The sequence below is a fragment of the Myotis daubentonii genome, chromosome 2 (assembly GCF_963259705.1).
Source record: "Myotis daubentonii chromosome 2, mMyoDau2.1, whole genome shotgun sequence".
NCBI classification, from domain to species: Eukaryota; Metazoa; Chordata; class Mammalia; order Chiroptera; family Vespertilionidae; genus Myotis; species Myotis daubentonii.
The window spans coordinates 130,799,160-130,871,248 of record NC_081841.1 but is presented as its reverse complement, the minus strand read 5'-3'; the positions used below and the strand labels follow the sequence as shown (position 1 = coordinate 130,871,248).

The 72,089-nt window shown below is 40.5% G+C and overlaps 1 protein-coding gene across 1 annotated transcript; it reads right to left on the bottom strand.

The window, feature by feature from the left end:
• Window positions 1-26,592: 26,592 nt before the first annotated feature.
• Window positions 26,593-57,500, bottom strand: DLEU7 (deleted in lymphocytic leukemia 7). The gene is made up of 2 exons (XM_059681071.1): window positions 57,012-57,500; window positions 26,593-27,030 (listed from the first exon to the last, which is right to left on the bottom strand). The coding sequence occupies exons 1-2, from the start codon at window positions 57,468-57,470 to the stop codon at window positions 26,824-26,826; spliced, it is 666 nt and encodes a 221-aa protein (XP_059537054.1). The 5' UTR covers window positions 57,471-57,500; the 3' UTR covers window positions 26,593-26,823.
• Window positions 57,501-72,089: the final 14,589 nt, after the last annotated feature.

Here is a 72,089-nt window from a genome sequence, read left to right as displayed (position 1 = left end):
ATCCGATACTGGGCCGCAGGCCGGCTCCAGAAGCCCCAGAAGCCACCTGATATGGCAGTAACTTTATCAGTAAGCACTCTGAAAGTCAGTGGCATAAATGCACCAATTAAAAGACAGATTATGAGGGTGAATCAAAAACAAAACCCACTTTAAATATAAAGACACATATAGATTAAAAGTAAATGAATTAAGCTGAAGCCTGTTTTGCTCAGTGGATAGAGCATTATCCTGTGGACTGAAGGGTCCCAGGTTTGATTCCAGTCAAGGGCATGTACCTCAGTTGCTGGCTTGAGCCCCAGTCCCTATCAGAGCATGTGCAGGAGGCAACCAATCAATGTGTCTGTCCCTTTCCCTTCACTCTCTCTAAAATTCAATGGAAAAATATCCTTGGGTGAAGATTAACAAAAACAAAGTAAATGGATTAAGTAACATTAAAGACATTATAAGAAAAATATATTCCAAATTTTGTTAGTTGTATAATGGTTATGTTTAAATTATTAACATCTAAGAAATTGGGTGAAGGGTACATATAATATGCTGTAGTATTTTATAGTTCTTTTTTAAATGTATGAGATTATTTCAAATTAAAATATTAAAAAATTAAAAATTAATAAGATATTAATTGAAATGTATCTGCATTACATGAAAAATCTCCTCATTGCTTCTAGCATAATTTATTAAATTGTGCTAAAATTTACAAGGGTTCAATTAAAAAATATCTTAATTCTAAATGATATAATAGAAAATATGTAATAGTGCAATTGTAAGCACTTATCCTATATAATAAAACCCTAATATACAAATCGACCAAACGGTGGATCTATGGGTCGCTATGACACACACAGACACCAGGGGGCAGACACTCAACGCAGGAGCTGCCCCACGTGGTCACTGTGCTCCCATAGGGGGAGCGCTGCTCAGCCAGAAGCCGGGCTCACACTAGCGAGCTCAGCAGCAGTGGTGGCTGCCTCTCCGGCCTCTATGGCAGTGCTAAGGACCCCCTGGGGGGTCTGACTGCTGGCTGTGGGGATTGGGCCTAAGCTGGCAGGTGGACATCCCCTGAGGGGTCCAGACTGAGAGAGGGCCCAGGATGGGCTGAGGGACTGCCCCCCTGCCAGTGCATGAATGTCGTGCACCAGGCCTCTAGTCTGAAAATAAAAATTTAAAGAAGTGAATTTAAAGAAGGGATTAGCCAAAGAAAATATATGGACACAGACAACAGTATGGTGATGGCCAGAGAGAAGTGGGGGGCAAGAGCTGGGTAGAGGGGGAAAAAGGGGGGAAATAGGGACATCCTATATAATAATAATAAAAGGCTAATATGCAAATTGACTGAACAGCAGAATGACCAGTTGCTATGATGCACACTGGCCACCAAGGGGCAGATGCTCAATGCAGGAGCTGCCCCCTGGTTGTCAGTGCACTTCCATATCGGGAGTGCCACTCAGTCAGAAGCTGGCTCATAGCTGGCCAGCACAGAGGTGGTAGCAGGAGCCTCTCCCACCTCCGTGGCAGGAAAGTCCAACTAACGGTTTAGGCCTGATCCTTTGGGGACCTAAGCCTTTAGTCAGACATCCCCCAAGGGCTCCCTGGCTGCCTGAAGAATGTCTGACTGCAAGCTTAGGTCTGATCCCCCAGGGAGTGGGCCTAAGTCGACAGGTGGACATCCCCCAAGTGGTCCTGGACTGCAAATGGTCGCAGGCCAGGCTGAGGGACCCCCTCCCGAGTGCACAAATTTTTGTGTACCGGGCCTCTAGTATTAAATATTTACATAGTTTGGAAAGAATTAAAAGCTGTACAATATGTGTTTCTCTTGCCAAGAATATAGTATATCTTTGCATAGTATAAATGTTGTTTGTTTCCATGAGTATCATTGTAAGATTTCTTCAAATAGATCTTTCAGATGTGATTAATTTAATTCTAAGTATTTTCTAGTAATATTGCTATTAAAGATGAAGTATTTTCTATTAATGCTATTTTATTTTAATATAGGAAGATGATAATTTTATAAATTAATTCTGTAACCAAAGACCTATTTAAAATCCACTATAATTTGTAATATTTTTTTCAGTTGATCACTTTTTATTTCAATTCAATATTAAATCTTACATTTTTTTCTAAATTGTGTACTTTTTATTTATATCTCTTGTATAATTAATTTTCCCAGGATCTCCAGGTTAATGTTGATTAATAGTGGCAATAGTAAATATTCTTGTCATGATTCTGACTTTAATATGAATAGTTCTTGGGTTCCCCATTAGATACATACCATGTTAGATTTTAGATTAAGACAAATATATTTAATTATGTGAAGTAGGTATCTATTATCATTTTATTAATGGGATTTTTTAAAAAATATATATTTTATTGATTTTTTACAGAGAGGAAGGGAGAAGGATAGAGAGTTAGAAACATCGATGAGAGAGAAACATCAACCAGCTGCCTCCTGCACACTCCCCACTGGGGATGTGCCCGCAACCTAGGTACATGCCCTTGACCGGAATCGAACCTGGGACCTTTCAGTCCGCAGGCCGATGCTCTATCCACTGAGCCAAACCGGTTAGGGCTTATTAATTGGATTTTTTTTAATTAAATCTTTATTGTTCAGATTATTACATTTGTTCCTTTTTTTTTCCCCCCCATAACTCCCCTCCTCCCAGTTCCCGCCCCACCCTCCGCCCTCACTCCCCACCCACTGTCCTCATCCATAGGTGCACGATTTTTGTCCAGTCTCTTCCCACATCTCCCACACCCCTTTCCCCCCCAAGAATAGTCAGTCCATTCCCTTTCTATGTCCCTGATTCTATTATAATCAACAGTTCATTCTGTTCATCAGATTATTTATTCACTTGATTCTTAGATTCACTTGTTGATAGATGCATATTTGTTGTTCATAATTTGTATCTTTACCTTTTTCTTCCTCTTCCTCTTCTTAAAGGATACCTTTCAGCATTTCATATAATCCTGGTTTGGTGGTGATGAACTCCTTTAGCTTTTCCTTATCTGTGAAGCTCTTTATCTGACCTTCAATTCTGAATGATAGCTTTGCTGGATAAAGTAATCTTGGTTGTAGGTTCTTGGTATTCATCACTTTGAATATTTCTTGCCACTCCCTTCTGGTCTGCAAAGTTTCTGTTGAGAAATCAGCTGACAGTCGTATGGGTATTCCCTTGTAGGTAACTGAGTTTCTTTCTCTTGCTGTTTTTAAGATTCTCTCTTTATCTTTTGCTCTTGGCATTTTAATGATGATGTGTCTTGGTGTGGTCCTCTTTGGATTCCTTTTGTTTGGGGTTCTCCACGCTTCTTGGACCTGTAAGTCCATTTCTTTCACCAGGTGGGGGAAGTTTTCTGTCATTATTTCTTCAAATAGGTTTTCAATATCTTGCTCTCTCTCATCTTCTGGCACCCCTATAATTCTGATTTTGGTACGCTTGAAGCTGTCCCAGAGGCTCCTTACACTATCCTCGCATTTTTGGATTCTTTTTTTCATTTTGCTTTTCCGGTTGGATGTTTTTTGCTTCCTCTCATTTCAAATCATTGACTTGATTCTTGCGCCCCTCTGGTCTGCTGTCGGGAGTCTGTATAATATTCGTTATTTCAGTCTGTGTGTGCTTAATTTCTAGTTGGTTCCCCAATATAAGATCGAGGGTCTTATTAGTTTTCGTGTAGATCTCATTAAGTTTATTGGCAGCTTCTAAACAGTTCTTGAGAGACCTTAAAAGTGTGGTTCTGAACTCTATTTCTTCCATTGACAATTTTGTCCTGTTTCTTTGTCTCCGCATTTTGTTATGCTTCCTTGGTGCACCCCCTAGTGGTCTTTGTTTGCAGTCTTATAGATAAATCTTGATTGTTGTAGCTAATTCCAGGGAGGGTTTGACCTCCAGGCCAAGTGGCTATGAGAATCAGCTGTGTCAGCAGTGAGAGAACTTCTGTCCTCTAGGGAGGTGTTAATCTAGCCTTTGCCTGAGGCTATCCGGCAAATGGTTCTGAGCTGGGCTTGGGCGGGGCGGGTCGCACAAGGATCAACAGGGTGGGCCGGAGAGAGCAGTTATGGCGGCTCTCAGTCCTGTCCCAAGGGGCTCTGCCTCTCTGAGTCCCAGCACCCGCTGCAAAGCTCGGAGAGAAAGCTGCACTCGCTCTGACCAAAGCCAGACAGTCCCGCTTCTCCCGTTTGAGTCTGGGTCCCTAAAGACTCGCCCGGATCTGGTGCTCAGAGTCTGCGACTCCCTCCCGATTGAAAACGCCAACCGCGCCCTCCGCTGCCAGCCCGCTCCGCGCACTCCGCACCTCAGAATTTGACTTCAGCACTGCGCCTCCTCTGAGTGTCAGTATGCGTTTCTCTTTCCTCCTAGTTGTAGGACTTCCACTCAGCCAGCGTTCCTGTGGTTCTGGGTGATGTCCCTTCCGTTTTTTGGTTTCACTTTTGAAGTAGTTGTTCAAAGCAGCAAACTCCGGCGTTAACCTATGCCGCCATCTTGGTTCTCCCATTAATTGGATTTTTAAATAAATAAATAAATAAAAATGGATGCTGGGTTTTATCAAGTGCCTCAGCACTAGAAACATGACTTTTAATCTATTAGCATGATAAAAATACATATATGACTTCCTGATATTAAACCAGTTATCATTCCTGGAATAAATCACATTTGGTCATGGTATGTTAGTTTGTTAATATGCTTTGGGATTTGGTTTAATAGTCTTTTGTATTGATTGTTTTTGTATAATATTCCTAGAGTGATATCTTACTATTTTGAGTTTTTTCTTCAGAAACACCAATTATGAATATATGTAATTTATTTTGTATATATTTCATATCTGTTATTTAATCCTTTTAAGCTTGTGTATTCTTTACACCCTCTTTTTCCCCCATCCATTCTCCCACATGCCTAGCATTGTTTCAGCAGTACACAATCTTTGCTGCAGCTTCCAAGTTGCACTTCGATCTTCATTTCTGTGATTTTAAAAATATCTTCCCTTAACTCTGCCAGCACATGTTTAACCTACTTCTGTTGTTTTGTCATTATTTTCTGTTAAACTGCATATAAGTGATTACTCATTTTTTTAAAATTCAGGAATATATTTGGTCACAATTTTGACCCAGTTCATTAGACATTTTTCTAGTAAATATTTCTTGACCACCATTTATGTTTTCTTCTTTCTGTCCTCTTTTTTATTTCTTTTTTTAATATGTTTTTATAGAACCTGTGTTGATTTTTTTTTGATTAGGTACATTGCAATAAGGCAAGTTTTTCCTGAATCAGATATTTCTTTAAAATATTTTTATTAATTGTTTTAAGAGAGAGAGAGGAAAGGAGAGTGAGAGAGAGAAACATCAATATGAGGAGGAAACTTGGATCAGCTGCCTCCTGCACACCTCCTACAGGGGACTGAGCCCACAACATAGGCATGCATCCCAACCGGGAATCAAACCAGCAACCCTTCAGTGCATGGGACAATGCCCAACCCACTGAGCCATGCTAACTAAGACCTGACTCGGCTATTTTTAAAAGGCAGGGGTAAGGGCCATGTCCCAGCCACGGGAATATTTTTTTGTTTTGTGTTCTTTATGAAAAAGGTTATTTTGAGCCTTCAACTTTTTCCAGCCAATTCATATTAGCACCTTAGGGCCATTTATAAACCAAAGTCACTATCCTCCTTACTGGCATGCCAATTACTCTCTTCAAGGGTACTAATATTTTAATTGGAGAATGTTGAAGTCAGACTCACCTTAAAAGTATAAGAAATCTTCTTAAATGGACATTTCAGAAACTTTGAAAGGCTAAAGAAAGGGGAATAAGGGGGAAAAAATGTTCAGTAAAGGACCTTCTCACAATACACTCATATGGCCAGCTTGGGTATCACATAACTTAGTCATACACTTTACCCTTCATCTTATTGTTCTCCAATTTGAGGAGAACTACTATCATAGAGAGAAACACCATCTAACCTGGCCTGAGGAAGTCAATGATGGCTTCCAAAAGGAGATCATGCCTGACAGAAGGGACTTTCTAAGAAAAGCGATCAGCATGTGCAAAGGCTAGGATGTACAACGATTGAAAAGTGGGTCATAGCAATGAGAACTTGACTGCTGCCCTGCAACTGAAGAATTTTCACTGAATGGGAGAAATCTATACTACTGGGGATCAAACTGTGAGTGGTTCAGCTCTGTAGACTTATTAAGACTACAGAAGAGCAAAAGACAGCATCGCACAGTGAATGGGGCTTTATCAGGAACAAAGAAAAGTACTTTTTCCATAGTCCTAACTGTCAGCCTGCAAAAAAAATGTGCACCAAGGCAAAAAGACTTACCAGGAATGGATATTTTTAAATTGCATGTTGCTTATATAAATCCCAAAGAAGCAGATTACAAGAATCTAATCTTCTCTGATGTGACCACAGCGCTTCCATCACATAGCAAGCTGTTCAACATATCCATTTTTGTTCAATGGGTAGCTGATGCCACTGAAATGAACTGGGCCATTCTTGTAAAAACATCCATTTTTTGTTTTTATTTATTTAAAATATAATACATCAAAATAGATTATACAAATTTTAAAATATATACATTTATGTAAGATTGGGGATGTTCATGAACAGAGACTGTTTTTGGAAGAAATGTACTTGAACGCAGTTGCTCTGAGGTTAGAGTTCTGTACCTGCCCTGCACATGACTGTTATCTCTCGTACCCAGAGCAGTGTCTGGCACATGGTAGGCATCCAATATACATGTGCAAAGTGAAGGGACAAATGGATGGAAAGGACACCCATGACTACAAAGTTTCTTCGGTTCTTGAGCTATTGAGTAGGTAAGGGCACCAAAAAAATGAAATAAGAACTCCAGGAAGAGAAGTCAATTTGGGGTGGATAGGGCTGAAAAGGATGACAGATTTACAAATTGGGTTTAGGAGTCAAAAGTCAAGCTCTAGCTATTGGGCATAGCAAAAGGTATTAAAATGAGAAATTGCTGATGTTCTTGCAAATTGAGCTTTCCTATAAAGACAGGAAATTAAAATTATTTCTTCATGTCAAAAGAAAAAATATATAAAAATCAATAAGAAACAGCCACAAGAGAAACTACAATGGTATCTTGGGGTGCATTTGAAAGTAGAAGGCACTTAAGCAAAAATATTTGTGTTGAGAACATTTTTAAAAATGAGATCAATTCCCAATTTCCCAGGTAATTCCACGTGTCAAGAAGTTTGTCTACTACCTGCTTGACTGACTCAAGCAGGAAAATGATGATAGCAACTTGATTGACAGTCAGATAAAGCTTAGTAACTTTTCTTCAACCACCAGTCTCATAGGAGATATTAATCACTGTAGTTTGTACCTTCTACCTAATGTTTTTAAAGTAGAGACTAGAAATTCGTGTGTTTAGATTGAAAAGAGAGAGAAAGATTTCACTCTAGGGGGTAGGGGAGGCCAGGGTATTGTCAAGGGTAGGGGGGGAGAAAAAGGACACATATGTAATACCCTTTGTAATACTTTAAGCAATAAAACAATTAAAAAAAAGATTTCACTCATTCTATTTCAGAAAATATAGCTACCTTGGGACTGAGCATTTCTTTAAGTCTTAGCCCAAAGGCAATCACATTAAGGGCATTACATGCACTTGGGTGATACAGATTGACCTGTGATCTAACTTATTGCATAAATTTCATTCTAAAATTTCTTTGAATTGGACATAATGACCCCATCAGTCAAGCTATCATCTAACTAGTTAAATGAAGTAGCAAAATAACCTCAGCTGGTCTCAGGTAATTGGGAATTCAACTGTCTATTCATTTGTTTCAGATCTCTGCTGGGCCAACCAGCACTTATCTTACCTTCAGTCTCCACACAAAGACCATTAAGACCCAGGGAGAAGCTACTTTAGATGAAGCCTATAACCCAAGATGGAAACACTTAACTAGGCATACTGATTGTTCCTAATTATGCATTTTTACTCTAAAAGACCTCTCCAAAGGCCAGGAGAGCTCTCTTTAAGTTTCTTTGAAACAAAGATACATTGGGATAGAAAGTCAGTTTTCATTTAAGAAATTGAAGCTATATAAACAATGTCTGTTCCCTACAAGGAAAAAAATTATAGTATTTGTCAGGAAAAAGTAAACACATTGGGGACTCTGTGACACAGTGTCACACTTCATGATCCTTTAAGCCATCTGCACAAGAAACAGATCAACAATGAAGGCAGCTCTCATAATGTTGGTAGTAGCACTTTTTTGCCTGCCTTACCCATTTTCTGCTTCACATTTCAAGAGGACCTTGTTTCTATGGGTGTTGGATAAAGAGAGACAATAAGGTGATGGATCCTTCACCTTCCTCATTCTCTATACTTTCTGGAAGAAAAGTTCTCCTAAAGAAAAATTAAAAAAAAAAAAAAAGCTAACTTCTCTTAGGAGTTTCAGTGATTTTAGACATTCACTCTTGGTCTTGGGATCTGACCCAGTCTTAAAGCAACATTTTCCATGGAGAGCTAAAATTGGTTTTAAAACCCTTACAGAGTTTCAATCTTTCAATTTTATAAAGAAAGGTCATTTAAACACAAGAGAATATTGCTATCATCCACTATTACCCTCACTTTCTATAAGAAATGAAAATTTTAATACCAAAAGAGAAGGCAGGAAAAGCAAGAAAGAAAAGTAACCAGAGAGGAGGAGGGAAAACACAGAGGGGACGTAGTGCTCCTAGAAGCCAGACTTCTTAAATGGAGCAGGGAACCTCATGAGCTCTCTCCTGTACTGTTTTCTTTACTCCTATCTATTTAACATAAGTGCTTATAGTAACTGGCTGGAACTTTCTGTCCCTGAAATAATTGTAATGATTGGCATTTCTGAGGAGAAAATTGGCTAACATGCACAACTCAGGGAGAAAATGGACCTACCCAACAGGTTTAACATTGACTCTCTCTTTCCACTCATCACCAGCCCTTCTACCCCGAGTCTGGGAAGGCTGAGCTGAGCAGGGAAAGACAAGATTCCCCAACAGCCTGATGTGTTTTAGTTTTAGGACCTAACAGAGAGAAGGATGGCTCAGGAGTCAGGAGAACTGGACCAGTCTCTGTAATCTTGGAAAAGTCACCCCCATTCTCAAGTCTCATATTTTAAAATCTGTAAGATGGAAAAGTTTGGTGTTTGTGATTTGTTTTATTAATTTATTTGTAGTACTCATTTTTACATTTATTTTCATTACAGAATTCTGTTTTCAATAGAAATGCTATTTTAAAATGTATATAAAGAAATAACTACATAAATAATACGTTTATGATCTTGAGAGGAGTTCGAAGCAAGATGAGGCAGACAGGGTAAGGGGTGGAAGAAGGAGGAAGTATGGATGTGATAGCTGGAGCTAGCTGAAACCACAACATGTTGCCTTACAGAAAAACAGGGTGTCACAAGACAAGGATATTTGTCTTGCAAGTGCAGAATGTTGCAAAAGATGGGGTTGGAAGAGAAAAGAAGAGCACTGGGTAGATTTTGAAATTGTTGCTAGGCAAATAGAAGGAGCCAATCAGGAAGTGACATGGATAGATAAAGAGGGGTCCATAGCAGATAAAAACCCCTAGACAAGTGAGCTTCAGCAGAAACCCTCTCTTGGGCCCCCTCCCTGTGCTTGAATAAATCCTACTACACCTCTTTCTTGAATCTTCTGGTCTGGGATTTCATTCTTCAATTTCATGAAACACAATCCCAGAAAGAACTTCTGCTCGCTATTTAGATATCAATATGGAGGAGGGCTTGAGAGAATGGGTTCTGGAATCAGACCTGAGGTGACCCCCCGGCTTAGCTGCTCCCACCTGCTCTGAGAAGCTTTTAGTAAAACCATGGGAGAAATGGGATCTGATATCCTTCCAGTCTTCACAGCTGCTGACTCTCTATACTAGGGCTAGAGGAAGTCTACGTGGTTAACTTTTTCAAAGATGGTTCTAATCTTCTGACTTACCTATTTTTATCTTGCTGTACTCTATTTTGGTGAGCCCACCCAAAATCACATTTTTAGAATGCAGTGTGGTAAATATATTTTAAAAAATAAATAAATGTAGAATTCTGCTAAAAAATGTAGATATATGTGATATCTTAGTGGGGGGGTGGGGGAACCAATCTCAAAAGATTACATTCTGTATAATTTCATTTATATAACATTCTTGAATGACAAGATTATAGAGCTGAAGACCAAATTAGTGGTTTCCAGTGTTGTGAATTCAACTATAAAAGGCAGCACAAGAGAGTTCCTTGGAGTGATGAAATAGTTCTATATTTTGCTTGTGATTACAGAAATCTGGACATAGAATAAAATTGCATAGAACTACACACACACACACACACACACACACACACGAGTATATTTGAAAACTGAATAAAATCTGTAATCTAGCTAGCACTATTGTACCAATGTCAGCTTCCTGGTTTTGCTGTTGTACTACAGACATATAAGATGTCATCATTGGAGAAAGCCGGTGAAGAGTTCACAAGACCCCAGGTACTGTATTTTGCAATTTCCTATGAATCTGTAATTTCTGAATAATCTGAATCTATAATTAATTCAAAATACAAGGGTTAAAAAAAATAAGTAAATGCATAGATAGTTATCTAGATAAATATAAAAGGGCCTGAGTTATTTACTTGATAACCTCTATTCTTGATTAGTGATATTGATTTGCTAAGGGCCACCCTCATTTTCCCATGGACTCATTTTATTTGTAACTAGGGGCCCAGTGCATGAATTCATGCACCTTGAAAGGAACTGTGGGCTGTGGTAGGCACAGGGGTGGGTCTTGGCCCATCCTCTGCGCCCTCACCTTGTCCCTCCCACCACAACCTCCATGGTCCCCTGTCTGTGGCAGCCTTGCTCCCACTACCACAGCTCCCATGCGCGCTGACCCCACTTATATCCACTGACATCCTGGAGCTATTGGGGCCAGCGCCAGCAGCGGGTGCAAGCAGCAGCTGCTGCCCGATTGCCCCTCAGGAGCAGGGGGAGTGGAGAAACTCTCAACGGCAATCAGGGCTGGCAGCTGCCGCTCGCACCTGCTGATGGTGCTGAGTGATCGGGACCAGCACCAGGCACCGGCAGTGGGTGCGAGCAGGGCTGACGCCAGCAGAGGATGTGAGTGGGGCCAGTGCCAGCAGCAGATGCGAGCACTGGGCAGGACCGCGGTGTGCGGGAGCAAAGAATTCTCAGTAACCACCAGAGGCTCATCCTAATGACAGCAACCGGCACCCCACCTTGGTCTGGCAACCCCGCTCACCTGCTCCACCATCCCGCAGTGGCCAACGCCCACCATGTTTCACACAAGCCCCCTGGTGATCAGTGAACGTCATAGCGACTGGTTGTTCAGTTGTTTGGTTGTTCCAGTTGTTCTGCTGTTCGGTCTATTTGCATATTAGCCTTTTATTATGTAGGATGAACTGTTTTTAAAGTCTGGGAAATTAGGGTGTAATAATTAGTCATGACTCAAAAGCCCATTTAGGAACATGTTAGATATGTAATCATTGCTTAGAATTGCATGTCATTCTGGGATTTCTTATTTTTGGAAGAACAATCCTATATAACAGGTCCTTGGGTTATGTCGGAGATCCATTTCTATGGCGCAATGTAACATGATTTTTGCTGTAGGTTGGAACCCACCTACATAAGCACCTATGTCACTCACATAGAGCACATACACAGCAGTAATGAAGTGAAACAGTAAAAAAAAATTTAAAAGAAAGATAACAATTCCTGACCTTTACACCTGGTAAATAAATAATAAAAAATATAAAGCACATATCTACATACGTAGAAATGACGGAAGTTTTTTTTATATAAATAAATGGGAGATGGGGGAGGAGAAAATGGCGGAGGTATAAATGGGCGTGTCCTGTGCCTTGTCCTGGAGCAGATAAGGGTGAGCAGCTGAAACGGGTAACATACAGCCCGAATAGGCAGAGGATTTTCAGCTGAGAGACTGTCTGCAGCTGGGAAAGACCGAGAACCCCCAGAAAAAAAAGGATGGTTGGAGACTGTGGCTGAAACCTCTCTCGGTGCACCAGCTCAGCAGCGGAGACTGTGCCATCTTGGGTGGCTGTTGCCGGCATCCAGAGATCAGCTACTAACCTGGAAACAAGGAATCTCAAGCAGCATGACTGCGTGAACTCAGATGAGCACTGTTTCTTCTCATGGAAAGGTTAGACTTCCCCTAAAGGTGCAGTTTGCAATTAGGGTTGGAGAGAGGACCGAGCTCGCGCATGCACACCGCGCGAAGCCGTTCGGACCAGCATGACCCGCGAGTGGGGAAGGGGCCCCACAGGGCTGCTGGCAGAAGGGAACGCTGGAAATAGGCCCATAGCTGGACTGGATATAAAAAAGCAGCCTTGGACTTTGCCGGTGTGCCGGCTGCTTGGTGCCAGGGATGAGTGGGCGCACGGAGACTGTGCGCAGACCTGGAAGGTGGAGGCTTGCGAATTCGCACAACGTAGCTGGCTCTTGTTACAGTTCCCCTTAGATCCGTGCATTTGATTATTAAACCCAGTGCATGGGATTCCCCAGTTGGGGTCATTCGCAGAGCCTGTGGAGGAGGGTTCTTTTTGGGGAGCCTGGGAAACAGAGCGGGCAGTGACGATTGAAGAACCAGCTCTGGCAGTGGACTTTCCCAAATCAGTTTCAAGTACCATAGAGAAAAAAAAAAAACCCTACTGATAGAGAGGACTTATAACCTCGGAGGTCAATCCAGACACACTGCCACCCAGAGGCAGATCCACGTACTGTCTCTTCTGTGATCACAAATAAAGGCAGTCTGGTAAACAAATACAACCTGCCTTAAAATTGCAGGGAAATTCAACACTCTCCTGAATGCCTGGCAGGACTAAGGCGTGCCAAAAAGAAGAGTAGAAGACCTGAAGCACCTTCACTACTGCATATTTTTATATATTTTTTAAATTCTTTTTTCACCATTTCATTAAGAATCTATTTTATTATTTGTTTTCATCACTTGATTTTACCTTTTTAATTACATTTTTAACCATTATTATTATTATCATTTTACCATTTTTTCAAATGTCATTTTATTTTTTATTTTTTTATTTTTCTTTATTTTATTTTGGGATTAGTGTTCTACACTCTATTTTCATCGTTCCTTTAGCATCATTTCTCTCTATCACACATTTACCCTTAAGCCAAAACTCTCTTCCTCACTTTTCCCCTTTTGTTGTCCTGTTTCTCTTACCCTATTCCTGCTTTAGATTTTCTCTATTCCTTCTTTTTACCCACTGTCTAAATTTCACCCTACTTATATATCTAATTTCCAATCCCTTGCTCTAAATCCATATACACCTCTCTCTTATCTGTATTCACTATCCAATTTTTTTTCTCTCTCCCTCTCTGTCGTTTTGCTAGTGTTTGCTTGATTTTGAGTATATTGGGGGTTTTTATGCTTGTTTGGGAGATTGTTTTGTTTTTCATTTTCATTTTTCTGTTTTGCTTATTTTTTCTTTCTCTGGTTATTTTTGTGCTTCTGTTTTCCCTTGCCTTGCTTGATATTAGTGGTTGTTTGTAGTTTGCATTAATCTCCAGGGATCTGCTGCTGGAATTCATTGAGATTAGTTGCGGTTCTCTTAGAGTTTTCTCCCCATACAAATAGCCTCTTCACCACCTCTATTTCATTCTCTCTATTACTTTTTTTTTTGTCTGTTTGTTTTTTTCTTATCTCCCTTTTCCCAATCTCATTTTGGCACTCCTTTTTGTTTTTTTCTTTTTCTCTTTAATCTTTTTCTCTTTTTTCTCCTTTATCCCCTAATTCTCTTCGCTCGGGTGGTCACCTTTATTTGGGGTTATTAATATCGTGAATACATTTTGTTCAGTGCCTTGTATGTTGTGCCTTGTTGTGTTGTATTTTGTGCCTTTAAATCAACGCAGAAGAGAGATAACTACATAACCAAACACTTGGAGAAGAGAGATCATGGAGAAACAAAGAACCAACCCACATATGAAAGAAAAACAGGCATCATCAGAAAAGGAAGTAAACGAAATGGAGGCAATGGAGGCAAGCAACCTGTCAGAGAAAGAATTCAGAGAAATGGCCATAAGGTGGATGAAAAGAATGGAAGACAAATTCAACAATATATGTAGGAACCAAGAGGAAATGAAGAAGAACCAAGAGGAAATGAAGAGAAACCAAGAAGAAATGAAAAATGACATCACTGCTATAAAGAATGCAATAGAAAGCATCAACAGTAGACTAGAAGAAGCAGAGGACCGCATCAGCGAGCTAGAAGACAAGGTAGGAAAAAATACCCAAACAGAACAGCTTCTAGAAAAAAAAATTAAAAAGCAGGAGGAGAGCCTAAGAGAACTCTGGGACAATGCTAAACGAAACAACATCCGAATATTAGGGGTGCCAGAAGGAGAGGAAACTGAGCAAGGAATAGAAAACCTGTTTGAAAAAATAGTAACAGAAAATGTCCCTGATACAGGGAAGAAAAAACTCACACAAATCCAAGAAGCTCACAGAGTCCCAAACAAAATGAACCTGAAAAGACCGATGCCAAGGCACATAATAATTAAATTGGCAAACAACAACGACAAAGCAAGAATCTTAAAAGCAGCCAGAGAGAGACAGAAAGTTACCTACAAAGGATCACCCATCAGACCACCGACTGATTTTCAACAGAAACACATCAGGCAAGAAGGGAATGGAATGAAATATACAAAGTCATGCAAAGGAAGGGTCTGAATCCAAGAATACTGTACCCAGCAAGGCTACCAATCAAAATTGAGGGTTAAATCAGGAGCTTCACAGACAAAAACGGTCTATGGGAGTTTATTACAACCAAGCCAGCAATGCAAGAAATGCTAAAGGGTCTGCTGTAAATAGAAAAAATAGGAAACAAAGAAGGATCGCAGCGGTAAAGAACAAAAATGGCGACTAACAAGTTTCTATCAATAATAACTTTAAATGTAAATGGATTAAATTCCCCAGTCAAAAGGCATAGGGTAAATGAGTGGATAAGAAAACATGACCCATATATCTGCTGTCTACAGGAAACCCACCTCAGAAAAAAAGACGCACACAGACTGATGGTGAAGGGATGGAAAAGGGATTTTTAGGCCAATGGAAGTGAAAAAAAAAAGCCGGGGTAGCAATACTTATATCTAATAAATTAGATCTCAAAGTGAAGGACATAAAAAGAGATCAAGAAGGCCACTTCATAATACTAAAGGGAGCAGTCCAACAAGAAGAAATAACTCTGGTAAATATATATGCACCCAATATAGGAGCACCCAAATACGTACGAAATCTTCTGGAGGAGATCAAGGGAGAGATTGACAGCAATACAATCATAGTAGGGGACCTTAAAACCCCATTATCACCACTGGACAAATCCTCTAAACAGAAACTCAGCAATGAAACATCAATCCTAAATGACTCACTAGATCAGATGGAATTAATTGACATCTTCAGAACATTTCACCCCAAAGCCACAGAATATGCATTCTCCTCAAGTGCACATTTGTCATCTTGAAAGGTAGACCATATATTGGGTCACAAAGTCTCTTCAAATTCAAGAAAATTGAAATCATATCAAGCATCTTCTCAGACCACAAAGGCATAAAACTGGAAATCAACTACAACAAAAAACAATCCAGAAAAATCAAACACATGGAGACTAAATAGCATGCTATTAAACATGGACTGGGTTACCAGTGAGATCAAAGAAGAAATAAAAAAACATCATGGCAACAAATGACAATGAAAACACAACAATCCAAAACCTATGGGACACAGCAAAAGCAGTCTTGAGAGGGAACTTCATAGCTCTACAAGCCTACTGCAAGAAACAAGAAACAATGAGAATAAATGACCTAACTCTACAACTCGAAGAGTTAGAAAGAGAGCAAGAAAAAAAGCCCACTGTTAGCAGAAGGAAGGAAATAACAAAGATCAGAGCGGAGATAAACGACATAGAGACCAAAAAAACAATACAAAAGATCAACAAAACCAAGAGCTGGTTCTTTGAAAGGATAAACAAGATTGATACACCTCTAGCCAGGCTCACCGAGAAACAAAGAGAGAGGACCCAAATAAACAAAATCAGAAATGAAAGAGGAGAAATAACAACAGACCCCATAGAAATACAAAGGATTATTATAAAATACTATGAACAACTCTACTCCAACACACTAGACAACCCGGAGGAAATGGACATATTCCTAGAAAAATACAACCTTCCAATACTTAACCAGGAAGAATCTAAAAATCTCAATAGGCCAATAACTATGGAGGAAATTGAAGCAGTAATCAAAAAGCTTCCAGCAAACAAAAGCCCGGGGCCTGACGGCTTCACAGGGGAGTTTTACCATACATTCAAGGAAGACCTAAAACCTATCCTCCTCAGACTATGTCAAAAGATCCAAGAGGAAGGAACACTTCCCAATCATTCTATGAAGCCAACATCACCCTAATCCCCAAACCAGATAAAGACAATACAATGAAAGAGAATTATAGGCCAATATCCCTCATGAACATAGATGCCAAAATCCTCAAAAAAATCCTAGCAAATCAGATCCAGCAGTACATCAAAAAGATCATACACCATGACCAAGTAGGATTTATCCCAGGGATGCAAGGATGGTACAATATCCGCAAATCAATAAATGTGATACATCACATAAACAAATTGAGAGAAAAAAACCACATAGTCATATCAATTGATGCAGAAAAAGCATTTGACAAAATCCAACACCCTTTCTTGATAAAAACTCTCAGCAAGATAGGAATTCAGGGATCATACCTCAACATAATAAAAGCCATATATGACAAACCCACAGCCAACATCATACTCAATGGGCAAAAACTAAAACCATTCCCCCTAAAAACAGGAACAAGACAGGGATGCCCCCTCTCACCACTCCTGTTCAACATAGTACTGGAAGTACTAGCCGTTGCGATCAGACAAGAAGAAGAAATAAAAGGCATCCAGATTGGAAAAGAAGAAGTAAAACTGTCCTTATTTGCAGATGACATGATACTGTACATACAGAACCCTAAAGACTCTATCAAAAAGTTATTAGACTTAATAAATGAATTCGGCAATGTAGCAGGATACAAAATTAATGCTAAGAAATCCATGGCATTTCTTTACACCAATAGTGAACTTACAGAAAATGAAACTACCGAAGCAATCCCATTTACCATTGCACCAAAAAAATTAAAATACCTAGGAATAAACTTAACTAAGGAGGTAAAAGATTTATATGCCAAAAACTACAGGACGCTGAAAAAAGAGATAGAGGAAGACATAAACAGATGGAAGAATATACCGTGTTCATGGATTGATAGAATCAACATCATCAAAATGTCCATACTACCCAAAGCAATTTATAGATTCAATGCAATCCCCATTAAATTACCAACGGCATATTTCACAATCTAGAACGAACGTTCCAAAAATTCATCTGGACTAAAGAAAGACCCCGAATAGCTGCAGCAATCCTGAGAAAGAACAAAGTAGGTGGGATATCAATACCAGATATCAAACTATTACAAAGCCACTGTTCTTAAAACAGCTTGGTACTGGCATAAGAACAGACGTATAGATCAATGGAATAGAATAGAGACCCCAGAAATCGACCCAAACCACTATGCCCAATTAATATTCGATAAAGGAGGCAAGAGCATACAATGGAGTCAAGACAGTCTCTTCAATAAATGGTGTTGGGAAAATTGGACATATACATGCAAAAAGATGAAACTAGACCACCACCTCACACCATACACAAAAATAAACTCAAAATGGATAAAAGACTTAAACGTAAGACGGGAAACCATAAAAATACTAGAGGAATCCACAGGCAACAAAATCGCAAACATATGCCGAAGGAATTTCTTCTCTGATAATGCTCCTAGGGCAATGGAAACTAAAGAGAAAATAAACAAATGGGACTACATCAAAATAAAAAGCTTTTGCACAGCAAAGGAAACCATCAACAAAACAACAAGAAGACCCAGTACATGGGAGAACATATTTGCCAATGATGCCACCGATAAGGGTTTAATTTCCAACATTTACAGGGATCTCATGAAACTTAACAAAAGGAAGATAAACAATCCAATAAAAAAATGGGAAACGGACCTAGATAAACACTTTTCGAAAGAGGACATACAGAAGGCCGAAAGACATATGAAAACATGCTCAAAGTCACTAATTATACGAGAGATGCAAATCAAAATGACAATGCTTTATCATCTCACACCTGTCAGAATGGCTATCATCAACAAATCAACAAACGACAAGTGCTGGAGAGGATGTGGAGAAAAAGGAACCCTTCTGCACTGCTGGTGGGAATGCAGACTGGTGCAGCCACTGTGGAGAACAGTATGGAGCTACCTCAAAAAACTAAAAATGGAACTTCCATTTGACCCAGTGATCCCACTTCTAGGAATATATCCCAAGAAAACAGAAACACCAATCAGAAAGGATATATGCACCCCTATGTTCATAGCAGCACAATTCACCATAGCTAAGATTTGGAAACAGCCTAAGTGCCCATCAGCAGATGAATGGATTAGAAAACTGTGGTACATATACACAATGGAATACTATGCTGCGGTAAAAAAAAAAAAAAAAAAGGAAGTCTTGCCTTTTGCAACAGCATGGATGGAACTGGAGAGCATTATGCTAAGTGAAATAAGCCAGTCAGAGAAAGATAAATACCACATGATCTCACTCATTTGTGGATTATAGAGAACAACATAGACTGATGAAAAGGGACAGACCCAAAGACTGAGCAACAGAAATCAGGCTATCAATCCCCAGAAGGAAAGTAGGGGAGGGCGGGGGTAAGGGGAAGAGATCAACCGAAGGACTTGTATACATGTATATAAGCCAAACCAATGGACATGGACAACAGGGGGATAGGAGCATGAGTGTGCAGGGCCGGGGGGGGGGGAGGTTGGGGGTTAATGGGGGGGATGAGGACACATTTGTAATACCTTAACTAATATAAAAAAATAAAAAATAAAAATAAATAAAATAAAATAAAATAAAATAAATGGGAGATGGCAACATAACCACAAAACAATGTACATTGAGTCCTATGCAACCCGAGGACATAATAAAAGCATAATATGCTAAGTGTCTGACCAATTGGTTGACCATTGGGTCAACTGCCTAACCAGTTGCTATGACGCGCAATGACCACCAGGGGGCAGATGCTCCAACTGGTAGGTTAGCTTGTTACTGGGATCCAGCTGATTGGGACTGGGCGAGAGGGCCAGACATTCCCTCGACCTCTCCTATGGTCCCTTCCTGGCCAGCCGGCCCCCATCAAACCTGATCAGGACTGGGCCAGACAGCCCCAATTGATCGCCAGCCAGGCTGAGGGACCCCACCCATGCACAAATTCATGCACTGGGCCTCTAGTTGTTAATAAAGAAACATCTCCATTCAAAGATCTTTTCAACTCATATTTCAAATGACTGAAATGGGTAAAGGAAGTGAGGGAGACACCTGGAAACCTTGTATTTCTTGATACAGGAAATTACACACACACACACACACACACACACACACTTCAGAGTGTTCCAAGTGTGTGCTATAACTCCTGTACTCTTTAGCTATATTCAGAGCTAGTGTGACATATGCAGGAGGGGATGGGGTTGGTAAAACCTCTCTTCTCTTTGTAGCAACTAAGCCAACACTGTTTTCTACTTATTTTAAGGATCATTTTGAATTTATTTTTCCACCAGAAATACTCTTTATGCTCCACAGACATTTCATAATACTTTAAATGAAGCCATGAAGGTTATTATCAAAGCAAGAGGAATTAATTAGTGTTAATTCTGTATAGGGAAAGATTTATGCCAACCATGAAAGTGTCTCCTGACTTATGACTATAAGCATGGGGCAGATATGAGCTTGTCTATAAGCAGAGAAATTTATAAACTATGGTTCTGCTTTAAATATCACTTCTATTGAGCAAAGCATTAAACAAGTCACATCAGACAAAGATAAGCTCTCCGGTAACACATATCAAGGCTATAACTCCTGAGTGAAACCAGGACTGTGGTCACTTTGGGCTATAGAATGGACCACTGGGATCCCGATGAGGATACCTAGATTATAAAAAACACTTATTTGAAGCTCTGCTGAATTAAATGTCTTGAAACTCATGATGACAGAGTTTATACTCCTCTCAGATTTATAGTCCTCTCAGATTTATCACATAAGTGATAAAGAGCATGAAGAACAATAGAAAATGGGTCCAACTTTTAGAAGGAATTTTTAGACAGGAAAGACTTAATTCTTGAAGTACTGTGTTCTGTACGAAATAAGTATCTAAATGATTTCCTGCTCTCCAAAGGTTTTCATTGAAACCAAGGAATGGAATCCACTTTGAGGAAAAACTGTGTCAGTTAGATATGTTAGGAAAGCATTTAAATGGAGGGAAAGAACTGGTTCTGAAGACACACACAAAAAAATTATGAAAATGTATATAAAAAGTATAACATGTGAGTCCTGGCCAGTGTGGCTCAGTTGGTTGGAAGTCCTTCCATACACCAAAAGGTGGAAGGTTCAATTCCCAGTAGTCAGGGCACATACCCAGGTTGTGGGTTTGATCCCGTCAGGGTATATGGGAGGCAACCAATCAATGTTTCTTCTCTCTCTCTCTCTCTCTCTCTCTCTCTCTCTCTCTCTCTCTCTCTTCCTCTATATAAAGATCAATTAAAACATTTTTTAAAATGTATAAGGTGTGTAGTCAAGATGTAGGATCAGGCTGACCTGGGAGCTCTTGGGGCTTTCAGAAAGTACAGAAGGTAGTGAGGATGAAGAAAACATCTAAAGACAAGAGAAAGGGTGGAGGCACTACTTTGTCACTTGCTTGTCAGCTCTACTTAGAAAGTTCCTGTATGGCCCCTATCTTTATTCTACCACCCAGAAATCATTGTTATAGAGCATTCAAACATGACTCCAGGGCAATGGGAGGGTGAAATATCCAAGGAACTTCAGCAGGAAAAAAATCACATGACCCAAATTTTCTCAACACTATGAAGAGACATCCACAAAGTGTACTCATGCTACTGCTCTGGGCACTATATGGTTTTACATTTAAATCTGTGGCCTGGCTCCAAGATGACCAAATCTCCCCAAAACACTTCTGGAACCACAAAAATTTAAGAATTTTCATTACTATTATTTTTATTGTGATGATGATGATGATATATATGGCTGTGGACTAAAGCAGCCCACAGTATTAAAGCTTAAAATGTTCCTTTTTAAACCTATATATATGCAGTCTTTGAGGTAAGAGAGAAGAGAAAATGTACTCTTCAGCATGGCCTGGACAGTCATTGTTACAATGGTCACCATAATAATCACTTATTAAATAATAGCTACATAATTATTCTTAACTCAAAACTTGACCAAAATGTGCTGATTAGTTTAACTTTTAAAATTGTCAGACTTTTTCTTTGAGTTTAGTTATTTATAAAAATATATAAGACTTGGGAAATTTCTAAAGGAATCAAATCCCAAGGTTAAAAAAAGCTTCAATGACTAACCACATGACTTGTATGTCTTTATTCATCAAATATTGATTGAGTTTCTGCTCTGGCCAGATGTTTCTACAGTACTGATGAAACAGCCACAGACGATAGCTTGTGCATATATTCTAATAAGGAAAACAGGTGTATTTAGTTTCTTATGGCTGTTGCAACAAATGCTCACAAACGGTTATCTTAAAAACAGGAATTCTCTCGCAGTTGTGGAGACCAGAAGTCCAAAACCCAGTAATCAGCAGGCAGCTCCTACTGGAGGCTGAAGGGGAGGATCCATTCTTTGCCTCTTCCAGCTTCTGTTTGATGTCAGCATTCCTTGACTTGTAGATACATCATTCCAACCTGTGTCTCTGTCACATTGCTGTCTCCTCATCTGCCTATATTGTTTCCTTTTGCCTCTTCCTTATAAGGACACTTGTGATGCCATATATTATAATCCCAAATCATCTCATCTCAATATCCCTAGTGTAATTATGTCTGTTACTATTTAAGGGTATATTCACTTTTGTCATATTTGGTAATTTTCCCATTTCTTCTTACCTTTTAAGGAGTTTTTATATGTGGCTTGCATTATAATTCTATAGAATAGTACTATCCTAGAACGTCTACTAGACAATTCAATGCTGTCCTTGACAATTTACTCTTTAATGGGGTTGTTCCATACCTTCTCAAAATTGGTTCTTCTCCATCCTCCCCATTCTTAGCTGATAACCTTGCTTCTGATTGCACAGGGAAAATAAAAGCCATCAGAAGTGCATGTTCATCTTCACACTAGCAGATGGACCTTATATCTGTGTTCCCTTTTTTTTGTAAGGAAGACCTTCCCTGCTCCTGCTCCTACCTGAGGCTACTTCCTCTCTCTGAAATCAATAAAACAACAGCAGCAACAACAAAAAGATATTACTCAGACTAATGTCAAATAATTTACTAGGAGTTTGTGGTTTCAGACCATATATTTAAATCTTTAATTCATTTTGAGTTTATTTTTGTATGTGGTGTAATAAAGTGGTCCAGTACCATTTTTTTTCATGTATCTGTCCAGTTTTTCCAATACCATTTGAAGAGACTGTAGGTGTCTATCACTAGATAAATAGATAAAAAAAGGTGTGGTAAATATACAACACAATGGAATATTACACAGCAATAAAAAATTATGAAATTTTGCCATTTGCAACATGAATGGACCTAGAGAATATCATGCTAAGTGAAATAAGTCAGACAGAGAAAGACAAATACTGTATGGTCTCAGTTATATGTGGAATCTGAAAAACAAAACAAAAACAGACCCATAAAAACAGAGACTAAATGGATGGTTACCAGAGAGGAAGGAGTGGAGGGGTGGGTGAAAAATATGAAGGGAATATAGTCAATAATATTATGATAAGTTTGCACTGTGATCATATTTAAGGTATAAAAATGTCAAATCATTATTTTGTACAGCTGAAACTAATATTATATATCAACTGTACTTAAATAAAAAGAGAAATTTTAAAAATTAAAAAAATAATAAAGTTTCCTTCACCAATTAAACAAAACAAACCCATGTGCAGACATGGAGTAGGCAGAGTTGGTCTTGATCAGGAATGGAGTTTGCCATAGCATTCAACCAAAGGAAAATAACAGAAGGAAATTGGTGGCATAGACAATCAAATGTTATACAGACTGACCATAGAAAGTAAGCTACAAAAGTAAGAATTGGGGTGGGGGGTGCAAAAAGGTGGTAAGGGCAATGGAAATTATAGTAAGAGCTTTTAGAACTGTAGCTGCTATATAATATACAAAATGTCAAGATGCCTGCCCTCAGCAAGCCAATCTTGGACAGCCCTGCTATAACATAGTATATGATAAATGCCTGCTTGGTATCACAAAATGTACTTCATGTGCGTTCACAGAAGGAAGAGCTCATGTCCTACTAGGATGTCCCAGGAGGGTTCATGGAGGTTGGGGGTGGGCAAATAAGGTCTAGAAAGATACAGAGTATTTTAATTGGTCTATGGGAAACACACTGAAAAGTGGGGGGAAAGCATAAGCATAAATAAAAAAACAAAAACACTCAACATTTCTTGAGGCAAGAGAAAAAAATCTTAATATTGATGTTGATTGGGAAAGCTACAGTTCACAATTGGGAAAGCAGCCTACAAATAATGACAGGTCTTTAGTGAGGAGTCCTGGGTAATTTCCCTAGAGAAAGACTGAGCAATAAAAGACAGTAATACTCTCAGGACGTGAAGTGTCCTAGGAGTAGGAAAACTAAAAGGCAAAAACTATTCCCAAGAAATAAATGCTCTTCCTTTCTGACCCACTTTCCCTCCAGTGGTTCTCAACCTTCTGGCCCTTTAAATACAGTTCCTCATGTTGTGACCCAACCATAAAATTATTTTTGTTGCTACTTCATAACTGTAATGTTGCTACTGTTATGAATCATAATGTAAATATCTGATATGCAGGATGGTCTTAGGCGAGCCCTGTGAAAGGGTCGTTCGATGCCAAAGGATTTGCGACCCACAGGTTGAGAACCGCTGCCTTACACACACACACACACACACACACACACACACACACACACACCTTTCATCTTTCATTTAGAATTGTTTCTTATATTTAATTTTCTGCTATGAAAATGGTCAGTTACATTTACAGAAAAGCAATATATTTACCTTTCATCCTCAGATTCTGGAAGAAAATATTTGGAAGCAATAGGATTAGAGTATGTGGGATCTAAAAGGCTTTGATTACTATTAACACTTTCTTTTTTAATAGTAGATGTACTCTCACCATACAGACCCAGTTTTTCATTCCTCTAGGAAACAAGATGCACAAATACATTGTGCTCTTTTTTTTCTAAATTTGATGTCATTTCTATTTTATTTTTAAGGGAAAAGTAGCATTTCAATGTACTTTGGTTTTCAACATAGTCATCATTAAACAACAAGAAATGCAGTTTCTCCTAAGCTTGTGCAGATCATTGTTGTGGAAATAGTCACCCTCTTTTTGCATAACTATAAATATTTAGGGAACCTGCCAGTATATTCAACCCCTCCTATTTTTCAAAAGAATTTCCTACTTCAAGCGGAATATTTAGAAACAGTAAGAAGGGCTAGATGTTTCCATATGACTTTAATAATATTGTAGTATTTGTATTCACATACCATATATCCCTGGTACTTCATAGCTCATTATCATTCAAAATTTACAAAGCAGTATATGAAAGCACAAGGTTTAGAAGCAGCTCTTCTCCTGCGCAACAGTAAGTTATTAATGCCAGGATTGAGACCCATAATTACCAACATATGTGGTCCTACAATAGCTTGAGATCAGTCTGATAACAAAAAATAAAGTGCTCAGTAAGTACAATATATCAATTACCAACACCCCATTTATTCGAGATAATTTTAAGAAACATGTATCTTTAATCATATGAATAATCCCCATATTAAACCTCATAGGTCTACATGAATATAAACATAGATTCACGTATCATTCAATTAAAGTGAATACTTAATAAGAATTAATAAATATTTATATACATACTAGAGGCCCGGTGCACAAAAATTTGTGCACTTGGGGTTGGGAGAGGAGGTCCCTCAGCCTGGCCTGTGCCCTCTCACAGTCTGGGACCTATCAGGAGATAATGACCTGCTGGCTTAGGCCTGCTCCCGGGTGGCAGAGGGCAGGCCCAATCCCTAGGTGCAGCCCCTGGTCAGGCTCAGAGCAGGGCCAATTGGGGAGTTGGGGTACCGCCCCCTGTCATGCACAGAGCAGGGCGGATTGGGAGGTTGCGATGCCACCCTCAGTCACGCTCAGGGTAGGGCCGATTGGGGGGTTGGGGCACCGCCCCCTGTCACACTCAAGGCAGGGTCCATAGGGAGGTTGCAGCACCACTCCTGTCATGCACAGAGCAGGGCCCATCAGGGGGGTTGGGGCTCTGTACCCTGTCACACACAGAGCAGGGCTGATCAGAGGGTTGGGGCTCCGAACCCTGTCACACTGATCCCGGTGCTGGGAGGCCTCGCTGCTCTGCTGATCCCAGGGCCAGGACGCCTCTCGGCTCCCCTGATCCCTGGCCTGGAGGCCTCTCCGCTGCTGATAACCATGGCCTGTAGGTCTCTCGGCTCCGCTGATCTCTAGCCAGGAGGACTCTCGGCTGCTGATAACCTGGCTGGGAGGCCTCTCGGCTCTGCTGATCATGGGTCCGGGAGGCCTCTGGGCTCCGCTGATCCCCGGGGCCGGGAGGCCTCTGGGCTCCGCTGATCACCTGGGCTGGGAGGCCTCTTGGCTCCGCTGATCGCGGGGCCGGGAGGCCTCTTGGCTCCGCTGATCGCGGGGCCTCCGACTCCGCTGATCACCGGGGCTGGGAGGCCTCTTGGCTCCGCTGATCGCGGGGCCTCTGACTCCGCTGATCACGGGGCCAGGAGCGGGCCGGGAGGCCTCTGGACTCCGCTGATCACCGGGGCTGGGAGGCCTCTTGGCTCCGCTGATCACCTGGGCTGGGAGGCCTCTCGACTCCGCTGATCACCTGGGCTGGGAGGCCTCTTGGCTGGGATGATAACCGGGGCTGGGGGGCCTCTAGGCTCTGCTGATCGCGGGGCTGGGCCGACTCTGGCCTGCGCTGATCTCGGGTCGGGAGGCCTCTCGGCTCCGCTGATCGTGGGGCCCGGAGGCCTCTCGACTCTGCTGATCCCAGGCCCTGAGGCCTCTCTGCCCTGCTGCTTCAGGGCTGTTTGGCTTCACTCTGCTTGGAGCCTGAGTATGCAAATTAACCGCCATCTTTTAGCTTCTATAATTGAAACATTGTATCTTTTGGAGTTGTTGCTTCAGGAGCTCAGAGCCCGGCAGCTGCGGGGATCCTTGACTTTCTCCATCGCTGGGGCAACCAAGCCTCCTATTCTCAGCTGCCTGGCTGCCAGCCGCCATCTTGGCTGACAGTTAATTTGCATATCTCACTGATTAGCCAATGAAAAAGGTATCGGTCCTACGCCAATTACCATTTTTCTCTTTTATTAGTATAGGATAGAATCCAATTAGTTCCACAATGTAGAATATGTTTCCATCAAAAAAAGTCATCAAATATGACAACATATTTAAAAATGTGAAGTACTGTTTCAAAAGTTTTTCACCAACATGCTATAAGGGTACAGATGCCACTGGTCAGACTGCTATATATTTTATCAAGTGTCTCTTTAGTGAGAATCAAAACATCCATTGTTTGCTGATTCAATCAGGAAGGTAAGGTCCCTAGTTTTCTTAGCAGTGCTTAGCTGTGGTTTTGATTCCAGTGTCCTGAGCACTCATATGTCTGGGAGATTCTGTAAGATCTGTCTCAATGAAGCACAGGCTACCACATGAGCATCAGAAGGAAGGTTAGCAAGTGACTGAATCAACTTCTTAACTATTGTCTTCAAACACTGGTGAGCAGCATTCAAATCTCTGTCAAACTGCTGTCCTTCGATCTGTAGAGCCAGATGACTGCAGATGTTTCTAAACTCAACACTGTCCTGAAAGGAACAGCAAAAACCAACAAGCAATTAGACAGATTGTTGAGGACATTTGTTTTATACTTTGTGTACCCAGCTTCCATCCCCATCTCTTCTGATGACAGCACTCTGACTTTTCTCCCAGAGAACTGCTCTCCTCCATTCTCAGCCTGTGTGTTTTGACCAAAGCTGACTCCACGCCACAACTCCAGGGACCAGGCTAATCAGAGCATATCATGCCTTAGCCACTTGGATTCATTAAGGATGGACAGGTGACTCAACACAGGCCAATAAGCCACAGTCCCAGAATATTTGCTAGACTGGGAAAGAGAAACACTTTTTAACTGAAGCTGTTGGAAAATATCTTGCTACCACAGGGGAGAATCCAAGTTACAATGATGCCAACACAGAGAAAACTAGACCCAAGAAATTTAAAAAGACTGATTCTAATAACATTTTCTGAACATGTCAACTTAGCCGTATGTAAATAAACTCCAGGATTTTTTATTTATCTGAGTCAACAATTATCCCTTTTTACTTAAGCCATTTGAAGTTGAATTTCTGTTACTTGTTCCTAACAGAGCTTTGACAAATACACAAATAGCCTCTGTTCCTGTTATTCTGTACTCACTTTCTTCAAGTTTCCAATATAGGATTTAGGATTGAACAGGGTCTCAAGAAATTTCCAGTGCAAATTTAGAAAAAATAGTTCCTAGGTGGCTTAAAACAAGGAAGTAAGTGAATAGATTTTTAATCCCCAAATGTTTCATATTCTAAAATACATTGCATGTAAATGGTACACTGAAATTACTCCACATTACATGGTTTATTTTAAAATCAATGGAAATGATTTCCCACAGACTTCTGGGTCTGGCAACATGGCATGTTTATTTTCTTCAAAACCTCTTGCTACTAAATGAATGCTAAATAAAATAGAACAAACATCCTTTTTGCACTTGCAGGAAAGTAATGGAAATCCCCAAGGGCCAGAAATAAAAGTAGATTATTTTAACTGCCCGTCAATACCCATCAGAAAAAGAAAATCAGTCTCTCTCTTAAACTGAGTTTAGGATGAGGGTAAAGTTTTCCCAAGAATGTGTAACTATGGACCTGTACTACACAGAAGTTTAAGTTTGGAGTTGCCCTCTACATCATATACATGTTCTGGGAACACTCATGCTAAGAAATTAACTTCAAAATTGGAACTCGGCTGAAATATCCATGGACACAAGGAAAAGCAAACAAAAACCTATCCCACAGAACATGTCCACAACCCACGCCCCACTGTGGTATTCCCATAAAGCTCTGTCAAAGACAAGCTCAGTATATGAAATTTAAAATACAATTCACCATGATATAGCAGATATAATGCAGGGCAATATTAAATTACAAAAGTTTCAAATATAAACTATAAAATATGCTTAAAATGATTAAAGATATAAAAGAAGGAATAAAAAACTTTTTAAGAAAAATCAGGGGAGAAACCAAGATGGCGGCATAGGTTAATGCCAGAGATTGCTGCCTCGAACAACCACTTCAAAAAACAACTAAACGACAGAATGGACATCATCCAGAACCACAGGAAGGCTGGCTGAGTGGAAATTCTACAACTAGGAGGAAGGAGAATATCATACCCAGACTCAGAGGAGGCGCAGTGCTGAAGTGAAATACTGAGGTGTGGAGTGTGCGCAGAGCGGGCTGGCGGCGGAGGGCGCGGTTGTTGTTTTCAATCAGGAGGGAGTTTCAGACTCTGAGCTCCAGATCTGGGCGAGTCTCTAGGGACCCAGACTCAAACGGGAGAAGCGGGACTGTCTGGCTTCGGTCGGAACTCGAAGGCAGCTTTCTCTCTGAGGTTTGCAGCAGTTGCTGGGACTCTGTGAGGCAGAGCCCCTAGGGACAGAACTGAGAGCAGCCATAACTGCTCGCTCTGGCCCGCCCTGTAGGTCCCCCGGGACCTGCCCCGCCCAAGCCCTGCGCAGAGCCATTTGCCAGATAGCCTCAGGCAAAGGCTAGATTAGCACTGCCCTAGAGATCCAACACAGAAGCTCTCCCACTGCAGACACAGCTGACTCTCATAGCCAATTAGCCTGGAGGTCAAATCACCCCTGGTATTGCCAAGAACAATCAAGGCTTAACTATAACAAGACTGCGCACAAAGACCACTAGGGGGTGCACCAAGAAAAGATAAAAAAAATGCGGAGACAAAGAAACAGGACAAAAATGTCAGAAATGGAAGATATAGAGCTCAAAACCACACTTTTAAGGTCTCTCAAGAACTGTCTAGAAGGCCCTCGAAAAGACTGGTGAGACCGCCTATAAATGTAGTGAGATCCTCAAGAAATCTAATGAGACCCTTGATGTTGTGATAAAGAACCAACTAGAAATTAAGCATACACTGACTGAAATAAAGAATATTATACAGACACCCAACAGCAGGCCAGAGGAGCGCAAGAATCAAATCAAAGATTCGAAATGCGAAGAAGCAAAAAACACCCAACTGTAAAAGCAAAATGAAAAAAGAATCCGAAAATACGAAGATAGTGTAAGGAGCCTCTGGGACAGATTCAAGCGTACCAACATCAGAATTATAGGGGTGCCAGAAGATGAGAGAGAGCAAGATATTAAAAACCTATTTGAAGAAATAATGACAGGAAACTTCCCCCACCTGGTGAAAGAAATAGACTTACAGGTCCAGGAAGCGCAGAGAACCCCAAACAAAAGGAATCCAAAGAGGACCACACCAAGACACATCATAATTAAAATGCCAAGAGCAAAAGACAAAGAGAGAATCCTAAAAGCAGCAAGAGAAAGAGACTCAGTTACCTACAAGGGAATACCCATACGACTGTCAGCTGATTTCTCAACAGAAACTTTGCAGGCCAGAAGGGAGTGGCAAGAAATATTCAAAGTGATGAATACCAAGAACCTACAACCAAGATTACTTTATCCAGCAAAGCTATCATTCAGAACTGAAGGTCAGATAAAGAGCTTCACAGATAAGGAAAAGCTAAAGGAGTTCATCACCACCAAACCCATATTATATGAAATGCTGAAAGGTATCCTTTAAGAAGAGGAAGAAGAAGAAAAAGGTAAAAGTACAAATTATGAACAACAAACATTCATCTATCAACAAGTGAATCTAAGAATCAAGTGAACAAATAATCTGGTGATCATAATAGAATCAGGGACATAGAAAGGGAATGGACTGACTATTCTTGGGGGGGAAAGGAGTGTGGGAGATGCGGGAAGAGACTGGACAAAAATCGTGCACCTATGGATGAGGACAGTGGGTGGGGAGTGAGGGTGGAGGGTGGGGTGGGAACTGGGAGGAGGGGAGTTATGGGTGGAAAAAAAAGGAACAAATGTAATAATCTGAACAATAAAGATTTAATTAAAAAAAAAAGAAAAAAGAAAAATCAGGCCCTAACCGGTTTGGCTCAGTGGATAGAGCGTTGGCCTGCAGACTGAAGGGTTTCAGGTTCGATTCCAGTCAAGGGCATGTACCTTGGTTGTGGGCACATCCCCAGAAGGGGGTGTGCAGGAGGCAGCTGATGGATGTTTCTCTCTCACCGATGTTTCTCACTCTCTATCCCTCTCCCTTCCTCTCTGTAAAAAAAAATCAATAAAATTTTTTTTTAAAAAAAAAGAAAGAAAAATCAGGCTTGAAAAAGAACCAAATACAACTTCTAGAAATGACAACTATCACGACAAATTAAATACTCAATGGACAGTTTAAACACTTGAATAAATACATCTGAAGTGAAAATTAGTAAACAGGATGATAAATGTGAGAAAATTACCCAGAATAAAAAATAAACAGAGTGAAGATGGGGTGGAGGGATAGGGAGAGATTAACCAAGGAATTTGTATGCATATATACATAGCCCATGGACACAGACAATAGTGTGGTGAAGAACCAAGAGGGGTGGGTACAGGGTGGAGGGGGTCAATGGGGAAAAAAAGGGGACATCTGTAATACTTTCAACAATAAAGAAATTTAAAAAAAGAAAAATAACAAAACTCCACAACTCAAAAAAAATAAGGAAAGTTAAAGTCATGGGAAATATGAATGAGAGGTTAAGCAACATGGATGACAGAATGCCGAAGTACAATGAATGCATAACCAGAAGAGACAAGAGAATCATGAATAAGATTATCCAATTTTGATCCAAAACATGAATCCTTAGATTCAGGAAATAAAACAAGCCTTGTACAGAGTAAGTTAAATGAGACACAAATCTAAACTCAATAAGGCAAAATTACCCTTAAAAGTAACCGGAGAAAATAGACAAACAGATTTTAAGGGATGACAAGACAGACAATGAACTTCTTAGCTACAATTGAACATAGAAAAAAATAGAATAATATTGCCAAATAACTTTTAACCTAGAATTTTTTTTTAATCTAAGTGAACTATTAGGGCAAAATAAATATATCTTCATTTAGAAAGACAAAGGAGTTACCACAAATAGACTCTCACTGTCAGATCTTCCTCAAGATATAATTCAGAAAGAGGAAATTCAATGCAAAAGGAAAGAATGAGATACAAGAAGCAACAGTGAATGAAGAAACTTAAAAATATGTTATAAATCTAAAGAATTGATTGTTCAAAACAAAAATCATAACATCTAACTTGGAGTTTACAAAGGCAAGATGATTCAAAATGCTGAATAGTAGTAATATGTAGGATGAAGAGATATTTTAAGGCATTGCATTTATTCAAGAGAAAGATGGCAAATTGATAAATTTCAGATTTTTTAATTATGTACATGAGAAATGTAAGCATTATTATTAAAGTAGAGAAATAATATATACAACTTCAGAATTAGCAGAGGGAAGGTACATTAAAACTGTATTGATCCTATCTATAAAGGTAAAAATGAAAAAATACACAAACATAATGCAAGGTGAGTAGAAAGCACCAAACAAGACACCTTTGAAATATATAGTGGTAACCAGACTGTATTTTAAAAATCTATATGCTTTTTAAAAAAATTTTAAACTAAAAGTACCTAAAGATTGAAAGTAAATGAATACTAACATATATATCAAGCACAGAAGACAAAATAAAGCCAGAAAAATCATTACTAAGTATAAAATAAACGTCAATTAATAGAAGAAATTATTCCCCTAAGGAGATATAACAATTTTGTACTTGTGTGTGCCTACTATGATAACCTCAATTTACATTCAATCCACAAACATACAGACATTTTAGTTCAGCTTTCTCAGAACCTGACAGATCAAACAACATAACAATCAGCTTGGAGAGAAAAGATAGAAACACTAATCACAACCTTGGTCCAATTGAGATAAGCAAATATACATTATTCTCAAAAATATATTAAATATCTATGAATGCTGACTATATTATAATATGTCACAATGCAAATCTCAATGAATATGAAAAGTCTATGTTATACAAATCACAATGCAATAAATGAGAAATCAATAACATAGACAACCTTCCCAAAACATGTATTACTTAACAAGCTACTTGTAAATAATTCATGGTTCAGTGAAAAAAAAATTTAAATTTTAAAAAACTTTATACTGAACAATTATGAAAATACTATAACACAAATTTATGGGATATGGCTACAGTGAGAAATGCTAGACTTAAATGCTTATATACTAAAGAATAATCCCCAAAAAACCATGAGATAAGAATTCAACTCAATAATTCAGGAAAAGAAAATAAATAATTCAAAATAAAATAAAAGGTAGAACTAAAATTGAACCAATATTTGATGAAGAACTAGAGTTTTCTTCCTAATTCTTAATAGAAAAACAAAGCTATTCTTCTCCCTAATAAAGACTTTGTCATGATGCCCTGGTCAGGTGGCTCGGTTGTAGCATCATCCTGCACACCAAAAAGTTGCAGGTTCAATTCCTGAGTGAGGCACATGCAGGAGGCAACTGATAGATATTTCTCTCTCACACCAATGTTTCTTTCTTTCTTTCTCTCTCCTCTGTCTCTCTTCCTCTGTCTAAAATCAAAACCATATCCTTGGGCGAAGATTTAAAAAAAAAAATAAAGCTTTCCCTCCCCCTAAAAAACAATAACAAAAAATAGAAAAACAAACAAACACTGTCACTTAGGTGAGAAGAACCTGGGTTTCTGGCAAAATGTTTAATAGAGAACATCTTCCAAGAAGCAAAACAAACATCCATTTCTTCAATTCAGCAAACAGTGGCAGTAGGACCCCAGTGTGAGCTAGGCATAGGATAGAAAACTAAACATGCTACAGGCCCTTTACTCAAGGCTTCACAGGCTATCACACGCTTCAGTTTCTTCTCTTTATTTTTTTTAATATATTTTATTGATATTTTACAGAGAGGAAGGGAGAGGGATAGAGAGCTAGAAACATCGATGAGAGAGAAACATCGATCAGCTGCCTCCTGCACACTCCCCACTGAGGATGTGCCCGCAACCAAAGTACATGCCCTTGACGGGAATCGAACCTGGGACCCTTGAGTCCTCAGGCTGACTCTCTGTCCACTGAGCCAAACCGGTTAGGGCGGTTTCTTCTCTTTAAAGCATTCTTGCTTCCCTGCCGTTGTGTGTTACTCATTTTTCCTCAGAAGGTATCAAGGGGCTACTTAGATAATCTGCCCCATAGTTTATAGGGCAATCTATATTGCGGGAGCACATTGCTTGGGAATGGGCAAGTCTGGGAAAGATGACTCTGGACTACTTGCCATAGATCCACATCAAGGAAAATGGTCCGCTTGCTTTACAGAAGTGATCCAACTCTAAGTACAAAGTGGGAGGATCAAAGACAACTTGCAAAAGGAAATTCAAAATAGAAGGAACCACTGAGATGTGTGCGGACATGTGCCTATTAGCCAGTGTGCAAAGGCATTTGTCACTCAGAGAAGATGAAAATGCCCTTACAATATATTTGTGGGCCTAATATCTGTAGTCAATGTCACACTTACTATAAAGAATCAAAGAAGGCATCGTTTGGAGAAATTATACATAAAATAAAATTCTACTGCTTGGCTGTACTGATCCCTGAGGTCCTAGGTAAACTTCAGATCTCTGGCAAACTTTGCAAAGTCTCTTTATTTTACTATTTTAATACAGTATTTCCTTTTAATCCTTTCTCAAATATATTAACAGTCAAAGAAAACAAATTAATAGGAATAGCTTTCCATGGACTCTTAAGCCAGGGAAGGGAAAAATAAAGCAAGTGGTTGCTTCTCTTCCTTTCTGGAAGGTCTGAAGGCCAACTATGGATCCAGTCACAATGGCCTCCACCCAAACCTCTAATGATTCTGCTGTATAAGGTGGGGCCACAAGTCACAGTGTTGAGGCAACAGCATATTCAATGGCTCATGGGCTTTCAGTAGAAATTCACATGGTCAATATTGGTGATGATTTCACTTATGTGCTTTCTATTCAATGATAGAGCACATCCTCCCAGCAAGTTCTTTTATTTAGCAAGTTCCAGGTGCTTTCAGAAATGATGTAATACCCTACACTGGGATGTGGGTGCATTGCCAGAATTAGAACACTGCAGCTGAGCAATCTAAAAGCGCTTTTGGAACTTCTAAAGCCTTATGTAATTTCAGAGTCTGGATATGAAATGTGTTGATTGCTACAGTGGTCCGAACTGATGGCCAGCAATTACACTGTAAAGTGAGGTGGTAACTCAACTCACATACTAGAATAATGGCCTCAGCTTGTTTGATTCAGTTAATGAATCAGCTAATTTTATATCAGGTATCCACTATCTGATTGACTACATGGAATAAAAGGCAGTAAGATATGTATTTCTTTGGATAAATACCCCAGAAGTAAAATTGCCGGGTCATAAGATAGTTCTATTTTTAATTTATTGAGGAACCTCTGGACTGTTTTCCACAGTGGCTACACCTATTGGCAATTACATCAACAATACATGAGTGTTCCCTTTCCTCCACACCCTCACCAATACTTGTTTATTGATTTACTGATGATAGCCATTCTGACAGGTATGAAGTGAAAACACTAACTTGAAAAGATATATGGATCCCTGTGTTCACTGTGGCATTGTTTACAATAGTAACCTATGTGTCCATCAACAGACGATTGGAAATAGAAGATGCGGTACATGTATACAATGGAATATTACTCAGCCATAGAAAAGAATGAAATCTTATCATTTGTAACAGCATCGATGAACCTAGAGGGTATTATGCCAAGTGAAATAAGTCAGAGAAAAAAAAAATACCATATGATTTCACTTACATGTGGAATCTAAAGAATAAAATGAGTGAACAAACAAAACAAAAATAAACACATAGATACAGAGAATAAACTGATGGTTGCCAGGTGGGAGGGGGGAGTGAGGAAATGAGTAAAAAAGGTCAATGGATTAAGAAATACAAATTGGGAGTTACAAAGTAGTCATAGGGATATGAAGTACAGCACAGGGAATCTAGTTGATAATATTGTAATAACTGTGTAGAGGGATCATTTCTAATGTATATAAATGTCCAACCCCTATGCTGTATACCTCAAACTAATATAAAATAATATTAAATGCCAACTCTAATTGAAAAAAAAATAAAGGCAGTAAGATATGGCACTTGTTCTCTAAAGAGTTTGTAAACTAGTAAGGAGAATGAGACACATAGAGCACATATACCAACGTCCAATGAAATGTGATGAGGGCTATAGTAATAAACACAGAAACCCAATCCTATATAGGAACAGACATTTTTAGACTCATAACCTAAGCAATGCACTAGGTTCATACGGAGCTCCTTTGAATGTGTGAATCCTTTCTATAGCATACTTGATGTGTGGTTGTCCGAAATTATCTTGGTTGCACTAGAGCAACTCATGTGCTTAGGAGGCAACCCATGGCTCTAGTTTTTAGAACATTTCTTCCCATGTTTAGCTGAAAACTGCTATGTGGTTTCCCAAATATGCCCATGTCCTGACCCTCAGAACCCGGAGCATATTACCCTACGTGGCCAAAGGGACGCTATAGGTGTTGGGTAGGACAGGCAGCCTCAGGCAGCTACAGACCCTGAGGAGGCACAGCCCATTCCCGCATAAGCACTGGACTTGCTATCAGAGCCCTGGTTCTGTGCCTTTGATGGGCCATCTGTGGACAAGACATTTTATCTATGGGATGTTCAGTTTTCTCATCTGTAAAATGGAAACAGTAATAACTGCCACATGGAGGGATGTGAATATCAAATTAGCCCATGGATTTGCAAACTCATTGTATTTATAAAGCACTCATCAGTCTAAGGTTATAAGTGAAGCACTCTGCTAGATGGAAGGTCAGTAAGAAGGAAAGGAGGGGAAGGAAGGAGAGAAAAGAAAAATATGTTCCACAGAAACTTGGAATCTAGTTGGTGATATGAAACTATTTAAATTGTTCAGTAGAGCTGTCACACACAATTAAATTTAGGCTCAGAAAGAGTGGTTGAGCTCACCTCACATCCATTAGGCTGGCTACCATAAAAAGAAACTGAAACTAAATTTTGGTAAGAATGTGAAAAAAGTGGAACCCTTGTGCACTGCTGGTGGGAAGGTAACATCAAGCAACCATTCTGGAGAGAATGGAGATTCCTCAATAAAAGTAAAAATGAAATTAACATATGGCCCAACAATTCCATTTCTGGGTATATATCCAAAGGAACTAAAAGCAAGATCTCTAAGAGCTATTTGCAAACCCATGTTCATAGCAGCACTATTCTCAATAGCCAAGAGGTGGAAGCAGTTCAAGTATCCATGAATGGATAAACAAAATGTGGTATATACGTACAATGGAATACTATTCAACCTTAAAAAGGAATGCAATTCTGACTTATGCTACAACATGAATTAACCTTGAGGACGTAATGCTAAATGAAACAAATCACACCAACAAGAGACAAATACCGTTTGATTCCACTTGCATGTGGTATCTAGAGTAGTCAAACACATAGAAACAGAAAGTAGAAACATAGCAAGATGGAAACATTATGGACATTACTTGCACAACAATGTTAATGTACTTGACACTAGTGAACTATACACTTAAAATGGTAAATTTTATGTTATGCATTTTTTACCACAATAAAAAAAAAATTTTAATGCAGTTGAGGCCATCAGAGTGCTGCCAAGGGCATGCAGAAGGGCATGAAGGTTTGTATGAGGCATCAGAGAAATGTTGGGTTGGGAGGACTGTACAGACACTATAAGTTAGGTGGTGTTGACAAAAGCAGTATCCTATCTAATAATAGAGAAACATGGTAATTAGCCATAACTTCACTACCCTTCCCATTGGCTAATCAGCGAGATATGCAAATTAACTGCCAGCCAAGATGGCGGCCGGCAGCCAGGCAGCTGAAGCGAACATGAACATGAGGCTTGCTTATTCCAGTGATGGAGGAAGTCAACGTTCCCCGCCTGCTGTAGCTCAGCTCTGAGCTCCGGATGAAACAATGTTGCAATTATAGAACCTAAACAAACCCCAGAAACCTGCTTTCAGCCAGCGCGGCATCGGAGCTTAGAGCTGTCAGTGATGGCAACAGAGTTTCAACTATAGAATCTAAACAAACCCAGGTACCTGCTTTCAGCCGGCAACGGCCTCAGAGCTGGAGCCTGCTCTCAGCTCCAGTGACAGCTATAGAAGGTAAATTAATCACAGAATAAAAAAGAAAAAAAGAAAAAAGGAGAGGCTGGGAGCTTCAGTCGCCCACCAGCCTGAAAACAGCCCTCAGCCCCTCACCCAGACTGGCCAGGCACCCCAGTGGGGACCCCCACCCTGAAGGGAGTGTGACCAGCTGCAAACAGCCATCATCTCATCATCCAGGCTAGCCAGGCACCCCAGTGGGGACCCCCACCCTGAAGGGGGTGTGACCAGCTGCAAACAGCCATCATCCCCTCATCCAGGCTGGCCAGGCACCCAAGCAGGACCCCCACCCTGATCCGGGACACCCTTCAGGGCAAACCAGCTGGCCCTCACCCGTGCACCAGGCCTCTATCCTATATAGTAAACGGGTAATATGGAAACTGACCCTAACAGCAGAAGGACTGGGAATGACTGATCACTATGACACACATTGACCACCAGGGGGCAGACGCTCAATGCAGAAGCTGCCCTCTGGTGGTCAGGGCGCTCTCACATGGGAGGAGCTCTGCTCAGCCACAAGCCAGGCTGATGGCTGCCAGTACAGCGGTGGTGGTGGGAGCCTCTCCTGCCTCCTCAGCAGCGCTAAGGATGTACGACTGCAGTTTAGGCCTGCTCCTTGCTGGCAAGTGGACATCCCCCGAGGGCTGCCGGGCCTGATTGCCATCTTAGGCCCAATCCCCTGGGGAGCGGGCCTAAGCCAGCAGGTGGTCATCCCCCAAGGGGTCCCAAACTGCAAGAGGGCACAGGCCGGGCTGAGGGACTCCCCCATCCCCCCTGTGTGCACAAATTTTTGTGCACCAGGCCTCTAGTTTGATTTATAAGGAAAAGAGATGGCCCTTGCAATTAGAATGAATAACATAAGCAAAGGGCTAAAGTCAAGTAGGGGCTAGGACTGGGAGGAGATCAGTCTGAAAATAACAGAGAATCAGGATATAAGCTAGTGTGAAAAGCTGCAAGTGCCCCAGTAAATTCCCTGGAGATTTCCAAGCATGAGAGCAACATGGCAAACCAGCATTTTAAGAACACTAGTCTGGCCCCATGAGCCTGAGCACCTACTGTAGGAGGCGCCAAGCTCCAAGTGAGGCACCTCTGTACCTTGTCTCACTCAAAGAAATGCGGCTTGGCGAGATTAAACGATGTACCTAAATCACACAGCAAGTGACAGAGCTGGCATTAATCTCCATTTCAAATTTAAATGTTCTGCAAAAACCTGCCTCAAATCAGAACCTGGGCCAGCTGCCCTGAGGACTCAGACAGCAGAACTCACTGTCCAGGACAGGAGACAGACGGGCAAACGGGAACGATGGAGTTGTGGATGCCACAGTGGGATGAACAGGGACACCATGGGAGCAAGCAGAGGAGGCACCAAACTAACTTTGGCGATGAAACACAAATGTTTACAAGTGAATTGTTGCATGTTTCTTTTTGGCCATAGTCACACTGTTTTTTAAGGTTAACACAGTGTTATGAGTGTTACAACACTTAGATTGGCCTGGGACACATCTAAACTGAATATTAGCCTGTTGGCCCATCCTCTTTCCTGCAACATAATTGAGAGCGGTTGGCCGTCTGGAAGATATTCAAGGCATGAAACCTTCTGCACCCCATGTAAAGCTGGAGCTCCCCCTTCCTCTGCTCTGTTCTCTCCTATCCAGTGTAAGGGAGGTCTCTTAGAAAAACTTTTCCGCATTCTGCATTGTGTTTATTTAGGATGCACACATATGGGACCCTTGAGCAACTTTTCATGCACCTGCAAAGTCCAAACAGGGAAGAAAAGTTAAACTTTTTTTTTTTTTTTTTTTAGCTTCTTACTGAAAATAAAACTGAAGGCTTGAAGGCAAAAAGAATCTGGCTGCAGAAGTCAGTTTCAAAGCTTATTTCCTGAAACCAATACCAATGGATAATAAATTCAAAACACAATATGACTTTATAGGTTCCAAAATGCAGACAGCTTTTCAACAATCCACCAGGACAGTTACTGTTGTTTTCCTATTATGTCACCTTCAAAATTACTTCTAGATCTACATGAACCATAAATCAGTTCATATTCCCTTAACCACTGGCTTTAAAATAAGTTGGTTCTTTTCAAAACAGTCACATCTTGAGCTATATTGTCTTACAATGGCTTCCACAAATCTATTTCTTCTCACTTTTTCCCCTCTCATTCTCCCTGAATTCCTAATGTCCTCTACAGAGAGTAGTAAAGAAAGAAAGAGCTTTTCCCCTGCTTTCTGTCGTGGGGCCTGGCTGTAATGAGCGTCAGTATGGCCAGCAGAACATTCTCCACTAAAGCCACCCAGTGCTAGGCACTACAAAGGAACACAAATCCTCTCCCCAAGCCCCTTACAACCCTCCAACAGGATGTGCACATAAAATGAGAACGTTCCTCTATGTAGAGAGATGTCATGAAAACCATACTATCAGGATCAGTATGCTTCAAATTGCCCCAACTTCACTCGGCTCATCAACATCTGGCTTTGAGCTACAAATTCACAGGGCCCAGATCAGTCACCAGTTACCTGAAACCCAGGTCAATCTCCAATAGATATGTAACTACACACTAATAAAACACCCAATGAAGAACCAAAGTATCTGCCATTCACCATAAAATGTCTCTCATCCACAGGAAATTAAAGATTTTTACTGGTGCTGTACCCAGTGTCAATGCCCCACAAGTAACTAAGGTTCCTTATGCATGTGCTTTGGGTACGTCATCATTTTCATTAGGAAAGTCTGTGAAAAGCACTTTGTGATGGATACAAGCACTTGATTCAGGTATGCTCACAAGGCAAACCCCAAACTGTAAAACAGAGCATGGCAGCATTTCCACCAAGATGTTAAACATAAGTAGTTTTGTTTTAGAGCCTTTCTGCAATATTCTTTGCAAAATTTTAATTTCAGAAAGTTTATATGTCCTGATTCTCATATCATTCACATAATAGGAATTACAAACTATAATTAAGCTACTTCTATAGCAGTCACTGGGCCTTTTTCTAAAACATAAGCACAATTTTGTCTCAAGTCAATAGCAACCTCCTGGCTTTGGCTATTAATCATATGACCATAAGCATTTTTTTCTTCAAGAGTATGTGGATAATTTTTGAAGACACAATTTTCAAATTTGCAGAAACTGGCTCCACTAATTAAAGAGCATTACAACAATAACTGTGCAACCAATGCCAATGGTTTCCTAACCACTGGCTTTGCTTTGTAGAATGAAAAAACAGTGAAGGCTACTAAATGTGATGGAATGATTGGTACCAAAATTAGCTAAATGAAATGGAGAACTCACAGGCAAGTTAAATCTGCAATGTCAGGAAAGTTCTTTTTCCTCTGAAAGTTGGCATCAGCCATAGTTTCCATGAAACTTGCTTCAGAACAGAAAGAACTCTTGGAAACTATAAATATTTTTAACTCTCAAAGGAAGACAGACAAAACTCAATCAGTGACCTCATAATTGGCTGTTTAATAGTCTCTATGTGAGTTGGTCATTTTGGGGAGTTTTTAAATCCTAGCCTTCCTTCTGGTGTCCCACACATTTCTGTACTCCCTTTAGGTTGCAGGTGCCTAAAGCATTCTTGCTAGATTACTAGTTTGACAATGTTTTCCTACATTTGCCTGGTACTTTTTGTCACTATGTAAAGCCACCCTCATGGAAGGAGGCACACAAATCACCCAGTGTTATGGACTGAATTTTGTCTCCCCACCTCCTCCTGCCTTGCCCCACCCCCCAGAAATGCATATATTGAACACCTAACCACCTTGTGACTATATTTTGAGATAGGGCCTTTAGAGAGGTAATTAAGGTTAAATTATGTCAGAGAGTGGGCCCCAGATCCAATAGGATTGGTGTCCTTTTAAGAAGAGGAAGAGTCCTAGCCGGTTTGGCTCAGTAGTTGGAGCATCTGTCCATGAACTGAAGGGTCTCAGGCTTGATTCTGGTCAAGGGCATGTGCCTCCATTGCAGGCTCAACTCCCAGGTCAGGTCAGGGCATGTGCAGGAAGCAACCAATCGATGTGTCTCTCTCACATCAATGTTTCTCTCTGTGATTTCCCCTCTGTTATACTCTGTCTAAAAATCAATGGAAAAAAAAATATCCTCAAGTGAGGATTAACCAAAGAGAGAGAGAAAGAGAGAAGAAGAAGGAGAAGAAGAAGAAGAAGAAGAAGAAGAAGAAGAAGAAGAAGAAGAAGAAGAAGAAGAAGAAGAAGAAGGAGGAGGAGAAGGAGAAGAAGAAGGAGACATTTGAGATCTCTCTCTTTCCACATGCACAGAGGAAAGGCCATGTGAGGACACAGTGAGAAAGTGGCCATCTACAAGCCAGGAAGAGAGCCTTCACCAGAAACCAAATTTACTACCACCTTGCTTGATCTTGGACTTCCTAGCCTCCAGAACAGTGAGAAAATAAATGTTGGAGGTTTAAGCAACGTAGTCTGTGGCATTTTGTTATGTCAGCCGGACCTAAGAGTCTATAATGTGACTGTTACATCCCAAGTGGTGTGTAGTGCAGGGCATGCATGACTGTGTTCTGTCGACTAAACACTCTCACATACTTTACTTTAATGTGATGTTTTTAATACCCGTTTAAGCTAGCACTGTGATTTTGGTAGAGTCACAAAAAAGTATGTCTGGCCTCAAACATGTTTGACACTCACTCAGTGGTTGAGTGTCAATCCATAACCAAGAGATCCCCAGTTCTATCCCCAGTCAGGGCACATGCCCAGGTTGTGAGTTCGATCCCTTGTAGGGGGCATGCAGGAGGCAGCTGATTGATGTCTCTCCCTGATTGATGTTTCTATCTCTCTATCCCTCTCCCTTCCTCTCTCTCTAAAATCAATAAAAATATGTTTGAATCATGGGCCATCACTTCTGAGAAGCAGGATCTTCAGCAAAGTCTTAATATTTCTCTGAGCCTCAGTTTCCTGCTATAAAAAAATTTGTCAAACTGGTCAACTCCATCTTCTCCACCAAATTTGACAAGACTCAGAACTAGTAAGCACTTTTTATCCACCACAAAGAAACTCATTTCATGTTTTTTCTTTGCATATGTTTGATAAACTCTAAATGTTCAAAAAGAATATAAATTATTGGTTTCTTTAAGAAAAGAGTAAAGACACCATCTTGAAGGAAAGAGCAGCTATGACTAAGAGCCCAGCCTCACCTCCATCCAGGGAGACCTCTTACACCACCCGGGACCCTACAGCCACACCGGCCAGGGACCAGCTGCCTCGGCTGCGAACTCAGGAACACGGAGACTCCAGCCTCCCTGGCCACGGGCTCCTAAAAAGTTTGTCCAGGGTGAGACAAAATGGTGGCCAAATAGGCAGATGGGTCCTGCACCTTCTCACGGAGCAGACAGAAGAAACAGCTGAATCGAATAACATCCACCCGGAATTGGTGAATTAAACACAACTGGTGAGACAACCTGTGGACGGAAAGGTCAGAGGTCGCCTGGAAAGAGGTGGGATTGGGGTTCTGGGCTGGAAGGAGAGACCCATGCAACCGGGACTAGAGTCTCAGAGGGAGACTGTGCTGCACCAAGTCCACGTCCCTTGGGGACAGTGTAGTGCTTGACTGTGGAAGGGGGTCCACAGGGCTGCTGGCAGCGGGGGACTCTAGATCTAAGCCCACAGCCATGGGAGGCTGCGCTCAGAAAGGCAGCCTGAAGTTCTGCATCGGCTGTGCAGTGGCGGGAGAGAGGGGGGACACCAGCAGCGTGTCTTTATATTTTCTGTCTTTATATTTTCCTTGCTTTTACTCACTAAACTCAGTGCATAGGATCTTTCAATTACAAACACCCACCAAGGCTGCGGTGCAGAGGAAGGTGGCTTTGTGGAAGCTGGGGAGCAAAATAGGGAGAGGTGATCGGGAGGCCAGCTCTGGGACAGTCCGATCCCTCCAATCCTGAACCAACATGAATCAACGTTTTTCTCCTGAAGACCAGACCCCTCCTAGCAGCGCAGTCGCACCCAGCCTTGAGATCAGCAGGGAAACAAGATTTCTGAATACCCTCAGGGAGCCCTCATGGCAGGTGTGGGGGCACCATTTGGTTCCAGAAACTAATACAGAAACACCGCCACCTAGAGGCCATGTCAGAAATAGACTCTTGTGTAAATACAACTGAAAGCAGACAGGAAAACAAAGTGGGCAGATTGATCCTGTCTGCCTGAAACCAAGGCTGCGGAGTCTGACACAGAGGAGCAGTCAATCGCTAGGAACTAAACACGGTGCTGACTACCTAAGAGGAAACTGAGACGTGGCAGACAGAACAGTAAAGAGGGGTCTTAAACCAGCCCCCATGGGACATTAAACCTCAGCTGAAGTGAATAAACTTCACTACTTCAGTTTTTAATTTTTTATCTTTTACTTAAGAAACTAAATTTTTTTCTCTTTACTTTATTTTTAGTATTTATTATTATTATTATTATTATTATTATTATTGTTATTGTTATTTTAAGCTTTCACTATTTTTTGGATTAGTGTTCTACATTCTATTTTTTTTATCATTATTCCACTCTATCTCATTTATTCCTTTATGCCAATCCTTTCTTCCTCATTTCTCTCTTTTTTCTTCCTGTTTCTCTTCTCCTGTCCCTGCTTTAGTTTGTTTCTCTCCTTTCTTTTTACTCCTTGTTAAAAATTGATCTTTATCTGCTGTATTGATGTGTTAATATTATAGTAGTCTCTGTTGGCTTACTCATATATCTAATTTCCTGTCCCCTGCTCCAAGTACATGCACCCTTCTCTTTTCTCTTTCTTCGCTAGCCAATTTTTCTTCTTGTTGTTGTTGTTTACTTGATTATTAGTTTGTTTTTTTGGTTTTTTGGTTTTTATTTTATGTTTTTGTTTACCCTCTCCTTGCTTGTTCTCTTCTTCTACTAATAGTTTAATTAGTTTCACTCACCAAACTCAGGCCTATCTGTTCTCTATTCTATTCTCCTTTTCCAAAAATAGATGAATAGATAGATAGATTAAAGAAAGGGGAATTTTTTTATTATTATATATATGTATATATATGAGTTTATATATATATATACTTTTTAATATATTTTTAATTATTATTTATTATTTTTTAATTGAGTATTTTGTTTTTTACTTTTCTTCTTGTACATTCATTCTCTTTCTACCTCCTCTATACTGAATCATGGCCATTCCCCCATTCATTCAATTCCTTTTCCTTACCTTCTGGAAATAAGTTCTGCCCCTTCAGATTGAGCTCCCCTCCTCTTTTCTTGGGGTGTTTGTTGTTTCATTTTTTTGGTTTAGTTGTTGGTTTTGTGGAGTTTTCTCCCCATATATGTATATTTTTCCCGTTATTTTTTTCTTTTGCTTTTCTCTCTTACCTTTTTTTCTTTTCTGAATATCATTTTTGCACTCTTTTCTCTCCCCTAATTCTCTTTTCTCTGGTGGTCACCTTTATTTGGGTTATCAGTGTCATGAATACATTCGTGTTTTGTTCCCTCTGTGTGGTGTCTTGTTGAGTTGTATTTTGTGCCTTTTGGTCAGTGTGGTAGATACTGAGCCACATAACCAGACACCCTGAGAGGAGCAAAAATGGGGAGACAAAGAAACAGCCCCCATATGAAAGAAAAGGAGGAAATCACCAGAAAAAGAAGTAAACAAAATGGAGGCAAGCAATTTGTCAGAGAAAGAATTCAGAGCAATTGTCATAAGGATGGAAGACAAAATCAACAACATGTGTAAGAATCAAGAGGAAATGAAGAAGAACCAAGTAGAAATGAAGAATGACATAGCTTCAATAAAGAACACAATAGAAAGCATCAACAGTAGACTAGAAGAAGCTGAGGACCAGAATCAATAAGCTAGAAGACAAGGTAGGAAAAAACACCCAAGCAGAGCAGCAATTGGAAAAAAAAAAACAAAACAAAACAAAAAAAAACTTGAAAAACAGAAGAGCCTAAGGGAGCTATGAGACAACACAAAACAAAACAACATCCACATAATAGGGGTACTAGAAGGATAGGAAACAGAGCAAGGAATAGAAAACCTGTTTGAAGAAATTATGACAGAAAACTTCCCTGATATTGGGAAGAAAACTCACACAAGTCCAAGAAGTTCACAGAGTCCCAAACAAGATAAACCCAAAAAGACCAATGCCAAGATACATCATAATTAAATAGGCAAACACCAATGACAAAGTAAGAATCTTAAAGGCTACCAAGGAGAAACAGAAAGTTACCTATAAGGGATCTCCCATTAGACTATCAACTGATTTCTCAACAGAAACACGTCATGCCAGAAGGTAATGAAATGAAATATTCAAAATGATGCAAAGCAAGGGACTAAATACAAGAATACTATACCCAGCAAAGCTATCATTCACAATTGAAGGTGAAATCAGGAGCTTCACAGACAAAATAGGGATAAGGGAGTTTATTACCACCAAGCCAGCAATGCAAGAAATGCTAAAAGGATTGCTATAAAAAGAATAAATAGGAAGGGAAGAAGGAATACAAGCATAAAGGAATATAAAAATGGCGACAAACAAGTACTTATCAATAATAACCTTAAGATCCAAGGAACAGCAGCCTCGTGATCACCACACCCTCTGTCTGAGGAACAGCAGCTGTGTGTGAAGCCTCCCCCCACCAGCCAGAGGAGCCACAACAGCTGTGAACAGCACCCACCAGAGGAGCTGCTACCAAATGAGGAGCAGCTGCTACCACAACCGCCTGAGGAGCAACCACAGCCCGAGGAGCCACTGCCACCCAAAGAGCAGCCACTGAACGACTCAACATCTAGATATGTCGGTGAGATCAAACATGGGTAGACAAAGAAACCCCCAAAGGAAAGAAAAGGAGGACTTGCCAGAAAAGCAGCTAAGTGAAACAGAGGCATGCAACATGACAAAAAAAAAAAAGAATTCAGATTAAGGGTCCTAGAGTGCATAAACCGGATGGAGGAAAAAATCAACAACTTATGCAAGAATCAAAAAGAAATGGATGAAAAAATCAATAACTTAGGTAAGAACCAAGAGGAAATGAAGAGTGATATAGCTGCAATAAAAAACACCATTGAAAGTTTCAACAGTAGACTAGGAGATGCAGAGGACCGAATTAGTGAATTAGAAGACAGGGAAGCAAAACACACCCAAACAGAACTGCAATTGGAGAAAAAAATTAAAAGACAGGAGGAGAAACTAAGGGAGCTATGGGACAACATGAAACAAAACAACATACGAATAATAGGGGTGCCAGAACAACAGAAAGAGGAACAAGGGTTAGAAAACCTATTGGAAGAAATAATATCAGAAAACTTCCCTGAGGTGGGGAAGAAAAAAGTCACACAATCACAGAGAGTCCCAAACAAGGTGAACCTGAAAAGACCCACACCAAGACACATCATAATTACCATAGCAAATGTTCAGGACAAAGAGAGAATCTTAAAGGCTGCAAGAGAGAGATGGAAAGTTACATACAAGGGATCTCCCATTAGATTATCAAATGATTTCTCAACAGAAACACATCAGGCCAGAAAAGAATGGACTGAAATTTAAAAAGTGATGCAAAGCAAAGGACTGAATCCAAGAATACTCTATCCAGCAAAGCTATCATTCAAAATTGAAGGGGAAATAAGAAGCTTCACAGACAAAAAAAAGGCTAAGGGAGTTTATCACCACCAAGCCAGCAATGCAAGAAATGCTAAAGGGACTGGTGTAAAAAGAAGAAATAAAAAACTTAGAAAGAAAACAGGCACAAAAAATAGAATGGCTACAAACAAGTACCTTTCAATAATAATTTTAAACGTAAATGGACTAAGTGCACCAATCAAAAGACATCAAGTGGCTGAATAGATAAAAAAAAAAAAAACAAAAAAACATGACCCACCTGGAGCCATAACCGGCTTGGCTCAGTGGATAGAGCGTCAGCCGGTCAAGGGGATGTACCTTGGTTGCGGGCACATCCCCAGTAGGGGGTGTGCAGGAGGCAGCTGATCGATGTTTCTCTCTCATAGATGTTTCTAACTCTCTATCCCTCTCTTTTCCTCTCTGTAAAAAATAAATAAAATATGTTAAAAATAATCATCCTGGAAACTAATGACAATGAAAACACAACAATCCAAAACCTATGGGACACAATGAAAGCAATCCTGAGAGGGAAGTTTATAGCTCTACAGACCAATCTCAAAAAAACAAGAAAAAATGTTAGTAAATCATCTAACTCTACATCTCAAAGAACTACAGAGAGAGCAACAAGAAAAGCCCAGAGTGAGCAGAAGGAAGGAGATAATAAAGATTAGAGCAGAAATAAATGACATAGAGACCAAAAAAACAATACAGAAAATCAATGAAACAAAGAGCTGGTTCTTTGAAAGGATAAACAAGATTGATGAACCTCTAGCCAGGCTCACCAAGAAGCAGAGAGAGGACCCAAATAAACAAAATCAGAAATGATAGAGGCAAAATATCAACAGACCCCACAGAAATACAAATGATTGTTAAAAAATACTATGGACAGCTCTACTCAAACAAACTAGACAACCTGGAGGGAATGGACATATTCCTAGAAAAATACAACATTCCAAAACTCAATCAGAAGGAATCTAAAAACCTCAATAGGCCAATAACTATGGAAGAAATTGAAGCAGTCATCAAAAGCTTCCAGCAAACAAAAGCCCAGGACCAGACGGCTTCACAGGGGAGTTTTACCAAACATTCAAGGAAGAACTAAAACCTATCCTCCTCTGACTACTACAAAAAAGTCAAGAGGAAGAAACACTTCCAAGCTCATTCTATGAAGCCAGCATCAGCCTAATACCAAAATCAGGTAAAGACAACACAATAAAAGAGAATTACAGGCCAATATCCGTAATGAACATAGATGCCAAAATCCTCAACAAAATCTTAGCAAATCGGATCCAGCAGTACATCAGGAAGATCATACACCATGACCAAGTAGAATTAATCCCCAGGATGCAAGGATGGTACAATAACCGCAAATCAATAAACGTGATACATCAAATAAAAAATTGAAAGAAAAAAACCACATAGTCATATCAATTGATGCAAAAAAAGCATTTGGCAAAGTCCAACACCCATTTTTGATAAAAACTCTCAGCAAGGTGGGAATAGAAGGATCATACCTCAACATAATAAAAGCCATATGTGACAGGCCCACAGCCAACATCATACTCAACTGACAAAAACTAACACCATTTCCCCTAAGAACAGGAACAAGACAGGGATGCCCCCTCTCACCACTCCTGTTCAACATAGTACTGGAAGTATTAGCCATTGCAATTAGACAAGAAGAAGAAATAAAAGGCATCCAAATTGGAAAAGAAGTAAAACTGTCCTTATTTGCAGATGACATGATATTAGACATAAAATATCCTAAAGATTCCATCAAAAAACTATTAGACTTAATACATGAATTTGGCAATGTAGCAGGATACAAAATTAACCACAAAAAAAATCTATGGCATTTCTATATACCAATAGTGAACTTACAGAATGAGAGACTAAAAAAACAATCCCATTTACCATCGCACCAAAAAAATTAAGCTACCTAGGAATAAACTTAACTAAAGAGGTAAAAGACCTCTACTCAGAAAACTACAGGACATTGAAAAAAGAAATAGAGGAAGATATAAACAGATGGAAAAACATACCATGTTCTTGGATTGGTAGAATCAACATCATTAAAATGTCCACACTACCCAAAGCAACCTATAAATTCAACGCACTTCCCATTAAAATACCAACGACATATTTCACAGACTTAGAACGAACTCTCCAAAAATTCATGTGGAATTAAAAAAGATCCCGAATAGCAGCAGCAATCCTGAGAAAGAACAAAGTAGGTGGAATCTCAATACCAGATATCAAGCTGTATTACAAAGCCACTGTTCTCAAAACTGCCCGGTACTGGCACAAGAACAGACATATAGATCAATGAAATAGAATAGCCCAGAAATCGACACGAACCAATATGCTCAATTAATATTTGACAAAGGAGGCAAGAACATACAATGGAGTCAAGATAGTCTCTTCAATTAATGGTGTTGGGAAAATTGGACAGATATATGCAAAAAAACCTGAAAGTAGACCACCAATTTACACCATACACAAAAATAAACTCAAAATGGATAAAGGACTTAAATGTGTGACGGGAAACCATAAAAATACTAGAAGAATCCAAAGGCAACAAAATCTCAGACATATGCTGAAGCAATTTCTTCACTGATACAGCTCCTATGGCATTGGAAACTAAAGAGAAAATAAACAAATGGGACTACATCAAAATAAAAAGCTTTTGCACAGCAAAAGAAACCATCAACAAAACAACAAGAAAGCCCACTGCATGGGAGAACATATTTGCCAATGTTATCACCAATAAGGATTTAATCTCCAACATTTACAGGGAACTCATACAACTTAACAAAAAGAAGATAAACAATCCAATAAAAAAAAATGGGCAAAGGACCTAAATAGACACTTTTCAAAAGAGGACATTCAGAAATCCAAGAGACATATGAAAACATGCTCAAAGTCACTAATCATCCGAGAAATGCAAATCAAAACAACAATGAGGTACCATCTCACACCTGTCAGAATGGCTATCATCAACAAATCAACAAATGACAAGTGCTGGAGAGGATGTGGAAAAAAAGGAACACTTGTGCACTGCTGGTGGGAATGCAGACTGGTGCAGCCACTATGGAAGACAGTATGGAGTTTCCTCAAAAAACTAAAAATGGAACTCCCATTTGACCCCGTGATCCCACTTCTAGGAATATATCCCAAGAAAACAGAAACACCAATCAGAAAGGATATATGCACCCCTATGTTCATAGCAGCACAATTCACCATAGCTAGGATCTGGAAACAGCCTAATTGCCCATCAGCAGATGAATGGATTAGAAAACTGTGGTACATCTACATGATGGAATACTATGCTGCTGTAAAAAAGAAGGAATTCTTACCATTTGCAACAGCATGGATGGAACTGGAGAGCATTATGCTAAGTGAAATAAGCCATTCAATGAAGGAAAAATACCACATGTTCTCACTCATTTATGGATAATAAAGACCATTATAAACTGAGGAACAAAAATAGATACAGAGGCAGAGCAGCCTCGAACAGGCTGTCAAACTACAGCAGGAAGGCTGAGGAGGGTTAGGGGTAGGAGAGGGGAGGGGTAAGAGATCAACCGAAGGACTTATATGCATGCATATAAGCATAACCAATGGACATAAGACACTGGGGGGTAGGGGAGGCCAGGAGATTGTTAAGGGCAGAGAAAAAAGGAGACATATGTAATACTCTTTGTAATACTTTTAGCAATAAAACAATTTAAAAAATAATAATAACCTTAAATGTAAATGGACTAAATGCTCCCATTAAAAGCCATTGGGTAGCTGAATGGATAAGAAAACATATATCTGCTGTCTACAAGAGACCCACCTCAGAACAAAGGATTCAAACACAGAATGATAGTGAAGGGATGGGAAAAAATGTTCTCGGTGAATAGAAATGAAAAAAAGGCTGGGGTAGTAGCTCTTATATCTGACAAGTTAGAACTCAAAGTGAAGGCCATAACAAGAGATAAGGAAGGCCACTTCATAATACTAAAGGGAGCAATTCTACAAGAGGATATAACTCTGGTAAACATATATGCAGCCAGTACAAGAGCACCCAAATACATAAAAAATCTTCTGGAAGATATCAAGGGAGAGATAGACAGCAATACAGTCATAGTAGGGGACTTTAATATCCCATTGACACCACTGGGTAAATCCTCTAAACAAAAATCAGCAAAGAAACATCAATTCTAAATGAATCACTAGATCAGATGGAATAAATTGACATTTTCAGAATATTTCACACCAAAGATATAGAATATACATTCTTCTCAAGTACACATGGGACATTTTCAAAGATAGACCACATATTGGGACACAGGCAAATCTCTTCAAATTTAAGCAGATAGAAATCATATCAAGCATCTTCTCAGATCACAATGGCATAAACTTAGAAATGAACTATAATAAAAACAATGAAAAAAATCAAACAGAGGCTATATAACATGCTATTAAACAACTATTGGGTTACCAAAGAAGAAATAAAAAACATCCCAGTAACAAATGACAATGAAAGCACAACAATCCAAAACCTATGGAACATGGTGAAAGCAGTCTTGAGAGGGAAGTTCATAGCTCTACAGGCCTACCTCAAAAAACAAGAAAAAATGGTAATAAATTATCTAATTCTACAATTCAAAGAATTAGAAAGAGAGCAACAAGAAAAGCCCACAGTGAGCAGAAGGAAGGAGATAATAAAGATTAGAGCAGAAATAAATGACATAGAGACCAAAAAAAGAATACAAAAGATCAAGGAAACCAAGAGCTGGTTCTTTGGAAGGATAAAAAAAATTGATGAACCTCTAGCCAGGCTCACCAAAAAGCAAAGAGAGAGGACCCAAATAAACAAAATCAGAAATGAAAGAGGTGAAGTGACAACAAATCCCATAGAAATACAAAGGATTATTTTTTTAAAAAGTACTATGAACAACTCTATTCCAACAAACTGGATAACCTACATGAAATAGACATATTCCTAGAAAAATACAAGTTTCCAAAACTCAATCAGGAAGAATAAAAAAACCTGAATAGGCCAAAAACTACCAAAGAAATTGAAGCAGTAATCAAAAATCTTCCAGCAAACAGAAGCCCTGGTCTGGACAGCTTTACAGGGAGTTCTACCAAGAATTCAAAGAAGAACTAAAACCTCTCCTCCTCTGACTATTCCAAAAAATTCAAGAGGAAGGAACACTTCCAAGCTCTTTCTATGAAGCCAGCATTTCCCTAATTCCAAAACCAGATAAAGACGCCACAAAGAAAGAGAACTATAGGCCAGTATCCTTAATGAACATAGATGCTAAAATCTTCAACAAAATCCTAGCAAATCGGATTCAGCATTACATTAGAAAGATCATACACCATGACCAAGTGGGATTTATTCTGAGGATGCAAGGATGGTACAATATCCGCAAATCAATAAATGTGATTCATCACATAAACAAATCAAGAGATAAAAATCACATAATCATATCAATTGATGCAGAACAGGCATTTGATAAAATTCTACACCCTTTCTTGTTAAAAACTCTCAGCAAAGTGGGAATAGAGGGATCATACCTCAACATAATAAAAGCTTGATATAGCAAACCTATAGCCAACATCATACTCAATGGGCAAAAACTAAATCCATTCCCCCTAAGAACAGGAACAAGACAAGGATGCCCACTTTCACTACTCCTGTTCAATATAGTATTGAAAGTGCTAGCCATAGCGATCAGATAAGAAGAATAAATAAAAGGCATCCAAATTGGAAAAGAAGAAGTAAAACTGTCATTATTTGCAGATGACATAATACTGTACATAGAAAACCCCAAAGACTCCATAAAAAAACTAGTAGACTTAATAAATGAATTCAGCAATGTAGCAGGATACAAAATCAACACCCAGAAATCTATGGTTTTTTTATACACCAACAATGAGCTCACAGAAAAGAAACTAAAGAAACAATCCCATTTACCATTGCACCAAAAACATTAAGATACCTAGGAATAAACTTAACTAAGGAGGTAAAAGACCTGTACTCAGAAAACTATAGGACATTGAGACAAGAGATAGAGGAACACATAAACAAATGGAAGAACATACCATGTTCATGGATTGGTAGAATCAACATCATTAAAATGTCCATACTACCCAAAACAATTTATACATCCAATGCAATCCCCATTAAAATACCAACGGCATATTTCACAGACTAGAACAAACTCTCCAAAAATTCATCTGGAAAAAAAAAAGATCCCTAATAGCCACACAATCCTGAGAAAGAGGACCAAAGTTGGATGGATCACAATACCAGATATCAAGCTATATTACAAAGCCACAGTTCTCAAAACTTCCTGGTACTGGCACAAGAACAGACATATAGACCAGTGGAACAGAACAGAGAACCCAGAAATAGACCCAAGCCATTATGCTCAACTAATATTTGATAAAGGAGGCAAGAGGATACAATGGAGTCAAGACAGTCTCTTCAATAAATGGTACTGAGAAAATTGGTCAGATACATGCAAAAAAATGAAACTAGATCAACAACTTATTCCATACACAAAAACAAAGTCAAAATGGCTAAAGGACTTAAATGTAAGATGGGAAACCATAAAAATCTTAGAAGACTCCATAGGTAGCAAAATATCAGACATATGTCATAGCAATATCTTTACCGATACAGCTCCTAGGGCAATGAAAACTAAGGAGAAAATAAACAAATGGGACTACATCAAAATAAAATGCTTCTGCACAGCAAAAGCAACCATCCACAAAACAACAAGAAAGCCCACTGCATGGGAGAACATATTTGCCAATGTTATCTCTGATAAGGGTTTAATCTCCAAGATTTACAGGGAACTCATACAACTTCACAAAAAGAAGATAAACAACCCAATAAAAAAATGGGCAAAGGACCTAAATAGACACTTTTTCAAAGAGGACATGAGACATATGAAAACATGCTCAAAGTCACTAATCATCTGAGTGATGCAAATCAAAACAGCAATGAGGTACCATCTCACACCTGTCAGAATGGCTATCATAAACAAATCAACAAAGGAAAAGTACTGGCAAGGATGTGGAGAAAAGGGAACTCTAGTGCACTGCTGGTGGGAATGCAGACTGGTGCAGCCACTCTGTAAAACAGTATGAAGTTTCCTCAAAAAGTTAAAAATGGAACTTCCATTTGACCCAGTAATCCCACTTCTAGGAATATATCTCAAGAAAACAGAAACACCAATCAGAAAGGATATATGCACCCCTATGTTCATAACAGCACAATTTACAATAGCTAAGATTTGGAAGCAGCCTTATGTGCCCATCAGCAGATAAGTGGATTAGAAAACTGTGGTACATCTACACAATGGAACACTACGCTGCTGTAAAAAAGAAGGAACTTTTACCATTTGCAACAGCATGGATGGAACTGGAGAGCATAATGCTAAGCGAAATAAGCCAGTCAGAGAAAGATAAATACCACATGATCTCACTCATTTGTGTGATATAATGATCAACATAAACTGATGAACAAAAAGAGACAAGGTAGCACTGAACAGACAGTCCACCCTCAGAGAGAAGGCAGGGGAGGAGGGGTGGTTAGAAATCAACCAAAGGACTTGTATGCATGCATATTAGCATAACCAATGGACACAGACACTGGGGAGGTGGGGGCTTGCCCTGGGGGTTGGGAGTAGCAGCAGGGGCGGGGGGGGGTCAATTGGGGGAAAGGGAGACATATGTAATACTTTAAACAATAAAAAAAAGAGTAAAGTACTGCAAAGTACCCATTGTTATTATGGAGAGGGTTTCTCTGCCTTCATGCCATTTTTTGCCTTCTGCCATAGTGAACTAATTTTAATTCCCCCAAACTCATGCCCTTGCATTGCTTCTGGATCTTAGATCATACAGCTCCCTTAAAATATGTTTTCCCTTTAATGCCTGGGGAGCAAACATTCACTTTTTTAAAAGGTTACCTCCTACAAGAAACCTGCCAGGATCACCTTAGGTAAAACTGATCACTCGGTCTCTCCTTTTGCCAGCCTCTATGTCTTGTATATGCTCCTAATATCATACAATGCTTCCTATTTCATCAATTCTAGGATGTACATTTTTTTCCATTTCAAAAAAATCTCTGAAATGAGGCTATCTTACAATCAAAGGTCTGTCATAATATAATTGGCAGGATTTTTTTTTTATTTCTTGGAAGTACATAAAAAGATGCATCTTAACTCAAGAGCATTGGTGAAATGCAGCTTCATTTTTTAATTTTCTAAGGTGAATGGAGCAGTGCTTCGCATCTGGAGGCATCCCAGCTTTCCCTCTCATGCACACACATTTGGCAATATTTGGTTTTATCAACTCAAGGTGGGGGGGGGAGGGAGTAGGGCGCCAGGGAGGTATGCCGCTGGCATCTACTGGATAGAGGCACAGGACAAACCCCCACAACATTGTCCAGCACAAAATGTCAATAAAGCAGAGGCTGAGAAACCCTAAGGTAGAGTAATAATGCTTATTTGGATGTATGATATGCTTTATTATGTTTGGTTTTTAAATCAGTCTTTTATAGTGGGTATGCAATCTAATATGTAGCTATTTTTTTTTCCCAAACCTTGGCTTGTAAAGCGCAAATAGCAATTCTTGAGAAGTTCTCTAAGCTTTCTTCATCATTCCTTCCCAGTTCCTTCTGCTAGACTCCCAAGGGAAATGAATGATGCAATACTCCAAGTCAAAACTGGAAAGCCACAAGGCCTCCAAGAGATTGTGACCTTAAACCACCGGTTAGGTTAATTAATGTCAAGACCAACACTGTAACCCAGACCCCCAGATTTCCAGGATCCTTCTCCGCCTGGGAGGCAGCTGCTCTGTTTCCTGACAGTTGGGTATCTTAAGAAGAAAATTCACTCCACAAACAAGAGGTGCGTGACTTGGTAGGAGGTTAGCATTAGAATTCGTGCTTTGCCCTAGCCAGTTTGGCTCAGTGGATAGAGTGTTGGCCTGCGGATGGAAGGGTCCCAGGTTTGATTCTGGTCAAGGGCACATGTCTGGGTTGCAGGCTTGGTCCAACGTGCAGGAGGCAGCCAATCAATGATTCCCGCTCATCATTGATGTTTCTATCTCTCTCTTCCTCTCCATTCCTCTGAAATCAATAAAAATAAACTTTAAAAAAAATAAAGTATATGATAAAAAAGACCTATAGAATTCACGCTTCAACACTAGGGATCCACGCCACTCTTATCTCACTTTATGAGAATTTAGACTCTCTAAGGTCCCCGAGCTCTGTGGGAAACTCCATGCATGCAAAAATAACTGTGATTCATAACTTTCAAAGGACTTTAAATTAATGTAGGTGATTTTGTCATACAGAAGGCAGTGGGGACTTAATACGTGTATTTACGGCCCTGGAAGAAGGGTTATTAAGTTGGAAGGGGGAGTGGGGAAGCTGTCCTCCATGCCTGTGGAAAGGGCCTTCAGCTGGAGCAGGAAGCTGATTTACTATGTAAGAGAGGAAGGAGTTCCAGAGGCCTTTGGCAAGGCCTCTCCGCTTCTCTGCTCCATACTTAGGCGGCCCCAGTGGGCACCTCCGCACCCACCCCTCACTCCCCACTCTGAGTTCCCTGCCATAAGTGCGGAGTCCTCCTCCTATCCCCACCCCTTCACTCTCCGGGGAGCAGGGGAGCAGTGAGCAGCTCAGCTTGGGATCCTGTGACCCCACCCAGCCTCCATCTGGGCCCTGCAGCCATGCCAGCAGGGGGATCCGGCTCCTGAGGGGGGTGCTGGAGGCCAGACTCACCTTCAGGTGGATGGGGAAGGATCGCTCCTGCAGCAGGGGACTCAGCAACGTCTGCTCCACACTGACCAGCTCTGAGGTCGAGTCCACCACGCGGGCCAGTGCACTGCGCACTGCCATCCGCGCCAGGGTGCATGGCCCGCGGCCCTGGGGGCAGGGCAGCAGCTCTGCTCCCCCCTTGGCACCTGGCACTACTCCTACCTCGGAGGAGCTCGCCTGCCCCCAGGCTCCCCATTCCTCAATCCCTGGCCTCTGCTGCCCTCCTCCCGCCCCAGCCCCGCCCGGGGCCCGCCGCGGGCTTGAGCGATGCGCTGGGGCAGCAGACACTTGGTCCAGGTCGCGCGAATTTCTATGGGCGCCCGGACCGTCCCCCCAGCCCCACTCCTGCTGCAGGAGCTGCAAGGTCTGCAAAGCCAACATTTGGTGGCTGATGGAGGCCACTAAGGGCGCAGGGCTGGCCATCGTCTCCTTGGCTGGCTCTGTGCGCTCCGCAGGCAGGTGGGGCAGCGAGTGAGGGAGGAGGTGGGTGTTTGAGGTCGGCTGGGTCACATTTCCTAACCCGCGGCTCCCAGGCTTCCAGGCCTCTGGACTTGTGGCGCTGGCCCCGCCCCTGGCCCGCGGTCAGTGATCCGCGCTGACCAGTGCATTTGCTTAAAGTCCAAATCGCCTTGTTCAGATCCAGGCTGCTGGAAGCGCTGCTGCACGGGCACTTGAAAATCAGCCAGATGCTGAGCTCTAATTCATCCTCCTCTCTGGGGTCCTGCTGAGAAAACATGCCGCTATGTGCATACATATCTGCAGCATTACCCCACCCCCATCTCCTTTGAAAGATGCTTGCCAATGTCCATTAACGCTCTGGGGCTGGGGGTGGGAGGAACATAAAAGACCCTCCTGGGAGTGAAAGTGTAAAGAACCAGAGAAAAGCTCACAAAGGAAGACTGTGCCTGATTCTTCTCTCTCCCTTTCTCACAGCCCTAGGAGAATTTTCAGGAATTTCTTGAAGTATCCTTAAAGGCCTCTAGGCCCCCCAAACAAAAGAAAATGACTGTATCTCAAAGTTCTGCAGTTCTCCGAGTTGCCCCATGCAACAGGTGCTTGGAGAGCCTGACCATGGGAGTGGCATCAGGGCGAAGCCCTCCAGGCCTGCTCCTGAAGTGACTGGTGAAACTGGGGTAGGCACTGCCCAGGTGGAGCATAAAGGGTTTTGTGTGAAACTCCCAAAGGACTTAGGCAGCAGGGTTTGAAGCTAAATTCTTTTACAAGCCATGAACCCCGGACAGCTGTACAAATAATTGTGGTTTTAATTAAACCTAACTTCACTACTTCCTTAACTTATGTTTTGATAGATTAGAAACTATTGGTGTGCAATTGCACTTAAAAAAAAAAAGACATTAGAGGGAATGATATGGAGGACTGTCCCAGAGGGGCATCATTTCCACTTCCTTCCTGTGAGGGAAACCAGTGAAATAACCTAACATAGTAAAGCAAGGGGCAAAGGTATAGGCCCATGGCAGACAAGTGGATCCTAGCACACCTAAAGGATGGATTTCATTTTTCCTTTGTAAGGGAGGGTCCCCCCTGGGTGTTGGGGAGTGAAATTGGGAGAGGTCCTTGCTCTCTTGGGAAAGCTGCTCCAGTGACTATCAGTCTAAAAAGGCAGTTATCAAAGATGTGGGGAGGGGTTCAGGGTCCTTTAAGGTTTCTTTAACTCTGGGAGAGTATGACCCCATATATTCCTCCCAACTCTCCAGGGATGATTCCTTCTCCTTCTCACTGATTTTTTTTTTCCATCTATGAAAACAAATCATAATGCCAAGGTAAAGAAAACCTTTCTTAAACAAAAATTAGTATGCTCACACTAATTATAAGTAAATAAAAATCCATGTCTGTCAATTGACAAAGAGAAAATTACTGTGGAGACAAGTAAATAGTTCAATGTTGATTAGATTCTCTTCCCATGAAGTTACTTAACTTCACAATAAAAAAATAAATTATTCTTTCTGTGTGTGTGTGGGGGGGGGGTGTTTTATCCTCAAGTGTTGGAATACATTAGGTTCAACAGAGACTAACCAGGAATAGCTAAAACTAACTCCTAATTTTCTCAGAGCATGTCAGATCTCCAGGGGTGCTCCTGTTTCCAGATATGCAGGAAATCCAGTTTCATGGGCTAACCCTACTGCTATCGAATGGCTGACTGTAAAACCTGCTTGACAGATGGAATTCCAGCCAACAGCACAATTGAAATCACTAGACACAACCTGACCTGAGACCCCACTGTTCTACATACCAGGCTGAGTCTGAGAGCCATGAGACCAAATGAATTTCAGGGGTATGAGGAAAGGGGCCAGAAAAAAACACCGGGCCTGTGGGATGGCACATGCCACTTAAAAGCTGCCCGGGTTTCCCAATATCCTTTGAGAGTACTAGATTATTAAGCAACCCAGCCTTTGTCTGTCTTGGCCATGAGCCACTTTTCTTGAAATGGCTGATGTTCCAAAGCTGGAGATATGAGGCCCTAATTGAGGAAACATATTGATTCATAGGCTAACGAGATGATTCAATAGCATAGCAGCTCTGCCTTTGATTTAAAACCTTCAAAGTTATATATTCTGGGCTACCAGACCAAGTAACAAATCACAACTCCTTAATTTACTATACTGACAATTTCAGGCCACTCTGTAATAAAAGGCACATTCAAAAGGATAAAGTACTGGACACATGATGTTTTTCCTTCACAGTATCTATTTCACTATTTAATGGAAACCATATCCTCATTTCCCAGTAGATATTCTTCCCCTTTCTCCACACTCAGTCCATGTAGTCAGATGGGATAAACTCATCCCACTGCAGAAGTGGATTGGGGCATTGAGGCTGAGGCCAATCACACATCACATTCCCATTATGTATGGTCAGGGATGCATATATGACCCAATTAGAGGCAGTATGACAATTATCAGTTAGGATGCTTTCTGTTGAATGAACCAAATAAGAGAAACAATGGAACTAGAAGAAAATGTAGGCTAAAATATGAAAGATTAAAAATGATAATTTCCCACCCTAGCTGGTTTGGCACAGTGGATAGAGCATTGGCCTGCGGAATGAAGGGTCCCAGGTTCTATTCCAGTCAAGAGCACATGCCCAGCTTGTGGGCTTGATCCCAGGGTTGTGTAGGAGGCAGCTGATCAATGATTCTCTCTCATTGATATTTCTATCTATCTCTCTCCCTCTCCCTTCCTCTCTGAAATCAATAAAAATATATATCAAAAAAATAATTTCCCTTATAACCAGAAAACTTAACATAAAATAGTTTAATCAGTAAGAATAAGTTATTGTTTCCAGTCACAAGTCCTGAGGTAGGATGGCTCCAGGGTTAGTTAATCTCCAGGAGTGTCAGGTCTCCAGCAGTGTTCCTCTTTCCAGAGCCACTGTTGAGCCAGTTTTATGAGGCTGACCCTTCTATTATCAAATGTCGGCCTGAAGTGATTCCTTATGGATGTGAAACAGAGAAGATATAAGTTCTGAAGCTTCTGCAGCCAGATTGTGAGTCTGAAAGGAGAGCTTGCCTATGAATGAGCCAAGACTAAAAGATTTATAAAATGAGAGAAATCAGTGGCCTTATCACATCACCTGAGCCCCACATATTAGCTACATAAGAAGACAGCTGCAACTCTGAGCTTTTCATTTATACAAGCCACTAAAATCTCTTTCTACTTGAACCACTTTGGGTTGAGTTACTGCCTCATGCACCAGAAAGTTACAACTGAAGCAAACAGCCAAACACAGCTAGTAGGATAGACAGGATGTTCATGGAGTGACCCTGTGACCCAATGCCCCTCAGGCAAAACACTGTAAAAGAGTCCCTTCTACCATTTCCAGCAGGGCCTTTGTCATACACCTACTCTTTCTACTATTACAGTCATTGTGGGAAAAGCTCTTTGAACAACTTTGGTCATTGTTGACAATTGATTGATGGGACCATTAGAAAATGATCAATGGAACCATTCATGACCCTGGGTGCTGCGGGATAGGAAGTAGAAGAGTAGAAAACTCAGTAAGGTAAGAAACAATTTTCTACCTGTTAATGGACAAGTTAGAGTGTTGCTGCATAAATGACAATTCTGTTGATTCTATTCATCCGAAGGTTCTTTTTCATACGAGCCAATGGTAAAAGGCCGTGTGTGGAATCGCGAAGAAGCCGGGCCCAGCGAGAACAGAGGGGAGCTGGCAAAGGCGCGGCTCTGTGGAGTCTTCCTCGCAGAACTTGGCCGAGTCCAGACACATTTGAGCCCTCCTTGTATACTTTGGCACTTTGCTCCAAAACGGATCCAAGAGAATTCCAGAAATGGAGCTGTTAACCTTCAACACATGCTGGTGAACTTCATAGGTGGGGGCAAAACAAAACATGTCCAAAGAGGACAAAGAGTTATTATTTTTGAATGAGAATTGTTATTGAGGAGAAACAGATGCTGAATAGATATACTAAGATATGAAAATGTTCTGTAAAAGAGAAAACAAAGGAACTAGGAAAAGAAGGAGTTCCAAAGAAGAAAAAAAAAAAAGATCCAATTCCCCTTTTAAACACACAATTGTAACGTTTGAATATGCCAGTTCATAAAACTGCACATGTAGTTCTAACTTTGGCCTAAACATTTCATTTTGAGGGGGGAAAAGATGCAATCCTGCCACGAAACCTCCGAATTGCCAAAAACAATTGTTTGCATAGGGCAGTGTGTTTTCAGGACATCACATATGTGCTGCCTGCCCAGACCCTAGTAAGCTGGTGAAGCAAGGTGAAGCTTAGTAAAACTAAGTGCAGAAAACCAGGGACATCTCATAAAGGGAGAAAAAGGAGAAGTAAAGAATGTTGAATCTCACCTGCCTGTGCTGACATAACCTGATGTGTAACTCATCTCCTCAACACAAAATACTATTTCCCCTGGACTATAAATAGCTTTACTGAATTTTGTCTCAATAATTATTGTATTTCCAAAAGGAATTCTTAATGTTGGCAGAAAAAAAATCAAAAGTGGATTTTTAAAGAGTATATTTAACCTTTCCTAATTCTTGTTGCTTTGGTAGGTAATTTGGTTTTTAAGAGTGACAGACTGGCCATGGATTTTCATTCTGCCTACATATAATTTCAACAAGACAACCTTACTGGGTTCTCCCCTCCATTTCTGATTACAAAATGTAATCTCTAAAGAATATCCTTTGTCTTGGAGGGAAAAATTAAAAAGCTGCCTGATTTCCTGAGCTATCACAATTATCTGCATAGAAATGGCTTATAAAATTTAAATGGAGGGGGGGAAGTAATAGCAATAAAATGGGGAAGGAATAAATGTGGAAGTGTTTTCATGCAACTATATTCCAAGGTCTGCAATCTAAGTGAAAAAAAATGGGACCACCCTCATCACTGTCCATGATCAACCTGTATGTATTTCCAAGTTCCAGTGGGTACCCTTTTAATATGATAGAAATAAATGTTCGACTTGGGTTGATATATTTAAAACTAAAAGAAATCTTTGCACTCCCTTTCCACACTTTTTATCTTAAGGAATTCTATTCTTGTTCCTCAGTACCTGTTCTACTAGGTTTTATAGTTGAATAGACATTGGGTTTTATATACTCTTTCATTTACTCTTCTCTCCCTTGATATTTCCAGAACTCTCTTTCCTGTGGTAATTGTAGTGAAAAAAAGGGGGGCAGGGAGGAAGGATTGGGGGCACATGGCCTTTTGTTTAAAGATCACTATGCCTGTGCTGACATGAAGTGAAACGTTCATACTTGGAAATTCAATAAGCGTGTTGTTAGTCTGACTCCTAAACCCTGAGTGCATCAAGAAAGAACTAAATCAGTTTTGAGAACTGGATTAGTGCCTTCCCATTTTGGCTCTCTGTGCTAGGAAAACAAGAGAGACCAACAGATGGACTTGTTTTATTTGTTTGGTCATTTTCTTCATTTTTGTTTCAAAATATTATTGAGAATGGTCAGAAGAGTTGAAATAAGGTAACAGCCATTTCAAAAACAAAAATTTGTTGAACATAACTGAAAGACCCTTATTTTTCTCTTGGAGGAAAAAAATGTGTAATATTTTAAAACTTATGTTAACATAAAATTATGGCATTACATATTTTAGCATAAAGAATGTATTTTTTTTATTTTCATCATCTGTTTCTCTAACAGTTCACTGCTATTTAGCAAGTGGTATTTTATAGATGCTGATCTGACCATAAAACTCAAATGGCCTATACAAATGATCAAATTTCAAGCATATGATCAAGAAAATAATTTGTAAATTTTATTTGGTCTGTAATTCCCATTTGAAAATTGAAACCACATTCAGTAGGATCTTTAACTCCTCTGTTCAAATATATCAGCTTTTTCAGAAGCTTTAATAGTAGCCTCTGATGGATCACCCCTAGATAATGGTAGATAATTTGTTAAAGAAACATTGAAGGATTCTTAATGTCCTATCCATTTAGGTGAGAGTAAAATCTAATACTTCCTAGGTGAATGCTAATTTTAATACACAATTCTATTTAATCATGACTTATTTTGTTTAATTTTAAGTAACCATCATTTCAAAGCCAAGGTAAAATATAAAATAACAGATGATAAGTAAAAAGTATACTTTGAAATGTCTTATTTTATTTATCACAATTAATGCTATGCTTTAACTTAAAACATTTTTAGTTCCCTTAAATTTCCATGCTAATATTTTAAATTAGCAAACTTAACACTCATGGGGGAAGCAATGCCATATGTAAACTAACAGATTAGGCTCTTGTGGATGGTAGAAACATCTGCCTGGAGAATCCAAGAAAATCAACTAAAAACTTGAGAGTTTACTTCAGATATATATAGTCAATATACAAAAACTGATTAGCTTTCGTGTGTACCACAATAACTGATTAGAAATGTCAGGGGGGGAAATGGCCTAATTCATAATTACAACAAACCTACAAAATAGCTGGGAATAAACTAAGCATAAACATTTTCAATACTTATGTCAAAAAAAACTGTATGTAAAACAAAATTACTGAAGCTATAAAAAAATCTAAATAAATGCAGAAAAATAATTTATTTCTGTTGATCAGTTCAAATTTATAGTTATCAATTTTCTCTAAATTAATCTAGAAACTCAATGTAATCCCAATAACATGTCAGTAGGATATTTATAAAACTAAGCAAAATCATTCTCAAATTTATCTAGAAGAAAAAGCATCTAATTAGCTAAAAAAAAAATTTTGAAATAATAATTAGGAGGGAGTTTCTATATCATATATCAAAATGTACTGCAAGTTATACCACTTTAAAAAAGGGATAATGGTACTAAAATGGACAAATAGATCAATAGAGTCAAAACCAGGTAGGTATATATGTACTAGAGCAGTGGTTCTCAACCTTGGCTGCACATTAGAATCACCTGGGAATCTTTTTAAAATCCTGATTTCTGGGCCTCATCCTCTGGAAATTCTGTTTCTTTGTTAAGGGGTGGGGAAACAACATTAGTAACAAAGAAACAGAATTTCCAGAGGATGAGGCCCAGAAATCAGGATTTTTAAAAGATTCCCAGGTGATTCTAATGTGCAGCCAAGGTTGAGAACCACTGTACTAGAGGTTGCACCTGTGGAAAGGGCCTTCCACTGAGAGAGGAAGGAGTTCCAGAGACCTTTGGCAAGGCTCCTCCTGCATCTCTGTTCCACAGTCAGTGGGCCCCACATTCTCTGCCTCAAGTGCCAATTGTATATTTTATGTCAAATCAGTGAAGAACAAATTAGTGATGTAATAATTGGCTATCCGTTTGGATAAAAACAAAGTTAGATCTATTTCAACTTCATATCCTATATAATAAAAGGCTAATACGCAAATCAACCAAACAGCAGAACAACCACTCGCTATGACACACACTGACCAACAGGAAGCAGATGCTCAATGCAGGAGCTGCCCCTTGGTGGTCAGTGTGCTCCCACAGGGGGAGTGCCACTCAGCCAGAAGCCGGGCTCTGGTGAGCACAGTGGTGGTGGCAGGAACCTCTCCTGCCTCCACGACAGCACTAAGGATGTCCAACTGAGCGGGCCTAAGCCATCATTCGGACATCTCCCAAGGGCTCCTGGACTGTGAGAGGGCACAGGCTAGGCTGTGGGACCCCCCCACGAATGCATGCATTTTGTGCACCAGGTCTCTAGTCCTATCTAATAAAAGAGAAAAATGGTAATTGGCGTACGACGATACCCTTTTCATTGGCTAATCAGGGCTATATGCAAATTAACTGCCAACTAAGATTGGCAGTTAACTGCCAACTAAGATGGCAGTTAATTTGCATATGTAGGCACAATGCAGGGAGGCGAAAGGGAAAGCAGGAAGAAGCCCCCTGCCACTGACAGTGATCGGAAACCCAGGGGGGAGCTAAGAGCTGGGGGGCAGGGCAAAGGCGGCCCTGGGGCCGCCTTTGCCCTGCCCCCCAGCCATGATCAGAGAATCAGGCGCCTTTGCCGCCCTGGCCAGTGATAGCAGGAAGTAGGGGTGGAGCCAGCGATGGGAGCTGGGCACGGTCGGTCAAAGCAGGCAGTCCCGGGAGCTAGGGGTCCCTTGCCTGGGCCTAAAGCGGAGCCCATGATCGCGGGGCCGCTGCAGCTGCGGGTCCCCGCTGCCCGGGCCGGACGCCTAGGCCAGAGGCCTTAGGCCTGGGCAGGGGCGGAGCCTGCAACCACGGGGAGCTGGGGGTCCCTCGCCCAGGCCTGACACCTCTGCCAGAGGCCTCAGGCCTGGTCAAGGGGCCGATCCGGTGATTGGTGATCGGAGGGTGATGAGGGTCAACTCCTCTGGCCGAGGCATCAGGCCTGGGCGGGGGGCTGAGCCAGAGATTGGGGGGATATGATAGTCCCCTTGCCCAGGCCTGAAGCCTGGGTCAGAGGCATCAGGCTTGGGCGGGGGGTGGAGCAAGCGATCAGAGGGAGATGGGGGTCCCCTGCCCAGGCATGATTCCTGGGCCAGAGGCCTCAGGCCTGGGTGGGAGCCAGAGCCAGTGATCGGGGGGAGATGGGGGTCCCCTGTCCAAGCCTGACACCTCTGGCGGAGGCGTCAGGCCTGGGCAAGGGGCCGATCAGGCGATCAGAGGGTGATGGGGGTCTACGCCTCTGGCCGAGGCGTCAGACCTGGGCAAGGGGCCGATCCTGCGATTGGAGGGTGATGGGGGCCAATGCCTGAGGGCTCCCAGTATGTGAGAGGGGGCAGGCTGGGCTGAGGGACACTCCCCCCCCCCCCCCCACACACACACCCAGTGCACAAATTTCGTGCACCGGGCCCATAGTGTAAGTATAAATAACAGATGGACTAAAGTGCTAAATGTGAAATATCAAAATGATAAAAATATTAGAAAAAATACTGTTGAATATATTTATAATCACTGAGATGAGATGTTTCTAAATAAGATATAGTATGTATACATCATAAAGGAAAAATTGGGTAGTTTTTATTACATAAAATATTAAAACTTATATTTGATGAAAGATGCCATAAATAACTTTTGAAAACAAATGCAGTCTGATACAATATATTTACAACATAAAAAACTGACAAAGGATTAATCTATAAAAGTAACAATAAATTTTGTAATGATATAGATTTGATTAAATTAGGCAAAGGATATAAAAAAATCAATGATCCAATAAACATATAAAAAGATAGTCTCACTAGTTGTTAGGAAAATGCAAATGAAATCAACATTAAGATATAGCCTTCCTAATCCTCAACCCCTCAGACTGGCAGAAATAAGAGTTGATTAATATAGGCTTGACCAACAATGTAAGGTAGTGGCTAGTCTCATATGCCATTGGTGGAAGTATACTGAGTCAGACTTTTTGCAAGATAATTTTTGTCCTATAGAAATAGTCACATGTGAGCATAGTTGTATGTACAGTATGTATAAAAAATAAGGAAAACATGCAAATAACTGAAATGCCTGTCTGCAGGGAAGTGGGTAAATAAAATCATGTGACACCCTGTTACAAAGAATGTTGATGCAAAAAAATAGATAGAACTATAGCTACTAACATGGAAATAAGTAAGTTGCAAAGCAATGCACTTACTGGACAAATGTTAATACTGATTAAGTATCTTAAGTAGTCAGGCAGTTCTAGATGCTGGGACACAGAAAAAAGTAAAACATCAAATCCCTCCCTCAAGAAACTTACATTCTAATATAAGTTTGACAATAAACAAATCAACAAATAAATATAAATCATAATATCCAATAATGAAAAGTCCTGTGAAGAAAATAAAGCATGGTGTGTCATTTTTACCGTGTTCCATGTATGAGAAAACCTCATTAGCTGAGGTTTACATAAATAAGGATTTATTTATCATGTGGAACAGAAATGCAGGTGACAGAGGAGAAAGCTTGGGGCAGATCATGAAAGAATGAAGCTCCTTTTAGCTTCCTGCTCTACTACCATATCTTCAGGATGTGGCTTCTGCTCCTCTATGCAATAGATCAGCATTCCAAGCATGAAGGAGGAGGAAGAAAAAACATAGGCAACAAGAGAGTTCTTTTTACTTGTTATTGTTCAGAACACTATCATATGGCCATCTTTAGTTGCAAAAAAGACTGGGAAATCAAGTGTTGGTTTTTGTAGCATGAAGAGTAAAGGCAGAGAAAATGTGGAGTTAAAAATTGAGAACGTGTCAGGCAACCTATAGTGTGCCCCACACAGTAAGGAAATAGAAAGTGATAGGGACTATTTTAGAGATGGCAGGCAAGGCAGTGACTGTTAAGCAGAGGCCTATGTGAAGTGAAGAGTGAGCCACAAGATGTTGGGCCCTAGGGAAAGCCTAGCGATGATACAGGGCAAGAGAGTTCTCATTGTGTTTGAAGAACAGCAAGGAGCCGTTGTGGCTTGAGCAGAAGTTCTGGGGACAGTGTTGGAACAAGAGAGAATTCTGAGGTCAGATTACATAGGGCCTTCTGTAAGGACATTGGACATTTTTTACTTAACATTTTATTTTGGGAAAAAAAATTCAACAAAAATCTAAGCATAGACAAAGTATTATACTCTTCACCTAGAATCTTGATCAATGGTTAACACTTTGCCACTTTGATTTATCTCTCTCAATATCTCTCTTTCGCTAAACATTTTTTCTTAAACTTACTCAAGCATAAGTTGCAGACATCATGACTTTTTTTTTTAAGTTTTTTATTCATCTCAGAGAGAGGAAGGGGAAGGGAAAGAGGGACAGAAACATCAATGATGAGAGAGAATCATTGATTGGCTGCCTCCTGTAGGTCCCCCGCCCCCATAGGGGATCAAGCCTGAAATTCAGGCATGCAGGCATGTCCCCTGATCAGGAAATGAACCGTGACCTCCTGGTTCATGGGTCAAAACTCAATCACTGACCCACACTGGCTGGGCAGACATTATAACTCTTAATACCTAAATATTTTTTATGAATCTCCTAAAATCAACATGCTCTTATATAACCACTAGTGGCCCAGTGCATGAAATTTGTGCACAGTACAAGGGAATTAATTAGAGGAACTATTTTAATATTGCTATTTGCCCTTTCTCTATAATAGAAGTGTCAGAGATTAAAGAAAATTAGTAAAATGTATATGAAAATCTTCCTCCTGTCAGAGTCTGGGGCATGCCATAGGACCCAGAGTCAAGTCCCCGCCCACCCACGGTACCTCAAAATCATGCGAGACCCAGATCCGGCCTGCCCCACCCTTGTCTAGCCCCACTGGGCAGGGGGCTCAGCCTCAGGTCCCCTGGCCTGGCGCTGGGGTGGGGGGGGTGCAACCTAAGGTCCCCTGTCAAGCCCGGCCAGACAGAGAGCGTGGTCTGAGATCCCTCAGTCCAGTGCCGGGGTCTGGGGCACAGCCTAAGGTACCCTGTCATGCCCCACCAGGCGGGGGAGCGCAGCCTCAGGTTCCTGCTGATTGCTTGTTAAGGCTCATTAGGGGAACTCGGCCTTCGCTGTGGGTGCAGCTGGGAGGGGGGCATAGCCTCAGCCCCTGGTCAAGCCCTGTCTGGTGGGAGGCACCGCCTCAGGTCCCCCAACACCTGGGTTGGGGGTGTGGCATGAGGTCTCCTGGCCCAGTGCAGGGGGAGCAGTCTGAGGTTCCTTGGCCCAGCACTGGGGTGGGGGGCACACCTTGAGGTCCCCCATCTAGCCCCATCAGGCAGGGGGGCGCAACCTCAGGTCCCCTGGCCCAGTGCTGGGGCAACAGGGCACAGCCTGAGGTCTCCCGTCAAGCCCCACCGGGCAGGGAGTGCAGCCTCAGGTCCCTGCTGATTGCTCGTTAAGACTCATTAGGGGAACTCGACCTCCGCTGTGGGTGCAGCCATCTTGCGTTACAGAAACCCTGCCTCCACTGTGGGCACTGCCATCTTTGTGACTGTGTGATGGTCAATTTGCATATTCCCTCTTTATTAGATAGGATGGCATAATTATCAAAGTCAGGACATTGTGCATTGATAAAATACTGCTATCAAATACATACAAATTTCAACAATTGCCCCAGCAATGTCCTTTATAGAGGCCCCTGACTCATTTTTTCTGAACCAGGATTCAATCCTTTATCACACTTTACATTTAATTGTCATGTGTCTTTAGTCTTCTTTAAGCTGGAACAGTTCCTTGTCCTCTCTTTGTCTTTCGTGATATCAATATTTTTAAGAGTATAAGCAAGTTTATTTTGTAGGCTTTCCCTCAGTTTGAGCTTACATAAAAATTCTCTGATTAAATTTTGAGCTCACACATTGTACAGTGACACTATACAAATGATGGACTCTTGTAAATGTGCTGCATCAGGAGACACCTGATGTCACCTTGTCTCATTGCTGGTGGTGGACACTTCTGATCACTCCATTCAGATGATTTCGTTGCATAGATACTTTTCTTCTTTGTAATTAATAAGTCACTTGGGGGAAGATATTTTGAGACTGTGTAGATATCCAGTTCCCCAATAAATTTTGACCTGATGGTTCTAAGAACCTGGTATTTTAAATGATGATGAGCCATTAAAAGGTAATAGCATTATTCCAACATTAAATGCTCAGGGGAAAGACTGGGAGCATCTAAACCAAATGATTAACAGTGGACTTCTTGATTGTTTAGGTATTTTATGGAGAACATGTCCATGAATTATCTGTGCAATTTTTTTTAATGCTCACCTGAGGATATATTTTTATTGATTTTAGAGAGGGAGGAAGACAGAGGGAGATACAGAGAAACATCGATCTGTGAGAGAAACATCAGTTGGTTGCTTTCCCCTATGCTCCCTGAATCTGCAACCTACATATATGCCCTGACCAGGAATTGACCTTGCAACCTTTCGGTGTATGGGATGATGCTCCAACCAACTGAGCCACCCAGTTAGGACTGTCTGTGTAATTTTTAAAAACATTTTTAAAAGTCCTAAACAATGTCTGGAGTTATACAGACGTGGATTTAGAGCCACAACACCTATTACTAGCTGTAAATTGAGGAACTCAAACTCTCTGAGATTCAAGTTTCTGATCTTTAAACTGGGGATAATATTAGTATTGTATGATTTAAATAAGGAAAACTATATAAAACACTTAGCATACAATCACTGAATTCTTTTTATTTTGTTTTTTTTTTCTCTCATAAGTTTCCAGCTCTACTCTATATACTTTCAATCAAATATGCTTGTTATTTTTCACAGCTTAAATTTTGTTTTTCCCTCAATTCCATCCTTTACTTCTGAAGCAAACTTCATTAAAGGCCTGTCTATTCCCTCTGTGTTTGTTTCCTCACTTCTAACTTTATTCTCACCCTGTATTGATCTACCCTCCAGCCCTCCTCCATTCCAGCAATGGAACCCTTCCCAAGGTCCTGTCAGCCTCCTAGTTGTCAATTCAGTGGCCAGTTGTTCGTGTCTTAAACTTTCCATTCTTGAAAAGCCCTCTTCTAGTGGCTTCTGCTACCTTTGTCTGTGGATGTTCTCTCAAGTTTCTGGCTGGTCCTTTCTAATCTTCTTTGTGGATCCTTTTTCTCTTCAGTTTTTAAATGTCAGTTTTCCTCTGTCTTCAGTCCTTGGCCCTCTTGTCTCTTAGCTCCAATGGTACAACATCTCAGAGAAGTCTTTCTCTGACCATTGGGTTTAAAACACACAGTAATTCTCTGCCATAGTATTTATTTTCAGTAATTCATGTTGTTTATTTTCTTTTTACCACTAGAACTATCTGAAGATCTTATTTATTGAAGTGCTTACTTGTTTATTATTTGTCTCCAGAGGCTTCCCTATGGATTATAACTTCAGTGAGGAAAGATCTTGTATCTTCACTGCTTACCCCCACCCCCATGCTGGCACTGAATGAACAATTTGATGAATGAATAAACTCTATGCATTCATTCTGAGCCATTTCTCTATTTCAAGCATTACTTACCATCTTCATGATAATGACTTCCAAAAATAGAACGGTGACTTATCTCTCTCCAGAGCTCTGTGGACACATGTCAATTTGCTAAGAGACATCTCTCCATGAATATACCATAATTACCTCAAATTCAACCTATTGAGGACTGAACTAATTTTCTTTACTCTTCATACCTGCTCTTACTCCTGTGTTTCAAGCTCTTCGTCCAGTGTCCCAAACAAGCTAGGTGTCACCCTTGTATCCTCCCCTTTCTTCACTTTGTTCATGAACTCAACCACTGTGATTTGTCCATTTACCTCTGAAATAGATCTACTTCACTGCAAAGAAACTAGCTAATATCTAGCTGTGTGCTAGGGAAGGAGAGAAGACAGGTTGATGAATACCTACTAAATTCTGCCACGAGCTCTTATCACACACAGTAGCAATGACTTGTTAACTCAACTGTACCTCCCATTAAATGGTTAATTCAGGGAAGACAAGAATCATGTCTGTTTTGTTTGCCATTTTGTACTCAGTGCCAGGCACAAAACTGTAAAAGTAATAGTTAATTGGCAGCATATATTTGAATGAATTAATAAATGGCAGAACCAAGTTTTAAATCTAGATTCTTGCTCTATCCGCTATATTATAATCATTTCCAAATAAGTACAGTAGTCTCTCCCCCTTCCCCATATTT

Excerpts from the sequence above, each read along its gene's own strand:
- DLEU7 (XM_059681071.1), bottom strand. The coding sequence starts at position 57,470 with ATGGCCAGCCCTGCGCCCTTAGTGGCCTCCATCAGCCACCAAATGTTG. Across the intron at positions 27,031-57,011 it reads CCTTCCCCATCCACCTGAAG|GACAGTGTTGAGTTTAGAAA; the intron begins GTGAGTCTGGCC and ends TGTTCCTTTCAG.